This window comes from Lacerta agilis, chromosome 3, assembly GCF_009819535.1.
Source record: "Lacerta agilis isolate rLacAgi1 chromosome 3, rLacAgi1.pri, whole genome shotgun sequence".
Classification (NCBI taxonomy): Eukaryota; Metazoa; Chordata; class Lepidosauria; order Squamata; family Lacertidae; genus Lacerta; species Lacerta agilis.
The window spans coordinates 79,377,771-79,430,849 of record NC_046314.1 but is presented as its reverse complement, the minus strand read 5'-3'; the positions used below and the strand labels follow the sequence as shown (position 1 = coordinate 79,430,849).

General features: G+C 42.8%; 1 protein-coding gene across 4 annotated transcripts; it reads right to left on the bottom strand.

Annotated features, from left to right (window-relative positions):
- Positions 1-4,638: 4,638 nt before the first annotated feature.
- On the bottom strand, positions 4,639-42,764 carry VIT (vitrin). Of its 4 annotated transcripts, XM_033144451.1 has the most exons (18): positions 42,665-42,764; positions 29,863-29,927; positions 29,394-29,456; positions 28,832-28,988; positions 27,110-27,243; positions 24,738-24,812; positions 23,031-23,252; positions 21,884-21,934; positions 20,673-20,711; positions 20,491-20,547; positions 19,707-19,769; positions 18,580-18,627; positions 14,833-14,895; positions 10,277-10,424; positions 9,478-9,581; positions 8,005-8,231; positions 6,195-6,708; positions 4,639-5,610 (listed from the first exon to the last, which is right to left on the bottom strand). In XM_033144451.1, exons 2-18 carry the CDS (start codon positions 29,894-29,896, stop codon positions 5,432-5,434), a joined length of 2,178 nt encoding a protein of 725 aa, XP_033000342.1. In that variant the 5' UTR covers positions 29,897-29,927; positions 42,665-42,764; the 3' UTR covers positions 4,639-5,431. The 4 variants fall into 4 exon arrangements, with proteins under 4 accessions (XP_033000342.1, XP_033000345.1, XP_033000343.1 ...); XM_033144454.1 differs by lacking the exon at positions 20,491-20,547; XM_033144452.1 differs by lacking the exon at positions 21,884-21,934.
- Between the last annotated feature and the right edge of the window lie 10,315 nt (positions 42,765-53,079).

Genomic DNA, 53,079 nt, shown 5'->3' with positions numbered 1-53,079 from the left:
AACTCGGCGGCGCGGAGCTCCGGTGCCGGTCGGGAGGGGGGCGTGGGATCGTGCCCAATGTCGGGCATCATCCCACGGCCCTCTCCCTCCTTCCCGGAGCCCCGCCGCTGCGTTTTAAGACTGCAACGATCGTTGCAGTCTTAAAACTCGGCGGCGCGGAGCTCCGGTGCCGGTCGGGAGGGGGCCGTGGGATCGTGCCCAATGTCGGGCATCATCCCACGGCCCTCTCCCTCCTTCCCGGAGCCCCGCCGCTGCGTTTTAAGACTGCAACAATCGTTGCAGTCTTAAAACTCGGCGGCGCGGAGCTCCGGTGCCGGTCGTGAGGGGGCCGTGGGATCGTGCCCAATGTCGGGCATCATCCCACGGCCCTCTCCCTCCTTCCCGGAGCCCCGCCGCTGCGTTTTAAGACTGCAACGATCGCTGCAGTCTTAAAACACAGCACCGCGGAGCTCCGGTGCCGGTCGGGAGGGGGCCGTGGCATCATGCCCGATGTCGGGCATGATGCCACGGCCCCCTCCCTCCCTCCCGGAGCCGCGGAGCTGCGTTTTAAGACTGCAGCGATCGCTGCAGTCTTAAAACACAGCACCGCGGAGCTCCGGTGCCGGTCGGGAGGGGGCCGTGGGATCGTGCCCAATGTCGGGCATCATCCCACGGCCCTCTCCCTCCTTCCCGGAGCCCCGCCGCTGCGTTTTAAGACTGCAACAATCGTTGCAGTCTTAAAACTCGGCGGCGCGGAGCTCCGGTGCCGGTCGGGAGGGGGCCGTGGGATCGTGCCCGATGTCGGGCATGATGCCACGGCCCCCTCCCTCCCTCCCGGAGCCGCGGAGCTGCGTTTTAAGACTGCAGCGATCGCTACAGTCTTAAAACACAGCACCGCGGAGCTCCGGTGCCGGTCGGGAGGGGGCCGTGGCATCATGCCCGATGTCGGGCATGATGCCGCGGCCCCCTCCCTCCCTCCCGGAGCCGCGGAGCTGCGTTTTAAGACTGCAGCGATCGCTGCAGTCTTAAAACACAGCACCGCGGAGCTCCGGTGCCGGTCGGGAGGGGGCCGTGGGATCATGCCCGATGTCGGGCATGATGCCACGGCCCCCTCCCTCCCTCCCGGAGCCGCGGAGCTGCGTTTTAAGACTGCAGCGATCGCTACAGTCTTAAAACACAGCACCGCGGAGCTCCGGTGCCGGTCGGGAGGGGGCCGTGGCATCATGCCCGACGTCGGGCATGATGCCGCGGCCCCCTCCCTCCCTCCCGGAGCCGCGGAGCTGCGTTTTAAGACTGCAGCGATTGCTGCAGTCTTAAAACACAGCACCGCGGAGCTCCGGTGCCGGTCGGGAGGGGGCCGTGGCATCATGCCCGATGTCGGGCATCATCCCACGGCCCCCTCCCTCCCTCCCGGAGCTGCGGAGCTGCGTTTTAAGACTGAAGCGAGCGAACAGCAGCGCTGCTGTTCGCTCACTGCAGTCTTAAAACGCGGCTTGGCTTGGCTCCGGTGCCGGTCGGGAGGGGCCCCCGGACTTTTTTTCCCATAGGAACGCATTAATTAAATTTTAATGCGTTCCTATGGGAAAAGGTGCCTCGCAAGACGAAATTTCCGCAAGACGAAGAGTCTTGCGGAACGAATTAATTTCGTCTTGCGAGGCACCACTGTATTTGAATTCTCCAGAACTCTTAATTAAGTTGGGTATTAGGCGGAACAAGGGAGTATTCTTTTTTTAAAAATAGTTTTTATTTATGCAGCATGTGTTATGCAGGCTAAATTAATTAAGGATCTGCTAAGTACAACACAGATTGCAGTTTGCATTGAGGGCTGCTGGATGAAAGTCAAAATGGTGGTTCTCCCTTAAAAAAAAACAAACATGTTCTGCCTTGTCACAAGAGAAAACTCTGTGATGTAATACAATAAGTAGACAATTCCATTCTCTTGGAATTAATTGCTAAAGTGGAAAATACTGGTGTTTGTAACTTGCCTGAGCCATCAACTAATAATGACAGCACATAGGAATGTCTTGGGTCGCTCTATATTGCACTTTAATACTGAAGTGATAGAGGATATTTCACACAGATTATGAAGTGCATATAATTTCTGTGTTGTTTTTTCGAAACAAATCTATGTAGAGCACTTTACTGATTTGGAAGCCCTTTCCCTAACACTTCAGTGTGTTGTAGTGGTTAATAGCAGTAGACTTGTAATCTGGGGAACCGGGTTCGCATCTCCGCTCCTCCACATGCAGCTGCTGGGTGACCTTGGGCTAGTCACACTGCTTTGAAGTCTCTCAGCCCCACTCACCTCACAGTGTGTTTGTTGTGGGGGAGGAAGGGAAAGGAGAATGTTAGCCGCTTTGAGACTCCTTTGGGTAGTGATAAAGCGGGATATCAAATCCAAACTCCTCCTCCTCCTCTTCTTCTTCTTCTTCTTCTTCTTCTTCTTCTTCTTCTTCTTCTTCTTCTTCTTCATGCATGTGGACCATAAATACTGCAAGTAAATTAAGTACTGCTGAGAGTAAACACATTTGAAGGCACTTTCATACACAGCACCAGGTTAAGGCCCATGAAAACATCTTGGGGTTGAATCCTGGCACAGCTTGAGAATATGCTATTTGAATCAGTCTCTAAACTCAGTGCTGGCTTGTTCAGCCATTACTTTAATCCCACTGTATAACTTTCAGCACTAATGCAATGTAGAATAATTCGGTGGTCCATCTAGTCAGAATTATAACACAGGCTATTTAAGAATGGACCGGTCTGGATGTTTGAGGAGGGTCCAAGCTTGGAGTGGAACACATGCTTGACTTACTGAAAGTCTCCCTCCCATTTAGGATTTTCAGTAGTATTGCTACAAAAGACCCTGGCTGCAACCCTGGAGATCTTGGGAGAGCGAGACTGAGCAACATGAACCAATGGGTCTGATGCAGCACAAGGCAGCTGTTTATGTTCACAATCCTGGGAAGCAAAAAAGGTCTACTCATGCCTTCTTTACAAGGGGAAAAATCCATACGCAGGCTTTAGTTTCAGAAGTTAGGGGAGGAAGTTTTATTGGGTTTGTGTAAGCTTTCTTTTTCCTCCAAAGCAAATGAGATCTAGGACACCCTTTTTGTAACTTTTATTGCAAAAGGGTACAGCAAGTTATTTTTTAAAAAGCTCTTTAAAGTAGGTGCATGTGCAGAGAGGGGAAAGTTAAAATAATATTTACAAACTTATGTTTCATCCACAAATCCTTTGCAAATGTTTGCATTCAGCTAAATTCTTTGCACTTGTCTTCGTTGCAGAAGATGTGGAGAAATACCATGTGTGAAACTGACTTTTTCAGGGAGGCGAGGCAAATGATAATGATGATATAAAGTTCTAAGTCCTAACGAAAATTTAAAAATAAATATCCAACCCTGGATGGTGTAGACACCCAAGAGTTCTTAAAAGAACTCAGATGTGATATTGCTGCTCTTATGTAATAATATGCAAGAGGCCTCTGTACCTGAGAGCTAGGAAATAGGCAACACAGCACCACTTGTTGGGGGTGGGACACCCAGGAATTTACAAGCCAAAAAGCCTAACATTTGTTCTAGGAAAACTGATGAAAAACATGAAAGATAAAACTAGCAGATACACAATGGGTGGGGAACCTTGGACCCTTCAGCTGTCACTGAGCTTCATCTCCCATCAACCCCAACCAGCATGGTCTGTAGTCAAGGCTGATGGGAGCCGTAATCCACCTGGAAAGACAAATGTACCTCAATACTGGTTATTTTGACTCCCAACAAATTCTTTAAAGGCCGAGTCCTGTCGACAAGCATATAGGTGTGATCCACTAGACAGTAAACACTAGGGGTGCCATATTTCAAAAAGTAAAATTTCTGGCACCCGCAAAGGTGTTGAGCTTTTTTCAGGAAGACCTCAAAATTGTTGGGCTTTGGGGGGAGAAACCTCCCCCCAAAATAGTGATTTTTAAGCTTTCGGAGCTGTTTACGCTGTGGTGCCATACATCCGGGTTTTCTCTGACATTTTGCTGGCAAAATCCCCCCCCCCTGACGCCATTTTTACACCCAAAAACCTGGCCATGTCAGGAATTTTCCTGAAATATGGGAAGCCTAGTGAATACTCAAGACTTTTTAAAAGATCGTAAGATCACTCTCCAAAGGCTCCTGAGTAAACTTAGCAGTCATGGGGTAAAAGAACAAGCTCTCTTATGGATCAGCAGCTGGTTAAAAAACAGGAAGCAGAGAGTAGGAATAAACGTCTATTTGACATCTTATGCAACACACCAAAGGCCCGATTCAGGACCAAATTGCTGGTAAAACTATTATTGGGCCTGAGTGCTAATAGCTGTATATTAAAATCAAAGAGAATTGACAGGGTCTGTTGCTTGTGAAAGCAGTTGTAAAATCAGCAGAGGGCATTTGATGCTGATGTCCAATGATAAATACTCTGGCTCATGAGATATAGAATAAATAATAGATTGCCACTGATGCTTTTTGTAATGCATCACAGCACCAACCCTAGAAGCATCTGTAAAAACTGCAGATTCCCTCTTGGCTGAGGCTTGATTTTAGAATCTGAAGAGATGGAAGGAATGTGATGTCACTGAACTAGGCATGTGGGAAGCTGCTCTCTGGGCTCGTTTATGAAGACAGGAAGGAAACTGGTAGGAACCATATATATAATTTACTGCCTTGCTCTTTTGGTGCCAGGTTACAGACTCTGTCTGCCTGGTCTGCATTGCAACTAACTGCAGTTGAACATTCTGTGATGTGTAATTAAACAATCTGTAAGCTTCAATTTGCCCCAAACTATTCTTTCAACACTTCTGCTGTTATGCCCAACAAAGCAATTGTGGACAGCTGGTGTGAGTGCCACGCTCCATCTTTGTTGATACGGAATTATTTTCCCCTAGAACCAAATCCTGTTTCCAAATTCTCATCTGCCCTGCTTGTTGTAGTCTCTTGTCCTTTGCTTGCTTCCTGTCCTCATGTGTCTGCCAACAACTCTTAATTAAAGGCCAGGTTCCAAAGCACCATGCAGTATTCTAAAGCCAGCTGTTGGTTAGCCATTTACTGCCCTCTGCATCACCGGAGAGTTGAAATGGGGTGGTACCCAACAAATGCCATCTCTGGCATGCCCACTAAGTCCAGTGCATCTCGGTTACAGCCTTAGACCTATTATTCTCCTATTCTATGTGGAAGTTAACTCCAAACTATAGATTTGAGTCAAGTGAATTACCTAACCAAGGACTGTGGCCAGCTCCTCTATTGAATCAGTTTTGAAACCAGCAAGGGGGGGAGGGGGAGGAGATTGATCAGTCTACACCCATTATTGCCATGCATGGAGAATAGAGCTGGCATTGGCTCTTAGCCACAGATGCCTTTGAGCCTCCTGGCTGGCACTGCTTGCCGATCATTTTCTCATGTAGTGATGCAGTGTTTCCTGGAGCCTGCTGATGATTTCAGTTCCGTGGTTGCGAATTAAACTCGGTACAAATGTTCTGGATGATCCTAGGAACGAATCTGTAGAGGCTGTCAAACTCGTCCACAAAGAAGGAGTGTTCTTTGTCGGGGTCAGTAGCAATGGCTTCCAGCTCATCTTGGGCAGCCCATGCAATTCCTACTGAATAGGCTATGACTCCTGAAGTGAGAAACATGAGTGCATAATGAGGTTAATGCCTTATCTGAAACAATATTGCATTCAAAGTAATATTCTAATAAGGGCCCAAAAATATTATCAGAAGTGGTGAGGTGTTTAAACTTAAATAAATGAGGCATTCCAATCCCCAGACTTGTTGATCCCCATTCCCTATTGTCTTGTTGAATGACCCATACATGTCCTTCCTGTGTTTCAAAAATAGAAGGGCTTAATGTTCACCAAGAATATACAAATACACTCCATTTTTTTAAAATACCAAACTTAGACTTCTGGCTTGCAAAACTTAAGTGCCATATTCTAGATCCAGAGCCCCATTGTTTGGGTGCTTTATGCAAAGCTTTTTTTTTTTTTTAAATGAGGGGTTCTGGAGTAGATGGGCCTTGATCTGATGGAACAGGACTCTTCTGTTCTTCAGTGCTTTCCAGATGTTGCGGGACTCCAAATCCCATCACCCCCAGCCTGTATAAGCTATGGTCGGGAATGATGGGAGCTGTAGTTCAGTGACATCTGGAGGGCTACAGGTTGCCTACCCCTAAAATATGTGCCTATAGGGTCTTCTGGCTTACCATTCTGATGTGCTGCTGCAGCCGGCCCTCGGACATCATCGTACGATCTGCCATCTGTAATAAGAATCATTATCTTCCTCTTGTTTGGTTTGGATTTGCTGAAGAGCTGTTCAAAGGCATAGTTGATGGCTGCTCCGGTGCTGGTTCCTCCGCTCCAATAGTTGATTCTCTTGACAGCGTTTAGGACATCCTGCTTCGTTCTGTGCTTGTCGAAGCCAAACTCCAGCCTCTGTTCGTAGGTGTACTGCACAGCTCCAATGCGGGTGTCTGTATCGGAAATCTCAAATTCCTTGCTGATGTTAGTGACAAACTGGAGGAGGGTGCGGAAGTTGCCAGTGCCAACGCTGCTGGACCCGTCAATGACAAATCCAATATCCGCTGCATTGAGACAGGTCTTGCTGCATGCCAGGCGATCAGAGTCACAGACTCGCTTCACTAACTGCTGCACTACTTTGTGTAAGCTAAACCAACTGGGCACATTGATGGAGTAGTACCCGTTGGTCCTACACACAGCCTGAAAGAGAGAAAACAGAAGCAATGAATTTCAAGAGCAGTTACAGAAAAATTCATGGAGGCAATTTATTACTGTCAGTCATTGATTTCACCTTACAACAGCTCTGTCCCTATGTATGAAATGTTTTTATGAGACAAATTGGCATTGCATCAAACTGGCAGAAAGCACAGCTGAATAACACCCACCCTTATCGTTTCTTACATGCTACATCCAGCTTAAAGGCAGCTAAATGGTAGGCCGTTGCATTTATACTTCTTACTTGAGCACCTGCCACATTGCAAAACTAGCATCTGAATTGTCTCTACTTCTGTCAACAGGCTTAACATTCATTGCAGGCGTGTTTGCTCTCATGCCTTAAAGTTATTTCCATTTTCTAAGATACAGCTACCATTAAGTCACTATGTATGAACACGGGGCTTCTTGCCTCATTCTACTTTCCCAGTCTGGCAATTGCACAGAGGCTTACTGTGGCTCTTCCCCCATTCAAACCTAAAGGAAATTGAGACCATCAGCCAGTCCGATTCAGTCTGGAGGCTTCCCAGGTTGAAGGCATTAACGGGCTTTGAAGTTCATAGGAAATGTATTTCATGGCACAGACACAGTGGAAAGTGCACAAAATTATCTGAAAGGGTGTCCAGAGGGAGGGGGGAAAAAGATGTATTCTGAAGGACAGTTCTCAAAGTCCACTTTGCTTCCTGAACTTGGGCTCATTTGCCAACCTTCCAGGAAAGACTACATGTATGCCAGATGAACACCACTCAGTTGAAGAGGCATTTTGTAATGAGTACCTGAGTACCTATACTACATAGCTTGTGAGAATGAGTTCTAACTGAAGTTTATCCAGAACTTTTGTGTGTTTTGGAGGAAAACTGGAGGCAAGAGTACACAGTGTTCAGTAAACACGATCTAACACTACACAACTTGATTGAGGCTTTGAAGTGAGTTGATTGCTTGAGTCTTGCAGTCCCACTTGCTGACTCCACTGAAGAACTAAGTATACATAGATGCATCCTGTTTATACCGGGGATCTTGTAAAACTTTGCCGTATTGAGTCTCAATATGGTGACTATTGTAGCATGTGAATATTTCAAAGAGAGAACTATATATCTATAGTTGGACGTTGTTGGAACAGAGTGGTAGCCAGTTTGCTCACTCACACTTGTGGGTTTTGGGCCAGGCAAGGATGTTTCACTTTTATATTGACTCGCCTACATGTGATGAAGAGTTCCGATCCCACCTTTCCTCAGAAACAAGAAATATTGCCTCTTTCTTGATGCATCCCAATGTACCCCTTACCTTGTCCACAAAGTTCGTTTCAACAACATTCTGCTTTTCATTTTCATCTGGTCCTTCAATGGTGACAAAGAAAATATTGATGCCGGATTCCCTTGCCAGCCGAGAGGCCTCTTCCACTTTATCAGTAGGCCACCCATCCACCATCACTATAGCAACGTTGGGTGCACTACCTCTGTTCCCATTAGCATCCTCAAAGAAGTTTTTGTTAACAAAGGACAGCGCTCTCCCTGCATGAGGATGGGGGGGGGGAGTAAGAGTTGTAACTTGCTGAGTAAAACAATGAAAACAAATGTTAAAATCTCTTACAACCTGAGCTCCTTGCCATTTATATGATTGTTTTGCCTATTATTGTCCGTAACAAACAACAGAAACTATAAAATTGAGGACAGGAGCAACAACAATTTGAGGATTCTCTCAAATCATCAGTGGCCCATATCGAGTTACAGGCAACAATGCACGTTCAGTCTAAGTCGCTGGTTAAGGATACATTTTTCTATCCGCATGGAAATGGACATATATGCCCCATCAGAGCCATATGATGTCAAAGGGTTGCCTCACATCCAAATACAGTGGTACCTCGGGTTAAGAACTTAATTCGTTCCGGAGATCCGTTCTTAACCTGAAACTGTTCTTAACCTGAAGCACCACTTTAGCTAATGGGGCCTCCCACTGCCGCTGTGCCGCCAGAGCACAATTTCTGTTCTTATCCTGATGCAAAGTTCTTAACCTGAAGCGTTGAAGCGTTATTTCTGGGTTAGTGGAGTCTGTAACCTGAAGCGTCTGTAACCTGAAGCGCCTGTAACCTGAGGTACCACTGTATGCATAACAAAGCTGATGCAAATCTCATTTGTGAATTCACAACCCACATCTGCATGCGATCCCTCATCCAATAACGGAACCTGCTGTGGAATCTTCTTGTATGTATGTATGTGTGTGTGTGCCTTCCTGGTTTGCTTGCTTGTTTGGTCAAATGTGTCTCTAACTTTTGCCTGATATGTTTTAAAAGCTAAAAGAGGGAATAGATTTGCAATAAGGGCTACTGAACTAAGGTCAGTGCTTTTTTCTGGGAATATGCAGGGGTTCGCATACCCCTAAACATTTTGTGAATCTAAGTTTGGCCTCATTTGGGGGGGCAGTATTTCAATATGAGTAGGAAAATGAGAGTACCCCTAAACATTTTTAAAGAAAAAAAGCACTGACTAAGGTATTGGGTATTTTAATTTCTGTTTGGAACTCTATGGTGGTTGGTGTCTCACCAATCTGCTATATTTGCACCGTGAAAGGGACAAGGTATTCAGAGAAAACCATGATTTTCTGGAAGACGAAGTATTTTCCAAACTAGGGGAAGAGGAACCAGAAATGTGTGAGGACAGTTTGTGGTCTTGACCTCAATCTGCCTAGAATATCAAGCATGCCAACATCTTTTGATTCTTAAAACTGATTAGTTGTGGATGTATTGTGCAGAATACATACCAACATTGGATAATCCTCCTTTCTGTAGTATTTTCTCTATGGCATTTTGCAGATCCTTAGAGTTTGTATAGGTCTTCAAGTTAAATTCAGTTGAAGGGTCATCACTATTCATAAAATAAAAATGGAGCAGTTTTGTTTTGTGTTATCCCCAGGAAAGTAAGGTCATACACAATATGGCATTAACTCTCAACACATTAATGATACTAGTTGTAATTTATAGTAATTTCTTTCAATCAGGAACATGTGCATGACTATTTCCTGTGTTTTCATAGAAATGTGTAAACACGTAATACGTGAAACTTACATTTGTGGCTGCTTTTTAAAATCAATTGACAAAAAATGTTTGTAGGTGGGGCAGCTGCCTTTGATGGGTGAGGAGTGGGGAACCTGTGGTCTCCCCCACTGTTGTTAGACTCTCATAATCCCTGAAGTATGGGCTATTAGAGAGGTTCTCAAATTGTGGTCTACACACTCCATTCAGGTGATTGTGGAAAGGTTGTGGAACAATCGAGAACCTCTATACTTGGAAATCTTTTTCTGACAATGGAGGTTAAGACTGGATTTCGACCATGGTTGGATATATCAAATAAGCTAACAAGGCCCTAACTTAAGATATATGATTTTTATGATGCAGTGCTGGTGCAGTCTAGTAATGTAAGATACATATCTGCTTCAATTTGTAGAACAAAAAAAAAGTGTATTAAGTAGTTAGCCACAGGAAGTTCTGTGGTGTTGCTACAGACATGGAGATGGATGCTAGACAGCACAGATGTTATGAAAATATGTAATACTCTCTTACCCATACTGGATGATGCCCATAAGAGGACCAGCTGGGCCCACATCCAGGGCTTGAGCAACATCTTTGAGGAACTGTTTTTGGATCTGAAAGCGGCGCTTACCAATGCTCCAGCTGCCGTCTATCAAGAAGGATAAATCAACTTTGCAATCTGAAAAAAAAGAATAGATTACAGTAACTTTGGAGGTACTTTTGCATATATTTTGTGTTTTTCCTGCATGACATCAAAATACAAAAACACACCTCGGACCATGATAACAGAGCATGTACTCAATCTTTCAAAGAATTTACCAAAGATTACAAAGCTTCACTTGACATAGATAACAATAACCCTACCTGGCAAGTAGAGAAGAACTAGTGTTTCTGTTTCTTTTTAGAAAGAATTCTGTTTCTGTAAACCATTCCACCCACAGAGCTGGGCAAACTTCAGGAATGTTTAATCTACTCCCCCCCCCAAAAAACCCCAAAATTTCACCAACCAGAATTGAGTATAAAAAGACACACACGATTAATGAACATGGTGCCTTGGAGCAGAGTCTGAGCTTTGAAATGTGTTTTTATTACCCGGTAATACCGGAACTGAACCAAGTTTACAGTCCTTAAACCCAAAAGTTCTCTTCTCCTGGTCCACTTACTTCATTTCAGCAGGCTAATCTAGGTGGGGAAAGTTGTTTGGCTGTTGCTATGGTTTGACAATCAGAAGCCAGAAACCCTTAACGATCTACTGCAGACTGCATCCATATCTACCAATGGTTCCCAATCTGCCAAGGTTGCAGGTTCAATCATAGCTGTCAACTTTTCCCTTTTCTTGCAAGGAATCCTATTCGGAATAAGGGAATTTCCCGTTAAAAAAGGGGAAAAGTTGACAGCTATGGGTTCAATCCCTGTATGGGACAACTGCAATATCCCTGCAATGCAAGGGGTTGGGCTAGATGATCCTCAGGGTATCTTCCAACTCTACAATTCTATGATTCTTCCTTCTACTTCTGCTATATCAGCTGATACAGGCCACCTTGAAATCACACAAACCTTTGAAAGAAAAGCTTAGCTCAGAAGGCACTTTTAGGAATCCCCACATACACTAAGGATGCAGTCGTATTATGCACACTTACCTGGGACTAAATCCCATTTGAACCCAATGAGGCCAACTTCTCAGAAGATGTATAATAGGGTTGAGCTTCATGTGGGCTATTTGAATACATCAGGAGCAGTCATATTCAAATCATGTCATTAAATTTTTGTGTAAGATTTGACAACTTTGCGAGACTTGGACTTCAGAGGCACTTTAGACAAGCAGTTATTTATATGTGACTCATGCGGACTGAGCTACTTCAGGATGCTGGTGTGAGGTTGAATAATTAATTGCATCTCCACAGAACAAACCCAAACTAATAAACAAAATTTTCCTTGCGCCTATAAGATGAGCATATTGTGAGTTAGCAACAGTAGAATTTTCTCCTCTCTGCTAATTTTCTATATGCACTGTGTGTTTTATAGGAAGGAGCATTCAACTGTTCTACCCCCATCTCACCAAGACTGAAGTGGTGCAGTCCAGCAGCAGTCTTACCACATGAAAGTTTTACCACACTGAGTGCCTCTCTTTCCTTCCTGCATTTTAGTGTGCATTGTGGTTGTATTCTCCATTCTGATTTGTATAGCTATTTTTAAAAAAACAAAACCCTACACACACACACAGTGTTCTTTAATTAGTGCTGGAACAAAAATCTCCTTCTTTATTGAAGTGGGAATTGCTATTTTGCCAGACATGGAAGTAATTCAAAGAATGATAATCTCCTTTGTGGCTTTCAGATCTGCTTCTCCACTCTGGATATTTAAAAACTTGATTGTAGTCTTTTAAATGCACGTGTCCTCACTCCTCTTGCTATTTTGGCTCACAGAACAGTAGACAAACACCCAAAGCTAAAGCAACCTCTTCTCTCCATTATATATATTTTTAAATAACCAAATTTATTCATTCTGACCTGCACGGAGTGCCTTCAAGAAATAGCAGTCTACTCTTCTTTTGCTCTAAGCTGCTGAGAAAATACTCATTTCCTTGAAAGGGATCAACATTTGGATAAGCTTAAATGGCAATTAATGGTTTTTGTTCCTAGTCATGCTTCTTGCGTGGTTTGTATTTGAAACTGCTCGCACCAAGACAGGTGTGCCAATAAGGGTATATTTCACTGAAGAGGTGCCAGGCCTGTAAAGATTCCCCATGCCCTTTACAAAACCCTTTGTGACTGATCTTGTTCCGAGTGTGTTCCAACTTCCTTACTCCAAATCAGTATTTGTATTGTGTGCTGAGATTTTTCCTGGCTCCTGCATGGCATTCCTTTCATTACAAGATTGGCTCCAGAAGCGTAAACCCCTGACAAAATCTAGCAATTATTTGCGGAGAACTGTGATAAAATCTGGTGAGGCAGATACATCTGCCTTGCTATTTTAGGAGGAAAATAGCACTCTCCTGCAGCTATTTAAAGGTGATTCATAAATTTTGTCCCTGAGTAGCCATAATCTAAGATTGACATTGATGGCATTAAGAGCAAGAAATAGGAGGGCAAGTTTTGAGAATGAAATTAATGCCTCTGGGGCAGGGGGAGAGGCTCAACATACTTGTGGCCCATGATGGCTATGCTCTGCCTCCACAGCTGGAGTTTCGTGCTTCTGAATATCAGTTGGAGGTAGAGCGCTCCTGTGCTTGAGTCCTACTTGTGAGCTTCCCATGTTGGCCACTATGAGAACAGGATGCTAGACTACGGTAGCAGGGCCGTTGGTCTGATGGAGAACTCAGTTCTGGCACCTCTCAGGTGGATGCCATTGCCATTATAAGACAACGAGGGAGGCATTCATAGTGAGTTCTGACACCTCTCTTCAGGTTACAAACTCTGCTAACCTGGAAGAGTTACCTCGAGTTGAGAACTTTGCCGCAGGATGGGAATGGAAATCGTGTGCCAGCGGCACAGCGGTAGCAAGGGGCCCCATTGGCGAAAGCACGCCTCTAGTTAAGAACAGTTTCAGGTTAAGAAAGGACCTCCGGAACGAATTAAGTTTGTAACTACAGGTACCACTGTATTCCAAAAACAAACAAACAAACAAACAAACAACTACCCTTTCATATAAACTAACTCTCATTCTGATTTGCCTGGCAGAAAAACCTCCACGCTTCCCTACACCAGGTAGCATTTTCTCCAATTATGTTTGTACTTTAAGACAGGAATGGAGAATCTGCAGCCCTCCAGATGCTGAACTCCAAATCACATCAGCTCCAACCAGCATAATCAATGTCCATGGATATTGGAACTGCAGTCCAACAACATAGCAGTTCAACCCCTATGTTAGGATAAAGCGTCACTTTAAATAGAATTCTATATTGGGTCAGAAAAAAAGAAACCTTACTGTATAATCAGATATATATAATGACTGCTCAGGAGCCCCTGATGGTTTTACCATGGCAACAGACCAACAATAGGGGACCAGTGATCCTCTAGATCAGGGGTCAGCAAACTTTTTCAGCAGGGGGCCGGTCCACTGTCCCTCAGACCTTGTGGGGGCGGACTATATTTTTTTTGGGGGGGGGGACAAATTCCTATGCCCCACAAATAACCCAGAGATGCATTTTAAATAAAAGCACACATTCTACTCATGTAAAAACATGCTGATTCCCAGACTGTCCGCTGGCCGGATTTAGAAGGCAATTGGGCTGGATCCAGCCTCCGGGCCTTAGTTTGCCTACCTATGCTCTAGATTGGGGTGGCCAACTTCCAAGAGACTGTGATCTACTCACAGAGTTAAAAACTGGCAGTGATCTACCCCCTTTTGGGGGGGTTCATATAAAAGTTGTTGAGCTTCTTTTGGGAAGAGGAAAGCGACATTGAGCTTTTCTTTTTTAGGAAGGAAAGCCCTGTTTTTGGTGGTTCAGGTCATTTTAGGGGTGCAGGGCAAAGATGTTGAGCTTTTTTTAGGGGAGCCTAGCTTCTTTGGGGGCAGCCACTGATCTACCGGTGATCTACCACAGACATCCAGTGATCTACCGGTAGATCACGATCTACCTGTTGGACATGCCTGCGTGACTAAAACCCTCTCATCACCCTTGCCCATTGAGCATGCTGTCTGGGGCTGAGAGGAGTAACACCCTGGGCTGCTTCACTGAATTTTTAGGCAAACTTTTGCAGCTCTTGCAAATGTGCGCCTCGAACATCCCATTTATATTAAATAGCAGCTCCGTCTGCAGCAGTAAAAACCAATAACTAGTCCTGGGTGATTTCTCTTTAGCTAACTTAGGAATGGATTCAGCAAAAGTTAATTAAAAACAAAACAAGAACCCACTCAGTTCCCCCCAAGCTCATTAGCAAAATGTGGACTCCACTGCAACCCGGATGACATCTTTGGGAGTGTAATGAGGCCCTGCAAACTCCTGAGCCCTGGTACATCCATTCTTTCCCTCCCCACATAAATCACAACAGGGAAGCCCAGTAAGAAGGCTCTCCCTTCCTCCCAGTGGCTGAAGCTTTGAAAGGCCAGACTCTCAGGTGTCAATACTTGGTTGGCGCACATACTTGGGTTTCCCTGTGAAACTGGTTCCAGGGGTTTGGGGACCACATCTTCCTTGGAGCTGAAACCTGGAATGATCAATAATGACATGGTTATTAAATACAAAGGGCATGAGATGATGACATCATATTTTTGAGAGCCTTCTTGGTAGTGGCACCCTCCCTGTGGAAAACCTTCCCTTCAGATGTCAAGGAAATAAACAACTATTTGACTTTTAGAAGACATCTGAAGGTAGCCCTGTTTAAGGAAGCTTTTAATGTTTGATGTTTTAGTATGTTATGCCATGTGCTGTGAATCACCCAGAGTGACTGAGGAAACCCAGCCAGATGGGCAGGGTATACATAAGAAAATATGCACCATATACACCTGAGATGTAGTGGTAGCTACTAGCTTATTTGACTTCGGAATTCATGGGTGTTAGGCTGTTATATGTGTGGTTGATTCACCTACTGATTAAAATTCACAGCCCTACTTGCTGATACAGGTGGGTAGCCCTGTTGGTCTGCCATAGTCAAAACAAAATAAAAAAAATTCTTTCCAGTAGCACCTTAGAGACCAACTAAGTTTGTTCTTGGTATGAGCTTTCGTGTGCATGCGAAGAAGTGTGCATGCACACGAAAGCTCATACCAAGAACAAACTTAGTTGGTCTCTAAGGTGCTACTGGAAAGAATTTGTTTTTATTTTGTTTTGACTATTTGCTGATATAAGAGGTGTGATAATTACATGTGCCATGAGGAAACATAGAAAGGAGTTCTTGTCTCGCCACAATGAACTGTAAATTATCGCCAGGCATTCTTGCACTTTGGGGCACACCACAAAACGCTAACAAGGCTCTGTTCCGCACATTAGACTGTGTTTATGCTTCATGTGTGAACTGCACTGTGTCATCCTACATGGAATTTACCCCACAACAATTTCATTTTGAAACCTGAACAACATGGTCCATGTGGTGTTTATCTTTAATTGAACGTTACACCTCTAGAAAGCTGAGAATGAGATCAGCAGTAGGAAATTCATCATGCGAAAGGCTGGGCTGGATGAATCCCAAGACGGAATTAAGATTGCCGGAAGAAATATCAACAACCTCAGATATGCTGATGACACAACCTTGATGGCAGAAAGTGAGGAGGAATTAAAGAACCTTTTAATGAGGGTGAAAGAGGAGAGCACAAAATATGGTCTGAAGCTCAACATCAAGAAAACTAAGATCATGGCCACTGGTCCCATCACCTCCTGGCAAATAGAAGGGGAAGAAATGGAGGCAGTGAGAGATTTTACTTTCTTGGGTTGCATGATCACTGCAGATGGTGACAGCAGTCACAAAATTAAAAGACACCTGCTTCTTGAGAGAAAAGCAATGACAAACCTAGACGGCATCTTAAAAAGCAGAGACATCACCTTGCTGACAAAGGTCCGTATAGTTAAAGCTATGCTTTTCCCAGTAGTGATGTATGGAAGTGAGAGCTGGACCATAAAGAAGGCTGATCGCCAAAGAATTGATGCTTCTGAATTATGGTGCTGGAGAAGACTCTTGAGAGTCCCCTGGACTGCAAGAAGATCAAACCTATCCATTCTGAAGGAATTCAGCCCTGAGTGCTCGCTGGAAGGACTGATCCTGAAGCTGAGGCTCCAATACTTTGGCCACCTCATGAGAAGAGAAGACTCCCTGGAAAAGACCCTGATGTTGGGAAAGATGGAGGGCACAAGGAGAAGGGGATGACAGAGGATGAGATGGTTGGACAGTGTTCTCGAAGCTACTAACATGAGTCTGACCAAACTGCAGGAGGCAGTGGAAGACAGGGGTGCCCGGCGTGCTCTGGTCCATGGGGTCACGAAGAGTCGGAGACGACTGAACAACAGGAAATCTTCACCTCACAGTATGGCATGGCTCAATTTGTGCCCTTTACCCTCCCCATCCATCACCAGGTGTCATATGATACCAGGTGCTGGACAGGTAAATCCAAGAGGTAAAACTGAAAAGAAAGCATTGAGAGTGTGCTCTAGCTGCACCCCTAATTCTTCCTTTCCGTGGCTGGTTTGGTGCTTTTTGAATTTGGTGCCGATTCACAGCTGGCAAAGAGTCGGAAGTGCATTCTCATTCTGACTTTGCAGCTGGGGCCATTGTTTGAGTTTAAGCTGAGGTCTTTCCTTTGCAGCCTGGCTTTCAGGCCACGGCTTGAATGCAATTAGATCATTATATAGTTCTTTTTAATAAAAATGCCACCCATCATGTATCACTGAGAGCTAATTGAAAAAGGAAGCCCTTTCCAGTGAGCCCTTCTAGGTTCCCAGGCTGGCTTGAAGACTGTATTGTTAGTCCTTGGAATTGTCAGTCCTGGGAATATTCCCTCACTCTGCCTTGGTGCTTCACTGCTAGCCAATTAAGCTTTTTTCACCACTGAGTTGTCACAGCTGTCCGGGCTCATTAAATCTCCACTCAGGCAATAGTTGTCACATACAAACTAAAAATAATTCTCTTTGAAGTGATAATCAGCATGCATCAAACTTAATCACTGGGCTAATTTTTTATTGTATTCTAGTTCCTTGGAAAATTTCCCTTTTCTCACCTCAAGCTGTGTGATGAATAATCTCGCCTGCAAATAGATATCCAGACATCCACCTGAACATTTAGAGTGTTTTTACTTTCTGTTGATGGTAATCTCTTAACACCCTGATACATGTGCTGAGATTCAACTTGGAAATGTAAACCTTTTGGCTGTTCTGACCTGTGTATATGGATGCATTGCCTATGCAAGCCCATCCTCGCACAACAACTCTCCCACTTAAGCTAACAAGAAAGGGCAAAGCATAGCTAAAACATTATGGAATAGGACTAAGGGTGTGTTCACAAGCACATGTACTGCAACATAATGACTTACACAACCTGCAAGATTCGTGTGATGAATCTGCTTTTGGATGGATTAAGTTAAAATCCCTTTCAGTTTCATGTACATTTGGCAGGATCCTCCATAACTTTGACCCCTCACCTGCAGATTCATCATTCCAACCGTCTGATCATGTTTCAGCTGTGACTCTCTGCTTTCTGATTTTTAGAAAGGCTTCTTTTTTTATAGCACACAGATGCAGACCTAAATATGAAAACAAATTGCCTCTCTTGCCATAGCTTAATATAGACCATATTTTAAAATGCAATTTTCTTTTCCTACATTCCATTTGCTCCTGTCAGGGCTTGTCCACCCTTACCTTTCCTCCACACTTTCCAGGCATGGTCCACACTTTAAAGCTCCGTGTCTGAGTGGCTCTGTTTTTTTGCTTTGGATTGGCACAAATGGCAATCCGTTAGAAACCCAAACTGTGAATTGCAAAAAAAGAAAAAGAAAAAGAGTGCTTTGACACAAAGTTTTGAAGTGCGGGCTTGTGCCTCGAAAGCCCAGGGCAAAAAGTAAGTGTGGATTCGCCCAATTCATACTCAGGACAGCCACCATTCAGAACATTTCTGTGGGAGTTTATAATGTGTGTTGATCATACAGGTAGATTTATTGCACATAGCATGCAAATGCTTCTCATGTAAAAAAGGGCCTTGTAATTTCTTCCTAAAGCAGCAAGTGGGGGAGCTTCTAGCCTGTGTACTTAATTAGGTCTTGCAATTAGGGGTCCTAATTTGGCCTGTGAGGCTGTTTCTTCCAACCCATGCCCACCTATGTCCTGTGTGAGGCAGGGAAAGATGCAGCTCCAATCGAAAGCCTTAAAATGACAGAGTTGGTGATTTGAAAACATTGCGTAATACTACCTGTGTCAAAAAGGCTTGATCCCAGTTTCCACAAGTCTGTTTCTATAGCTTCCACACACAAGAGGGGGAAAAACAGTAATTACTTAAAAGCAAACCACTAACCCAAACCAATCTGAAGTTAACAGAACAAATGCTGTACCTTTAAGCGAGATCTTTTGTAAAATAGAGTACATGTGAGAATAAGCAGAAGTATATGTAAGAAACAGAATCAATAGAGAATGACATGGATATGACAGATCCTTCCTTAAGTGAAATATTAAGTTAAGAAACATTCTGTGCCAGAAGCAAATGATTATTTTTTTTTAAAGTTTTGACATGAACTTTTGAGGAGGGTATTTATGTGGTTTTCTTCATACTGTTTGTTCCAACAATAAAAAACAAACCATTTCTTTTACTGATTGTTTCTCAAAGAATGGGCTGGTGCACAATGGAAATTGCCTTTTGTGTTGTTGCTTTTTGTCAACCTCAATTTCCAGTGTTTGGGCAGATACTGTGATGTGAGATGGGTGATTTGTGCTCATGATGCTATTGGGGCAATCATATGGGACCTCCCTTTTCAATACTGTTTGCACCTGCAAAAGTTTTGTTTTGTTTTTGCTTCATTTCCAATCACCGCATATCCTGCCACTTCCTGAAGAAAGAAATCCCATAACTTCTTATACCAGAAATGTTCTGATTTATTTTTGTCCTGCTTTTATTGAAATACAGCCCCTCCAGATAGCAATAATGTGATAGGTAGCTTTGGGAAACACTGCAGAACAGACCAAAGCAGGCTAAACCCACTACTAATGCACTATGATCATGTCAAGAACATGTTGCAGTACAGATCTGCAATGAAACACCAGGCCCTTAGGAACAATACTTTAATCGAGACTAAAGTTTATTCTGCATATATAGGAAACTGCCTGAAATGAAGCAAATTGTTGGTTGTTATCATGAGTACCAGACATAGGGAACTGGATGTAAAAGAATACTCAGATGACTCAAGCACTGTTCTGTTGAAAACAATAGATTTTTTTTGCATATAAGGTGAGAGGAAGTAGTGCTTCTGGTTCAGACTAACAAGCCCAGAGAAATCTAGGTGACAAATACTGTGAAAATCTGCCTTGTTTTATGGGGCAGCTTACCCAGATTGGCAGGAGAGGTGGAAGGCTTCCGGAATGAGACAATTGGCTCTTGCCGTTGAAGACCTGTGCGGTTTGTCGAAAGGGTCAACTTTAATACACAGGGGCATAATTCTAGTGAGTCTATTTCATTACCTAAGAACCACCAGTTTGAAAATGGGGGAAGTATTATTAAGGACTTCCCTGTACGTCAAAACAGTTTAGCTTCAGCAAATTTTAATAGGATGGGCACTCTGATTCCTGAGCATTTACAGCCTGAAATGCTATCACAATATCACACGGAAGTCAATTGACATCTCCTGGGCTTGGGTTGCAATCTATACATGATTTAATCAGGTCAGTCCTGTTCACTTTATTAGAACTGCCCTGGTGATGTAAATGGGTTATGGATTTCGACGCCTACAAAATAACTTGACTCAAGTAGTTTGAACTTTAGAGGATAACTAGCAGACCACTACAGGTCTGTGGGTATAGGGTGGTATATAAATGCAACAAATAATAACAATACAGAAATGCTGCAGAATCAGAATGGCTGCAATCCAGCCAAATCTTTTTATTTTAAATCCCAGCGATTTCACAGGGAGAGTTGAGCATGTGTTTCAATATCTTCTACTGAAATAACAGGGAATTAAAATTCTTAACTTGGGCTAAATTGTATCCAGTATTTCTTAGGTGTATTTCCTAAGTAATAATTGTAGGTAACTTGGGGAAAACGTCTTTAAGAGTGGGCTCTGGTTGCTGCTTTTTATAAGCGGAAAACATTTTTAAAATCACATGAAGGTTTTACCTGTGTTAGGTCGAGCGATATTTCTGTTACTTGCATGGCTGGAACTGCCTCTGAATGCTTTAAAAATATTTTACTGGTCAACACATAAACTTGAACATAAATTGTAATTAGTAAATATGATTAGTTTAAAATAAACTTAGCTGAAATGAAGAAAATATATATCCATTTAAGTTAGGACATACCTTGATTCTGGGTTCTTCCTTGTACAGCTTGAACCTGCCCTAAAATATGCATTAAAACAGAAAATGTTACTTGCAGTTCGCAAAACTATTTTTAAAAAACATTTATTTTTAAAAGTGATAATTTTATAGCTGTAGGAGGTAAGAGACTCTTGTCCTAATCCTTTAGTTTTTAACATAGAAGCACATGGGTCATCTAGTCCAACCCCTTGCAATGCAAAAATCTTTTGCCCAACGTGAGACTCAAACCCATAATAATAATTTATTTCTACCTCGTCCATCTGGCTGGTTTTCCCCAGCCACTCTGAGCAGCTTCCAACGAAAGATTAAAAATACATTAAAACATCAATCATTAAAAATTCCCCTAAACAGGGCTGCCTTCAGATGTCTTCTAAATGTCATATAGTTGTTTATTTCTTTGACATCTGGTGGGAGGACATTCCACAGGGCGGGTGCCACTACCGAGAAGGCCCTCTGCCTGGTTCCCTGTAACTTGGCTTCTCGTAGTGAGGGAACCGGCAGAAGGCCCTCGGTGCTGGACCTCAGTGTATGGGCAGAATGATGGGGGTGGAGACACTCCTTCAGGTATACTTGGCTGAGGCCGTTTAGGGCAGGCATAGGCAAACTCACCCCCCCAGATGTTTTGGGACTCCAGTTCCCATCATCCCTGACAACTGGTCCTGTTAGCTAGGAATCATAGGAGTTGTAGTCCCAAAACATCTGGAGGGCCGAGTTTGCCTATGCCTGGTTTAGGGCTTTAAAGGTCAGCACCAACACATTGAATTGTGCTCGGAACCCATAACCCTGAGATTAAGATTCTCAGGCTCTACCAAATGAGATTAAATATAGGTTTTATGAAACAATAATTACACAGAGAGAGATATATTACTTAGCAGGAATGGGGAACTTGTGCCCCTCCAGATGTTTGACTCCAACTCCCATCAGTCCCAGCAAGTGTGGCTTAATAGGAGTTGGAGTCCAACAGCACATGGAAGTCCCAAAATGTTCCCCACCCGTTATGTAGAGATGGGTCTAGTCACAAGAAAGATGCAAACTAGTTGAACAGTTAAGCTATTTTTTCCTTAGTGAAAGAGATAAAACAATGGCCATTTAAAGACATTCCCATGGTGTGTAATCAGACATAAGCCCACTGATTTCCATGGGAGGCCTAGGATTGCAGTCCTTGTATGACAATGCACTGCCTCTGTACTTACTTGATGCTACAGCTGCTACTGAGGAGTAAGCTGGATGGATGTTGCTAGAACCTAATAATAATAATAATAATAATAATAATAATAATAATAATAATAATATATTATTTATACCCCGCCCATCTGGCTGGGTTTCCCCAGCCACTCTGGGCAGCTTCCAACAAAATATTAAAATACAATTGTCTGTTAAACTTTAAAAGCTTCCCTAAACAGTTCCCTAAGAACGAACCACAGAAGCCCTCACTATAGCAAATGGAAAAGGAGAAATATCAGTATGCAAAACAGAGGATGAGGCGATGGAAAACAAATGGTCAAAGTGCACTGTTCTTTGAAGATGATGACCCTTCTTTAAATTGTAAGAGCAGAGGATGGGAAGGGGGATGAACGTCAATGCACAGGAACCAGAGCAGCAAGACCCATCACCAGAGCCAAAGGGGACCCTATCCCCATGAACACGGCGGGCTCGGAGGTGTAGGGAGAAGCCTGAGACAGGCAAGTGCCCACAGCCCAGTTCCCTACTCGGCCAGGTGGGGCTCACTAGCTCTGGGAGGAGGGGTGTGTGATTCCTCAGCTGGAGTAGGCTTGGAGCAGGTGAGGGTCACCTGCCTCATCAAGCCCAGATGCTGCAATCAGCATGGAAATTACAAAAGGGAAGCAGAGCTGAGGGACTGTGTTTGCTCAACTGCCCATGTTGATGGGCCTTGGTTTGGGTGTTTCTGGACCGCCACAGGACTGTGCTTCGGGTTTGACTCTGTATTGTATCCTGACTACTGGACTTTGGACTTGGCTTGACCATGAACCTTGTTTCCTGACCTTTGGATTTTGGACTTTGGTAGTGTGAACTGACCCTCAGGCATTGAACTTGGCATACTGACTTGCTGCCTGGTATGGGCACCCAACTGTTGAGTAAGCTGACATCCTATGGCATCAGGTAAATTATAAATTCACTTCAGAGCTTTATGAATTCACAACATGGCTTGAACACACTCAAGAGTCTTCCTTTTGAATTTAGCTGTGCTGAGATTTTACTTGTCTTACTACAGGTGACAGCTTGGCGAGACCTAACTAGACCCACAGGTTGAAGTTTCTTCACTCCTGTTATAGCACAAACACATTGTTAAGCCACTATGACCTCTGCCATTCTGCTCACCTATGTCCCTGACCTTGTGAATCGCAACTGGAGGCTTTGTAGCTACACCAGTAGTTGCCTGGATAGTGATGGTTGTAGTGACTGTAGTTGGGATTGTTGCTGGCTTTGGAGTTGTGCTGACAAATTCCGTTGTCCTGATAGCAGCTTTTGCTGTTGTAAATGCACCTTGTGTAGTTTGTAATGGCACTGCAGTTGTCCGATACTCTTTCCGTTGTGAACCTCCTGTATTAGTAGAGAAATATAGTGAATTAATATCAAAGAAAATGCTATCTGCTATTTGCAGAGATGTAAAACTATAGGTGTTGTGAATTTAGTGTCAGCCGCACATTCTTTTGGAGTGCTTGTGTGTGGTGGTTGCTACCAGCTTTATTTGACACTTGGCATGGCATTGCTGAGTCTCATATGCAGGGGTGTCTTGCCCATAGAGGCAAGTTACGCTGGGCACCAGGGCAACAAGTTCTGGAGGGTGCCAGGGAAGAGGTAGAAGCTGGGTGCGGCGCTTCCCGGCATCGGTTTGTCGCCCTCACCCGCCTCACTGAAGCAGCACTGCGCCCAGAGCCTCCGCCTCTTCCCTGTTGGAGGAACCGGCTTCCAGCCGCTGCCCTCCTCCTCCTCCATCCCCGCAAAGCTGCCGGCAGCACTGTAAAAAGGTCGGCAACTCTGGGAAATGGGGGGGGGGGACGCTGGAGGGATCTTTGCACCATGGCGCCAGATATACTTAAGATGGCCCTGCTCATATGAAGTAAATTAGAGTTCTTGTTAGTGTATATACACAATTAGAAAACAAACAAAGAGGCCAACAATTACCATTCAATAATGAGAATAATCCCTATTCAACAGTAAACATAAAAAACTCAACAGTAAACATAAAAAACGAGAAACATACAACCATACAATTTATATAACGATGCAATTTTCAAGAGTATATGTCCGATCAAGAGGACAAACTTTATCTTTAAATAGTTTTCACAAACTGAAAATGTTCAAATGTAATGTCTCAGTTCAATAATTAATATTTAATCAAATAGTTCAAGTTCAAGTTCCATTAGAGAGTCTTTTGCTGCAAAGTGTCATGGACTCTAGTTAGTGACAGGCCAAATCTTGTTTACGTGACATGGCTTAATATTCCCCTGTGGAGGAAAGTGGCAAGAAGATTATTTGAAACATTTATGGGTGAAAGATGTGCTGCTTTTTAAAAATACAGATAAGTAACAATGTGACTGGAGACACTGGGATTTGAACTCCTCACTGTATTGTAGAGTGTTTGTGGTTGTGTTTAGGTACTAAACACTTTTCAGCAAAGTAACATTGAAAACACACACAAAACAAAAACGTTGTGTTATGATGCTGCATCCATGTTTCATAACACAACCCACCTCTTGTCATGGCAACAAGTCATGTGTAACTTGGAACTGTAGAGCTGTTAGGATACCTCTCTTCCTTTCACAGAGCTACAATTCCTAGAGTTCCTTGGGAAGAGGGACTGACCATGAAACCATTCTGTGGATTGTAGTTCTGCGAGGGAAATGGGGCCTCTTAATAACTCTCAACGCACTTAACAAACTTGAGTACTCTGGATTCTTTGGGGGAAACCACGACTACTTAAAGCAGTAAGATGCTGCTTTAAATGTATAGTGCAGGTGGAGCTGTAGATGGAAGAACACAACACAACACACACACACACCCAGCAGAAAATCTTACACTTGCCTTTAACAGGTGTGTTTGAGGAAGATGAATATTCAAGTGTTGATGGGTACTGCACACCTTTTTTTGGTTTGCCCTCTGGAAAACAAACAAACAAACAAAGCCAAATTGGAGAGAGTACATGACCTTGCAATAAAGCAAACACATTTTAATCAAGTAGATCTACAGCACATATCTAATGCAGTACTGTATAAGATATACATATTTAGCATAATATAAGTTCTTAAATCAGCCTTCAGTTAATTTAGACCTTTGCAATTTTCCCATGGGCTTTCAATTATTCACTGCAAGATCTGCCACGCCAACTGCTCTGTGGTACAAAAGAACATGTGGGTGGCCTAGTACCTTTTATGCGTAAAACTGCTTTAATATTAAAGAACAAGCAACTTCACATTGCTTTGCCATTTATGTCTTTATGTGGTGGTTGTTTTTGCAAGGGTAACATAACAAAACTCATTCCACTGAACTAACCAAGATGTATGTCATGGATGCAAATAAAACACTACCTCACAAAGAACAACCCCACGCCTCTAGATGGTTCCCCTTATTTACCACATACATAATTTTTAATGGTTCAGATTATTACAGATTGTTTTTAAATCCCATGATTTACCATGATAATAGTGAAAGAATTCAATGTGTGTGTAAGCTACATTTGAGTTCACATTTAAACCACATATGGGAGATCGTGACAGTTATAGTCTGGTACAAACCATAAACCTTTCATTGTGCCACATCATATGTTACCTCTTTTGACATTTCCCACATCAAACTACATTGTAAAGCAACATTTTTAGAAACTGTAAATGTTTTTAACATTTACAGCAGTAAGTAAATGTCTTAAGAACTTTTATAGCAACAAGCAATCATATACTAGACCTAGCCAGACACGTAGAGGTGTTTACATCACTGTTATTGTTAACTATTTTTAAATATTTGTTTTAACTGAATTTTATCTTACAATTTTAATCTCTCATGTATACTGCTTAGATGTTTTACTGCAATCAAGTGGTATGTAAATTTTGTTAAATAAATGAATTAATTAAATATACCCAATAGGAGTAAATCCCACTGAATTCAATGTGGTTTACATCTGAGTAGGCATGTATAGGAATGCACTATCAAGCACCTTAATTTCAATGGGCTTAAGTATACACAACTCTGAAATTCAGGCTGATGTGTGATAAAACTACAACATGCCCAAGACTAAGCATGTAATTAATCAAACAAAGAGGGAGTGAATTAGATTGGCTTGCCATGCAGTATCTAGTCCTTGGTTTTTCATTTTCACCCTAAATGTGTGAATAGATTTTTAAAAAAGAAACGGTTGGCAATATAGTCACCGCAGTTTTGATCATTTTTAATGCATACTTTAATTGCTGCATGGAAAACTAAGATGAATATAATGTCCATAACTTCCCCAAAGACATCCAGAATAGATTGTGTTACTTTAGCAGGGAGCTCTCATTGATCTGAATGGAGTCATTCGTTTGCACAAAAGCCAGCACATTTCAATACTCTGAAAGTGAGTACCAGCCAATTTGCATACCTCCTAGTGTGCTTCACAATATCCTGCTTCCTAGCTTGGCTTCCTAGCCCTAATTCCATGTTTTCTATGGGCCTTTGTACAGATCTTGATTGGCCAAGCTGGCAAATCCCACACTCCTAATTGTTTGCTAAGTGGAAACACGCTGCCAGTATGGTTTTGTTTTAAACTTTGAAATGCCACTATTTTGGCTTGTAGACAATGAGCTCAGTTGCAATGGATGCAGCTCAAATGCTCAAGCCTAGCTTGGCTTGCTATTTAGATGTCACTCACAGATGACTTATTGCAATTTTTGTATTTGCAGTGGGAATTATTGAGTGGAGGGGAAGAATTCCAAGTGATTTGGACTGGTTTCAATCTCTGGCATGTCTGAATTATTTGAAAGAATACGCCAAAGCAAAATTATTCCAGATTACCCCTGCAGACTTAAAACACATCTGCATTATACATTTAAAATGCTAGTATGTCACTGATAACAATCCTGGGGACTATAGTTAAGGATGCTGAGAGTTTCTCCATCATAGAGCTATGTTTCTAGAATGGTTTAACAGTCAATCCCTCTTCCCAGCAGTCTCTGGGAATTGTAACAGTGTGAGGAGGATAGGGGTCTCCTATGAACTCTCAGCACTCTTAACAGACTATATTTCCCATGATTCTTTGGGGAAAGCCATGGCTGTGTAAAGTGGTATGGCAATGCTTTAAATGTATTGTGCAGATGGGGCCAATATTATATGGGTATCAATGCTTCAGTATCAATAATCAGATCATCTGATTATTAGTTTTCAAAGTATGGGGGTGCCAAAAACAAAGAGATTAGGTATAAAAATACCTGATACAATGAAGGACTCTCGCCACCGTGGTAAAGACAACGATCGGATGCCATTGGAGAAACTACCCTTGTAGCCAGATTGTCCAGCAACCTTTTGAACCAGGATTTTCCCTCCAGACTTGTCAATTGTACCACTGCAAAAAGAAGGCATTCAGTTCAGAAACACCCTAGAATGCTGAATGGCTTTTGAATGGCAACCCTAACCTACACAGGTGCAAAATTCCAGGTGCCTTACACATTTTCTCCAGACTCCTCTCAGAACTGGACTTGTTCCAACCCAACAGATAGTTGTTCTTCTTCTTCTTCCAACCCAACAGATAGTTCTTCTTCTTCTTCTTCGAGTTTTTTTAAACTAGGTTTACCTCTGTCTCTGACACACTGAGATATGCTTTCTGGTGCTCATTAACTCCACAGTGCAGCACTAAAGCCATTTGGCAAGCTACTTTATAATTACAGGACTGATAATTCTTAGGTGGAATGTACCTAGTCTAAACCTCTGATGTGAATCACTTCCACGTGCTTAATCTATCCTGATGCGCAAGAAAAAGATTTCAGAGTTTCCAAATTAAGATCAACGAGTTCTACCCGCAGCACATACTGTGACCAACCAAGGCCCAAACATGGAATCCATCACTGTGGTTCCATTGTTTGACTGGCTCCTGTGATGTTTGCCAATGCACCTCCTTCCACCAACAGTAGTTTACATGGGGCTGCCTCTGAAGACAGTTCAGAAACTTCAGCTGGTGCAGAATTCAGCAAATTGCTCACCACAGCAAGACAATTTGAGCATATTACAACAATCCTGGCCTGCCTGCACTAGTAGTCAGTTAGCTTCCAAGCTCAATTCAAAGTGCTGGTTTTGACCTATAAAATCTTAAATGGCTCAGGACCACATTACCTCAAGGACCCCCCTCCCCAATATGAACAGAGCCAGAACCTGCAATCTTCATCTGAGGCTGTTCTATGTAAGGCCCCTCCATGAGGTCCAGAGGGTGACAACACAAGAACCACCTGTTTTTTGGAGTAGCTTCCCTCTTCTGGAATGCTCCCCCCAAGGATGTTCACCTGGTGCCTTCATTATATATCTCCATCAAGCATTTTTTTTCTATAACCAGACCTTTGCCTGATTAAACAATCTATGGCCTTTTAAATGTGTTTATTGGAACAGGGTTTGATTTTGTTTTTTTCATTTGGTTTGTGTTGATATTATGTAATTTTATGTTGTGAAGTGCCCTGGATAAAGGGCGGTATACAAATGATGATGATGATAATAATTACGGTAATAGTTTTGCATTTAAACTTTTCCAGTTTTACAGAAATTCCTCTTAAAATAACAAATGAGATAAATTTATGAAAGGTAAAGGTAAAACTAAAGTTTGAAGGAGAAGCAAGACTGATGTTCATGCCAGTACTCAACCTAAAGGTATGCACACCTTTTGTGAGAAAACCAAGCTCATCCTGCCGCTGTGAGCACTCTGTGCTTGCTGTTACCCCTAAAAGGTTGTTAGCCCAAAATAAATGTGCTACAATATGTACCTGGTTAGCTATCAAGTGAAGCAAAGTTAAAGGGAGAAGAAGGGATTATTAGTTTTAAGTGACTGTGGAACTGCTGAGCTTGTAGAATTATTTGCTCACACCTTGTGAGTTTCTACCACTGAAGCGACAATCCTATTTCCCTGTGGTTCTGTGTGCTGTCTGAGATTGAAGGGCAACCCTGCTGACCTGTGAATAGCAGCGCCACATATACTGGAAAAAGAAGCATAGATATCAGTGCCGTAGACACGATATTTGACATCCTGACATCCAGAGGGACACTTAGCGATAAATTCAGGGTTGATTATCTTTGCAGCTTTGGTGTCACAGTCGATCTGAGGAACATCTGTGAAGGCATAAACGGAATGTTATTTTTAATATTGGTTCTCTTGGTAGCATTGAAACCATGCAATTAACACAGAAGTGCTATGTCAGCAGCTGCTTGTTCATATACACTTAATGCAATTTTTGTTTTTAGTACTCAAGTGGTGTACATTTTTAGGCAAAGAAGAGTGAACCAGGATTCTGGACTAGACAGCCCTTTGTCCTGATCAAGCAGCACTTTTCTTACTTCCTTATGTATTTAAAGCTGTGTGATACAACCCGTTTTGGTAACTTGCTTTAAGCGGAAGTGATCTGGTATGCCCCCAAGATGTGCAGTGAATACCACACATGAAGCCTCTCCCTATTCTCACACAGGGTTGAAAGCTCCCATCTTCCATCAGTCAGGTGCATTGCTTTTTTCACTTACATAGTTTGGACTTTTTCTTCTTCGTGGCTTCTTTGGTGGCATAGATGCAAGTCAGCAACAGAGCTGAAACAGAGCAAGTTGGACAATGTGAGGGAAGCAGACATTTGCAGCATCTGTTTGCATGACACTGAATGTTTTCTAGAATGTACAGTGCAATCCTATGCGTGTGTACACAGAGATAAGCATCCCTTAGTTCCATGCTGCTTACTCCCAGGTTGTGTCCAGCAGTTTTAAAATTCCCCAAATGAAACATCAGTACTGTTATAATCTCCCTTTTTACTCCAAACCTTGTATTTCAATGATCTTAGATTTTAAACCCTTTTGGAGGCAGTGGCTCATCTGTCTTTTCTGATGGAAGTGGTGTAACTCAACCTGAATCTGTGGGGTAGGGTGGGCTATATATAAGAAAGCAAGCAAACAAAGCAGAGGTGGTAAAATATGAAAGTATGCCCCTTGCTTGGTTACTTACCAAATATTGTTGCAATTGTTGTTCTTGACTTCATGATGAGAGTCTTGGAATTTTAATCAGGGTGACTGTAAAGTAAAAAATAATAATCCAATACTTCTTCACTTAGTTTAAAAATCTTATTTTCCTTACCATTCATCTGTGGTTTGGTTTATCATTGTTTGAGTAGATTAAGGTTATCTTGAAGTCCTTTCGGAGTACCCTAGTTCCTTCCAATGTTTGCTTATTTATTTTTAAAACTGACACATGAGGGACGTGGTTTTTTAAATTATTTTTCATTGAATGGATATGATACATGCTGTTTTTTAAACAAAATGTTTTCTTTTTGTTGGAATTGAAGACTTAATAATAGCAGCAGCACCAACATTCTAAGGTTGAAGTCAGTGATGAATGCTTTTTGGAAGGACATAGCTGTGGGAGAAGCACAACCAGTCTGTAATTCTATCTTGAGAACCATACAACCGTTCCAAAACCTTGTGTAGATAAATCCTGGGACCCAACAAAAGGCTGTTTTTACCTCCTTACCTGCTTCATGTTGCTTCTATCACACCAGAGTATCAGTACTGGCACCCAAACAGCAAGCATACCTCGTAGAAGAGAGGCTTCTGTGGAGATTTTGACTTATTGTAGCTGATTTGGAGCACTCTGGAAATGTGTGACAGGACAGGACAGTTCTTATTCATAGCACTGATGACCCACAAGCCCACTTAGCTGAAACTGCCCTAAAACCTGGAAAGGTGGTCACTTTGAACACACTGATCACACAATCAGATAGCTCTTTGAAAAGAGATTTTATTTTTAAAGCAACTGTCTTTTCCTTCTTTTGAAGAATAATATTGGGAAAGTTTTAACATTTTGAAGAAAATAGATGTTTTGAAACCACACCTAAGCCACAGAATTCCTCCTTTTAAATTATGTTATTGATAGTCTGGCTTTTAGAATGCCCTTTGAAGGAGCTGGAAGATTAAAGAGCTTCTACCAGTGGATTGTTTAATCTCACAAGCAGTTTGGCCATGGCTAATCTTATGTTTTTAAATGGAAGTGCTGGTTTTCAGTATTTGATTTCCACCTGTGGATTACATGTGCAAACAGAAATTCTTTATGGGCACGATGTGATTATCCTGGGCAATGTAAGCGGTTAACTGTCACTAATCTTCTTCAGGAGTAAGTTTGCCCAGTCTTTTCTACAGATGCAGATGTTTTCCTTCTCTCTAGTCTCTAGACTGGTGATAAAGCTGCTTCAGTAATAGCATAATAAACAGTAGGGGACTATGGTCATTTTAAAAATAGTTGGTGCAAGTGGCTTATTGGAAACACTCTCAGCTTTGCATGCAGGGCTGGAAGTTAAATATAGTTTTATATGGGATTCAGAGAATGCCTAGTATGGGAATAGGTGAATGAGAGGTAGATTGACATATGTTTTGATTACAGCAGACCTGCACAGCTAGTGATACAGCCACAACTTCCACACTGTAGTCTGCCAGGCGCTTGATAATTCCTGTTTTTGCAGTCCGAAGAGGTTTGCCAAGCATGAATGATTGGCTGCAGTCGGTTTAGAGGGTCACAAGATGTGATATTGGAGCCTTTACACCTGTGTGGGTCTTATATGGCTTAGGCAGAAAAAAATGTGCAAACATTTAAGACGAGCAGTTTCCTTTAGATGGAACTATACTAAATGGTGCTGAAAAAGTACAATAAAGGAAAAGCTCACCAAGACAGAGGAGATTTGTTTAACACTTGAACAAGACAACAGCCCCTCTGATTCCAAAGAGGAAAATTAGGCAATTATGGCTTGCAAACTATACAGCCTGCCAGTCCGAGCATCTTTCTAGGAAAGACAAATGATTAAATGATTAGGGCGGCCATTGAATCTATGGCATGGGGGCATTTACCACTGCTGAGTGCTGTTGTGACAATGGAACCCTTTGCTGGTACAAGCAAATAAGTCACCCTTTTGGATCCCATTTCTCAATGCTGTGGCTTACATGACTAGACCGTTGGGCATAATCTCCTATGGCACCTTAGAGATTCAATGGTTGATTTGGCATGCATTTTTGTAGGCTCAGAGAGCCAAGAAATTATCAGGATTGTTGATTCAGTTACAGCTTGGCCAGAGAAGGTGGCTTAGTGTGTCAAATTTCATAGCCTATAAAATTGGAATGGCAAAAGAAAATACACCATTCAAGCAAGGTGTGAGTTTTCAGCTGAACTTTCAGTTGCCAGGTTTGAAAGTGCAGCTGCTGAATAATTAGTTGGTCCATTAAAAAGGTATACATTTGCCTACTGTATAGATCCCATTTTTGGGGACATGCCTAGCTAGAAACAACTTGATCACCTTCCTCTTAGACGTTAGTCCTACACATCTGCTTCCAAGGTAGAGAAAAGCAGTTGCCAGACGTAGTTTTGTATCTGTGAATATAAGCAGAGCTCGGCCTGGTTGCTCTATAAAAGAAGAAAAGACGGGAACAAAGTAGAACGCACACGTATCACTAGTAAATATTAAAAATTAGTATAGCAAGCTTGCATTGTGCAAGCAATGATTGCATGCTGCTGGCTACTGCTTGGAGGTGTTCCCTCAATTCAAGTTGTAGGGTTGCAATGCTTCCTGCTTTAGCCAGTACTGCCCTCTAACATAAGGGCTGTCAGAAGACAGTCTTCTATTTGAAGGCATCCTCTGTTTCAGGCGTAGTCAGTGTGGTCCCTCCAGATGTTGTGGACTACAAATCCCATAAGCTGCACCAAGCATGGCTGATAGCTAGGGATGATGGAGCTGTAGTGGAAAATATCTGGAGGGTATGAAGTTGGCTACCCTTAGATGAAACCTTTGCATGACTATTGCTTGTGTGGTTGGTCTGTCCTGTGCCTTATCACACTTTTGAGGACTGCTAAATGGCACCAGTATTCCATCCTTAATCATGGTGCACTGACTGAAGCTAAATTGGCTCCAGCCTGGGCTGCACATGAAAAGAGCACTTGTTAAAGCACTGCCATGAAAGTGTCACAAACACTCATTCAGAGTGTCAGCTGTTTTCAAGTGTTGCCCTGAGCATGGGCTCTGCTATAGGATTTCATAGGAACACCTGACACTGAACTTATGGCTCCACATAGCAAACTTCTAAATGGCGGAAATGTGAAATCTCCTTAGGATGATTAACTCCTCCTCCAGCCCCTGCATGCATTCAGCTTCCATCCCAACTGGCCGACACCTGTGGAATGTTTATACTTTTATTCAAGCATCAATCAGACACCTCCATTCATTATACACATCATAGGAACTTGCATGCTTCCAATAATTCTCACCTAGGTAGTCAGGAGGAGAAGCGTACATTAATTTGAAGCAGTTAAATGACTAGTCTGTCATGCGTTCAGAATACAAAATCCCTGAGGTTTTATTATTTGATTTTTTGGGTGTAATTTTGCTTTGATCCTGCAAACTACCTCACTACTCCTTTTCATTTGCATATAAAATATTTGAAGGTTGCTCTTGCAACTACCCTGTGTAATAATAATAATAAATAAATAAATGATTTATACCCCGCCCATCTGGCTGTGGTATGATACCCATTTTACAAATGGGGAACTGAGGCAGAGGGAGAATAATTAGCCTTGGGTCACACAATGTATCCACTCACTCTGCTTCCCCCAAGTATTCTAGGAATGGGAGACCGTGAGAACAGTGATGAATCAGGTTATAGTTAGGGGCTGTTTAGAGACCCAGGGAGTTTTAAGGGTTAATGGAATCCCCAGATAGAGTGACAGACACCCTTGGGAGGCGGGACATTCCACTATTTAAAAGGAGGGAGCAGCCGTTAGGGTGGTTGATTGGGGGGGTTGGAGAGTGGTGACTGAAGAAGGAGGGTGTGGGGAGAAGTTAGGTTTAGGTTAGGTTAGGAACATTAAAGATGTGTTTATGTTTATGTTGATGAAACAAAGAATATACACTGTTAACCAACTAAACTTATGAACCTATACTGAAACTGCTATGCTTTGTACTAAATAAAGATCTCTTGTTTTTGAGCCAAGTCGTCGTTCTTTTGGTCCAGCAGGTTATCTAAGCTCTTGAGGAGGGGAGTTCAGGTAAAGGGCAAAACTAATCTGAAAGAAGATAGTTTGTTTCTTAGAATTCCCTCAGGAGGGGCTAGTGGGCGAGAAACCTGGGTTTGCCACAAAGTTGCTAAGAGGACTTAGTCAACTGGTATAGTGAGGGGATCTAATAAAGAGAGGCCCCGATCTATAGGCAAAAGAGAGGTTTAACCCCAAAGCCCAGAGCAGTGGAAATAACCAGCCACATCCGCTGGACAGTAAAACCCCTGTTACTAAGAGATTCCCAGTTTATTAAATAAAGGGAAAGACAGTAACAGACGGACCTCAAAGGGACAGGTGGGGTGAGAGTTAATTTAACCCAGAACACCTGAGTAAAAATGTAACTTAGTAACAAGGCGAGAGTTTGAGGTGGAGGTTCGTCACACATAATAATTAATAAATAAATAAATAATTTATACCCCGCCCATCTGGCTGTGGTATGATACCCATTTTACAAATGGGGAACTGAGGCAGAGGGAGAATAATTAGCCTTGGGTCACACAATGTATCCACTCACTCTGCTTCCCCCAAGTATTCTAGGAATGGGAGACCGTGAGAACAGTGCTTAGAATACATGACTAGAGAGGTACACAACTACAGGTCCCAGAGTTTCATGGGAGAAGGAAGAATGATTAAACCAGTTAAAGGGCTGTTCAGGCCACAGTTCTGGATTCTACATTTTAAGGACATTGACCAGCTGAAGAAGGAGGGGTGATTGGGATGGTAAAAGGATCTGGAAGTCACATCCTATGAGGAATGATTGAAGGAGTTGGGTATGTTTATCCTGGGGAAAGAGAAGATAGCTGATGGCTATCTTCAAATAACTGAAAGGCTGGAGCAGGCTTGCTCTCCGTTATTCCAAAGAGCAGGACTAATGGGTGGAAACTGCAGAGATGCATCTTTCAACTGATTCTATCCATTCTATGATTCTAAGTGTATGATACAGACATGTCCAATGGATCCATGGCAAATGTATTTCTTTAACTCGAGGGAAACTCTAGCCCTACTCAGGGGTTTCTCTGCTCACAGGATGAGGGGGACTTCCCAGTAGTTCTCCCACTTCTCCCACATCCTAGTCCACAGTCCTGGAAAATGCCTGTATTTGGGACTCTGTTGTATTATCCATTGTGATTTAGAACCACACACTATTTGGGCTCTACATTGCACAGGAAAACTCTCCAAATGCATCGGATTCCCCACTGCAGACCTGCTTGCCCTCCAATTCACGGAGGGTGGTAAGGCAAGGTGGCGGAAGTGCAACAGAAGGGGTGGATCTCACATACCCAGCCCCACTGTTCTGTCATGTGATTCTCGCCATGCAAGGGGGAACACCTGTCTCGGGCTTCCATTTTCATTGGCTGAAATCTAAAATGTCACATTTCTAACCATTTTTGCTCAAAAGGCAGTATAGAAAGGCACCAAATACAGAAATGAATGTATAGTTATTAGATTTATCTCTGGCCATGAAAGAAAGCAAAGCCTTGTACTTGCATTGTACTTCTTTTGCAACCTAGGAACGATTCCACAGTGCCAGCTTCCCCCTGAAGGTACATATTTAGTCTAGGGGAGCAAAGAATTCACGTCTAAGACTTTTTGCTCCTTGGAAAAAAAAGAAAACACCCCAGGGTTGATTTTATGAATTTTTCTTACATGTCCGCACAGAGCTTGACATCCTTCTGAAGAGAAGGGCTTAAGAGCAGAATTTCATACAGCTCTGTGCTGTTTATATAGTCTCCCCTCGGTAGAGCTAATCATACACTATAATTGTCTCTTTAACTGGCTGAACAAAAATGATCTCTGTCTGGGTTCACCTGTTTTGTGCTAAATTCAGATTTATTAATAGAGCATCTTCCATGAACCAGGATGATGTGATATTTGCTCATACATGTTGTATATGCACCCAGTTAGATGGATGAACATGAAGCTAGGGAGGCTCCCATCTAGGATGTGCCTCAGGCTTTATGGGGCCCTAAGCAGCAGCTGGTAGTGAGGGGAGAAGCTGAGCGGGGGCTGGGAACAACAAGCTGCTCTTCAAAAATGGCTGTGGATCAGCAGCTATATTCAGATAACACAGAATGCTTGGATGGTACAAGGGCCTATGTATTGGTGTGAGAAAATAGCAAAGGAAACCCCCTTCAGTGCTATTTTTCTAGAAAAAGAGTGCTGGATCTCACCATGAAAACCTCCCTGGTTCAGTTCCAGCTGGAAAAAAAATTGTTCTGGAAATGTCTGGCAGCCATTTTAGAAAGATCCTCGCTGCTGATTCATGGAATGGCGCTGTCGTTCAGTCAGCTGTGGCCACATGAAACTCTGGGACTTGTAGTTGTGTACCTCTTTAGTCATGTATTCTAAGCACTGTTCTCACAGTCTCCCATTCCTAGAAAACTTGGGGGAAGCAGAGTGAGTGGATACATTGTGTGACCCAAGGCCAATTATTCTCTCTTTGCCTCAGTTGCCCTAAACTTTTTTTTTTTAAAGCACTGGGCTTAATAAACCACTCAGAATTGCTGCTTTGTGAAGGGAATAAGGGTCTCCTAACAATTCTTGGCACTCCACCAAACTACAGATCCCAGGGTTCTTTGGGGGAAACCGTGACTGTTTACATCCAGGTAAGTATGCACAGAGTTGTACTATAGGGATATTTGAACAGCATTGTCAGGAATCAAGTCAAACAGGTTCCTTCTCTGGTCCCTTAAAACTCCCAGATAATTTATCGCTGCAAACATGGGTGCAAACTAATAATTAGGATGGCAAGGTAGAAATGGGAATTGCCATGGAAATGCAGCCAGGACTGGATCTTTCTAAAAAAATTACGAGCAACTACATTAACTATTTATATGGATGTATATAAAGCCAGGATGTATAACTAGTCCGATTAATGATTTGAAACAGGCTATCATTAAAAATGTATGAATAAATGTAGCTTTATGCCATAATCAAGTTCTTGATCTCCCTGCCCTCTACATTCACGCCTTTGGTTAGTTAATTTTTACTGTAATGTTTTTTGATGGCCTTTAAGAATCTGCCTCAAACGAAAAAGGCTTTTGAACATTTATCTATACTTACATTTTTTCAGAACTTTTTTAGAAATCACAGCTTGTGGTATGACATTGATTTGGAACTGGCTCTTTAGCTGGCGTGGGGGGGTGGAGTCATGGTTGCTGCTGATTCCCAGAGATTTTGGTCACCTGTCACATTCCTTTACCTCAGAGTGCAAAGGGCGAAGCCATCTCAGTTAAATAACAGTTTGCTGACTATAGATGCATGATGTCACAGGGTGTGACCCACGAAGCCTGAGCCAATCAGGAGGTGCTGAAAAAAAGAATCCACAGGATAGAAGCAGGGCTGTCCCTGCCAAGTGAGGTAGGTGCCTCAGACAGCAGGTGCTGGGGGGCAGGCAAGAGAGTGGTGGTGATGAGTTAGCTGACAGAGCTGTGGGTGCCATGTGGCTTCCTTGCTACCACCCCAAGCTAACCTGCTGCAGCCCTCAGTGGGTGCATTTTCACTGTGTCAGACTGGTGGTTGTCTGTACTTTATCTTAGGCAGCAAAATGGTATGGGCTGGCCTTCGGGAGATGTCAACTATTTTGTAAAAAGCTAAGTGAATACTGAATATAGATTGATAAACTGGGGCATTGGCAGATAGATTAGGGTATCAGTTTCTGATGTTTCTGTTTAAAGAGTCAGTCATACTTTTATATATTAGGCCCTTCTCCCCACCCCCCACCCCACCCCCACCCCCCGCTCGCCACCAATCAGATTTTATGACAGCTTTCTAGCCTCCAGAAATAACATCACCTTCCCCTCTGCTTGGCATTTGTTCTAGCTGGCATGTGTGGGTGGGTGTGTCCATGTTAAGCAAGGATTATATTCTTAATTATTGTATATCATAAATGAGCACACAGGTGCTTGGGAAATGGAAGTGCTCATGCTATCAGTTGTATAACATGCGTTATTTACCCAAGGTAACTAACTGAGCCACGCAGTGAAACTTTCATTCATAATAGTGCTCTGGCTTACTAGATGATGCTAAAACTCTCTCTCCTCTCTCCTCTCTCTCTCTCTCTCTCTCTCTCTCTCTATATATATATATATATATATACATACACTGTGTGTGTGTGTGTGTGTGTGTGTGTGTGTGTGTGTGTGTGTGTGTAAGCTTTCTCAACCTTCAGGTTTGGTGGAAGGTCCTATGGGAGTGTGAGAACTTGGTGTGTACTAAATCCTCATCCAACAAAGCAGCAGACCTTCCTCTCCTGTCCCCTGCCCTGGTACCGACACACAGCTCTCTCCATGTTGGTGGGATAATAACTGGCCACCTACACAGATGCCTGCTACACACTAGCTGGAATGTGGTAAGCTCAGCTGGTAACTGGCCAAACTGAAAAACTCAGCTCAGCAGCAGTTTTCACAACCATCCACCCGTGAAAAGGTTATGCCTCTCACATTGAGAACTGTATCCCAGAAAACAAACAGCACATGCCAGCTATAGGAAGCATCAAGAAAGGGGTGGCAGGTGCTAGATATATGTACATTGATTCCTGCAAAAACATCCCATGATGAATGGGAAAGTTTCTTTACCCATATAGCTTTGACCAAAAATATAAAGCATCTACAGTAGATGTCTGATATTAATAGCTCATTAGACTAAAATCAGACGAGTGGAATGCCTGCGCTTGGCGTTGCCAGTAACAATAAGTGAGCCTTATCTCCCAGCTATTGCTCCCACAAGTACCACATTTTTTCCAGTGGAATTTGTGTGGGAACAGCATATGTTGGATTGTGCCCAATATATTCAGCATTGTGCAAAAAAAAAGGGCTCCTCAGTGGAAGTGTTAACAATCAGTGAAAATCTTGGAATGTATTTATACCAAAGTGTGAACATGTCCTTTGAGGTTTCCAAAAAAGTGCAGCATAGCTTACTTTTTGCAGGTTTGAAAATAACATTTAAGAAGCATTAAACATACAAAAAATAACCTTGAGGTTATATGGTGATCGCAGCCTAGGGAGCAAGAAGGGCAGTTCTAAACTCTTCGTTTCAATAGCTTGTCTTGTGAATCTGCCACACTGTGAGGAAGGTTAAGCTAAGAGACACACTGACTGGCCGAGAGTCACCCAACAAGCTTCATGGCTGGGAGGGGGTTTGATCCCTACTCTCCCAGTCCTAGTGCAACACTAACTACTACACAACCATAGCTCTCAATAGTTATTGGTATCAGAAGTAAGGTATAGAAACATTTGGATAAATTGGATTAGTAAGGAATGGGTTCTGAACGCAACTACAAACCATATGTGGCATATTTCTTATTCTAAAAAATTCCATACCTGCCAATGTTTTGTTTGTAAGCATAATTGAACTGCTTTTCAAGAGCAGGCATACCATGTGTCCTGGTGTCAACGTTTATATAGAAGACATATTATGCACAGTTGAGAATGCAACGTGTAGCATAAAAACAGTCTGAAAAAATATTAGGAACACATGATTTGAAATGAGTAACACTTTCATCATCTGGACATGATATAGGCTTAATTTAAGATGGAGCTCATTGCTGCTGTGCTTATCCTTATAGCTTGTCTTTGTGAAGAAATGATGAACAAAAGTGGCGCTTTGAGCAACCACAAGCCCTTACACACCTGAGATTAGAGTTGAATATGGGCATTCATTGGCAGGTGATAATTTATGCCATTGTGCATGTAATAAATGTTGAACATGGAAAGCTGTTTGCCTGAATTTCCCTCCCAAATAGTAAGGAACATTCTATCACACATCTCTTTCTAATCAGGTAAAATTCTCCTGATTGCTTGCCAAGGAGATGCAAGTACTGGCACAAGTGCAGTGTGGCAGATTACGGTACCCACATGCTAACTGTTTGCATTAATCCCAGGGTTCTCTGGATGAAGTGATTTAGTGCTATATTGACCACATCCCCAAGGCAGATTCCACATGCATCTACCACTGGCACCCCCAACCCAGTCTCCCTAGCAGCCTTTAGCAAGAGACAATTCAAGACACTAGTCTATCCCCTCCAGTACCAAAGTTATTATTACATGTATATGATAAGGTTTAGTTATTAAAAGTGTATACTGTGTAATTTGCTAAAAATCTCAAGGCAGATTACATAAGAACAATAAACTACAGTTAGCAACAGTCAATAAAGTCCTAAAAACCAGCTTTTTAAAAAAAAAGCAAATAAAACTGAGCAGTGTGCTGAACAAAAAAAGAGAGGTTAATTAATTCAATTAAAGAAGTTTAATTAATAAACTTAATGGAGTATTTTTAAAATGTACATTTATAGCCCAACTTGGCTTTTAAAGCACTGGCAGGTATGTCCAGAACCTGGCGAAACTGAAATTCGAAGCTGTTTTTGCCTGGCCCCACTTTCTCTTTGCAAACATTTCCAAGAGTTTGTAGCAAAATGTTGTACTTTTGCCTGGCAAAAAATCTAAACCAGCCTTTTCCCCAACCTGGACCCCTCCGTGATGGACCACGACTCCCATCAGGAGAACCAGAACAATCTTCCTATATTCTTTGGTGAGGCTGCCACCAATATAATGAAGGAAGAGCAGCCCAACAAGGGGGGGGGGGTTCCCAGTCCCCACCTTATAGCATGAAGGCACCTTCAAAAGGAAGGTTATTTTAATCCCAGCGAAAATGCTTTACATCTACTCTCAGTACAAAAGAAATTGATCCACTCCAAGTCATTGATGAATGCAACTGGTGGCAAACTTTCCAAATACCAACAGCAACGTTAAACTGTGGCAGCAATTGTCCAGGTGAAAGAGGAATGTAAGGAGGTAATCCCCCCCACTTTCCCAACAACTCTAAATAGGCTCAACGACTGAGTAGCTACTGACTGAAATGTTCGGTTTGGGCAGAGTTTTGATAAGCAGCAATGTGGCCCTCCCTCTGGCTGCTGCAAAGTGGCCAAACTCCTCATAGAGAGTGGGTGCTTTATTCTGCCACATCAGCCACGACCAGATCTCAGCAGCACTTGCAAATGGCAAAATCCCTACGTGACTCTTCCCCTGCCCCATTTTTGACACCATGTCCTCCCAACCCTCATTTCAGCCCATCATCAGGGTCACATTAAATCATCTTGATGGTGATGTTTCCTCCATTTGTTTCCTTTTATGCATGCTTTTTAAATAAATAAATAAATAAATAAATAAAATAAAATAAAATAAGACGTCTAAATGCATTTCCCTTTTTCTCCCAGAACCCTCACCTCTGCCAAGCAATTTGTCAGATCACATTAAAAAGAAATGAGGAACAAGTCTGTTCAGAGTCTGGTAGCAATCAGCATTCAGAAAACAGCCCTGTGTTATGATGTTGTCTTATGGCCAATTTCAGTAATAAAACTATCAGTATTTCCTTTCACCTAATTATACCCTCCCCCGCCCACCACCACACACACCAATAAAGATTGCAGGAACTCACTCTTGGTTTGATATACAAACACACTTTCTTTTTTTAAAAAAAAGTTTGTATCCATGGTATGGCGAAATGGAAGCTGTCTGATTCTGTTTGCTTTAAAAAAATCGCTTTTGAAAATCTTGTGACATTGACTGAATTCTTTTTGGGGCAGTTTGACATGCTAATGAATGATGGGATTTTAGCTGCTTTCTGATTTGCCAGTCTCTGAACGAACTGTTTTGTTATCTAATTAATGAAAGGCAGGAAAAAAAAGAAAGGATAACTCTCCAAGAACCCATCCCCAATGTGTGATTTCTTTATCAATCCAAAAGTACTAGAATTACCAAAAAAGAAGAAAAAACCCCACCAACTTTTTTTTAATAAAAAAAATAAAACCTTTCTTTCTCTGAATTTTCGCTTGGGGTGATCGGTACATGTTTCTACTGGCCTGACGCAAATCACATTGCAGAGACTTATCAAGAATCCAATCTCTCTGGGAGAAGGTGAGCTGCTGTGACAGGCTTGATAATGCTATTCCTCTTTAAAGTCTTACTAGCATAGCAGCCACTCGACACAAAAGGATGCTGGGGGCGGGGCGGGGAGCACAGGGGTGAAAGGAGAGGCAGAGAGATGATTCCAGCGCCTTACACACACATTGCATTATCAACCCTCTTTTTCCACATAAACTTATATAACAACCAGCGAGACAATTGGAACCCCCGGCAAGGAGAAAAATACATCAGTGCCCAAAGTTAGCTCACATTTAATAACTAGCGGTGCTACTTATTAAATGTGGAAAGAAAGAAAAAGGAGAGGAAACCTACTTGAAAAAAATGAATATGGTTCTGAAAGCACTAAACAAATTACACCTTACTTGCCTGCAAAAGTACTTAAATGATGGACTTATCAAAGTTTTGTAGGCGTGTGTGTGCATGTGTGCGTGCATATGCGTGCATGCACTTTGTGGGCATATAAATAATGCATAGAAATGATGGTATTTGTATCACAATTTCATTTTAAAGACACTTCTTACCCTCGGGGCATCCCCCTAACATGCAAAGCATTGCATTATCCAAAATATAAAATTATGTGCATGCTCTCTCCCTTCCAAAATTAGATCTATAAATGAATCATACATAGGGAAACAATCAGTATTACCTTGCCGGAGGTGTGTGAATTTTTAACGAGAAAACTCCTTGTCTCCAACCAGTATGCCTGGGTTATTTTTTCCAAGATATTCTGCAGCACAAACTTCAGACAATATTATTCTAAAGAATCAGAAATGAGCAAGAAAAAGAATCCAGGGCACCTTTTTCCTTTCTCATCAAATATTCCCGTCAAGCTCCCAGTAGTTTGAAAGACACAGTAAACTCTCTCTCTCTCTCTCCACACAAACACAGCGCTCCTTAGACTGATGTAGTTGCTGAATTAGGCGGTGCTCTTTTAAATTTCTTCTCCCTCCCACTTCCCCCCTCCTTTTCCTCTTGTTGGGATTTTTATATTGTGGAAACTAAATTGGCATGTGCTGTTTTATCCAGAGTCTCAAACCTTGAGGAAAAGTAAAACCCACTTGTCTCTATTTTGGTTGTACTCAGGCTGCATGCGTCTGTGTGTACATTTATTTTACCACTCCTGAAATCAATACTTTGCAACCTCTTTGGTAGGAGAGGGATTAACAAACAGAATACTGATTAGAATCTAATCATCTTTAGCTCACTTGGTAGCACATGAGACTCTTAATCTCAGGGTTGTGGGTTCGAGCCCCATGCTGGGCAAAAAAATTCCTGCATTGCAGAGATTTGGACTACAGTAGATGATCCTCATAGTTCCTCCCAACTCTACAATTCTGAGTCTATGAAATCATAAACAAACAGAGCATACACACAAGAAACAACAGTTTTCTCAGACAAGTTAGCCCTTCTTTGAACAGTTACTATAGACCCAATTGTAGAGTTAGGACCATTTCTTGGGTTGACGTCAAGAGCAGCAATATATTATGAGGTATAAATTCACCTGTCTTATCTGCCCCATTAGATTCCATGGAGATCACCCTGAAGCTGTTCCACTTCCATTCACAAGGGCTCACAAGGGTAACTAGAAAAAGGGACTGTCATTTTTGCAGAACTATATGACCTCATGCCTGACTATTGGCCATGCTGTCTGTGGCTGATGGGAGTTTAACAACATCATCTGGAGAGTGACAGGGTTCTCCATCCCTGTGCAGTGTCGTCTTCATGGTCTCTTGCAATGAGCAATAATAACTCTTTGTGTTCAAGCTTAGAATCTAAAAGACATGGCACAAAAGGAAAGGTTATTGGTAAGGAGGAGGAAGAAAGCAAACTCGGACCCCAATTCTTTCTTACAAAGTCATTAAAATTGCTCTGATCCATAGGGCTGGGGCAAGGCAAAGCTCAGCACCTTGGAGAGGTACCTAGGTGGGGGTTTCAGGACCACACTTGGTGATCCTGCAGCTCAAGCAGAGCATGCAAGTTGTCTCAATATTGTCAAGGAGCAACTGACAGAGCCTTGTAGCTTGGTATTTGAGGACCCAAACCCTGGCCCATTAAAGGGCCAGTGCCCTTCTCTGCAGCCATTGGCTTATCTTAGTCCTTTGGATTGTAAAATGTAGAATTATATCCTTAGGGCTCTTCTGATCTCTGCAAGCAGTTTGTGGACCAACCAGCATAGCCTGGTGGAGGAAGGGCCTCCTCAGGATTCAGGGAAGGAAATTCAAGCTCTGGTGACTGCAGACCAGGGATCATCTCCATCTGCTCCTCAGGGCTACTGTCATTGGAGGACCGCCTCCAAGGACTCCTGACCCGGGACCATAACAGTAATGAGAAGCTGGAATAGAAACAGTTCAAGAAGGAGACATTGCTGGTCTCTCTCAGGTGCACCAATGGAACCAATCCCTTCTCTCCTTGTGCTGCAGGGAGGGAGAAATCTGAGGGCTGCTTCCCTTCTCTCTATGTTTCAGAAACACCTATATTTCTGGTTATTGTGAGATTTCAATGTCATGTCAACAAATAGTATTAGGATACATTATTTTACTTTTTTTAAAATCTCCTATATATATCCCAGAGCACACCTTTGAGTTACAGGTGCTATTTCAGGTGTTGGGGAGGAAAGGTGACTTCGGTGTGAATTTTTCCTCCCTGACACTCTCCTCCAGTCCATGAAATTGGATCCTTATTTTGCCTAGGCTGGCATGATACTTTGTAACTCTTCTTGCCACAAGGAGTGGCCATCATTCATTCATTTCCCTCATTCCCTTAAAACAATGGTGCGCAGCCACTGACTTTTCAAAGAGTGTTTTCTTGCCACACCAGAGGCATAAAACTGCATACATTTTGTCCATACCACTCTGTGGCGAAGGGCCATAGTTCAGTGGTTAGAGCATCTGCTGTGCATGCAGAAAGCCCCAGGTTCAACACTTGCTTTCTCCAGGCAGGGCTAGGAAAGGTTCTCTGCCACCAACTCTGGAGATCTCCTGCCAGTCAGTGTTGACAATGCTGAGCTGGGTGGCCCATTGGTATAACTCGGTAGAAGGGAGCTTCTGCTGCTCCTGTGTTCGTCTCATGTTCTTTGAAACTTACTTCAGTTCAAATGACTGAAACCAGCACCTTGTATGTAAAAGTTGCAAAACAATAACAGCCTTGCATAGTCCACCTACAATAATTAAAAGATGTTTGGGAAGGCCAGTGGCTGGCAGAGATTATTATCACAATGTGAGGAAGTGTCTGAGTGGATTGTGCTGCTTTCATGACAACATGTCTATACCAAAAGGGACAGGCCTGGCCAGTTGCGGCAGTGCTGCCTAACAGTAGCATAAGGACATAATAAGAGCCTGCTGGACCAGGCCAATGGCCCAGGTAGTTCAGCATCCTGGTCTCACAGTGGTCAACCAGATACCTGAGGGAGACCAGCAAGCAGAACAGGGGACCAAGAGCCATCTCCCCTCCTGGGGTTTCCAGCAACTGGTATTTGGGAAAGCATTGCAGTCTCCAATCCCCTTATGAAAAATGATGGTGCCAATATAACTGGCTTTGAGGAAGTGAAAATGTATCTAGAGCATCAGTTCAACATAGACCAGTCTAGTGTCACTTCTGTTGAGCTGCTTCTCTATCATTTCTGTTCCCTCTAGGAGCTGTTTGTGATGCGCCTAGGAAGTAGCAGCTGGCACATTCTTGCCTCTTCCCAGTCTACCACACTCCATTGCTGCAGGAGTCAAATGTGACTCATTGGAACAAGAGTGACTTTGGTGTCCACCGCTAAAGACTTATTTGTTCTGGCTGACTCTTGGTGAAGGGGGCTGGGTCAGAAAACTGCAAGCCATTCCCAACCCTACAATTTTACCAATCTCTCTCTCTTTCTCTCTCTCTCTCTCTCTCTCTCTCTGTGTGTGTGTGTGTGTGTGTGTTTTTAGGTTGTTTTGCAGCCTCGAGCAATAATTGAGGATGGAGATTTATATGCTTAGACTCTGAGGCTTAGAGTATACTTAGCAAGTCACCTCAACCATGACTGCTACCATGGATGGTGTTTCTTGTTTAAAAATATAAGAGCTCTGCCAGAGTTCAGCACTGGAGCATTCTGTTGATTTTGCAGGTTGTTTTGCACATGCTTAACAGTGCAATTACATGCGGATTTAGTCAAAAGTAAGTCCATATAAGTTCAATGGGACATCCTCTCAGGAAAGTTTGTAGGGCCGGTAGCCAAATCCCTCAAAATTTGGTTTAACTTAGACTGAAATGCTGTTTTGGTCAACAGATTTAGGTAAAATGTGTTCTAATCTTGAAAGGAACTTGTATGTCTAGGGGGTGGTATATTTTAGTCTGTATTTTTTTTTAAACCATTCTTATTACAAAATTGAAATAAACACACACACATATATCCTAGAAAGAGTTTAAAGCATGGGAGTCTAACTCCCACTTTGGGGGTCTGATCTGCCCCCCACAAAGCATTTCTTTCCCTAGCCGCCTATAAAACCCTGTTATGGTGACTGCAAAAAGAAAGAAGAATAATAATAATAATAAGTAAGCCCAGCTCTGTGATTAGCTGAGCCCGAGCACCCTGATAGGAGGAGAACAAGCTGTCATTCAACCATCTTAGGGACTCCAGTCTGGATTTGTTTAGGATTTATTCCACAAGGCAGCGGGTTTGTAGGGTTGCAGCCTCATAATTTGGACAGTGTCCATATGTTTTTAAAACTCCCAGTAAGGCAGGAAAGAAAGCAAACTGCACCTCCTTCAGCTCATTCCCTCTGCTGTCCAGTCAACCTCCTCCCTGCCATATTTGAAACTAGCATGCTATAGCAGGTAAGGTCTGGGACATGTGTCATGGCTGTAGTTGAAGTGGGTGGAAGGAGGTGTGCCTGTCTGTCTTTCTGCTTTAGCAGGAGATTAAAAAGTGCATGAAAGCTGTCTGGGATGTGAGGTTAGAAAACAACAACAGAGATTGCTGTGGCAAAGACTAGGTTGTAACTCCATGTGATGCATCTGCCTGGTGTTATAAATTAGATACAATTATGCAAGGTCAGGATCCTCTCTCTCTCTCTCTCTCTCTCTCTCTCTCTCTCTCTCTCTCTCTTACACACACGTGAACAAAAATCTGCAGAAAGTTTCAAATAGATATGACGAGGAAGGAGGGAGGGTAAAAGATGACAGGGATATTGTGCGATATAAAATTTAGTGTTTTATAAATGATGATGCCATTATATAGTCTAGTTATCGCAAGATGACACTGGACTTATCTGGACAGAGTTAGGTGTTTCCTGCTGCTGCTGCTGCTGCTGCTGCTGCTTTTCCGTTCTGGTTTTTAGAGAGACAAAGTTCTTTTCTAGCTTCTTGACTGGCGTGTCCATGACAGACGAGTAAACTCACAACACGTAAGCAATATTGTACATTGTCTATAACCTGTATAATGAGCTACTTTGCTATGAAGAAATTTGTTAAGTGTAGTACTAACCAGGCCAGGATGAATGATAAAGTGTAGCCGGCCCAAGCCATTCACAGTTTATGCAAAATGAGCCAGACTGGTCAGCCAATTTTGGAGCATTGACCAAAGCAGGATAGCTATGGTCACATATTTTAGCTATTTCCCTGACAATGCTGATCAGTTAGAGAGATCATCTACTTTCGGTGTAGAAAACTGGGGCACTGAAAATTGCAGAGCAAGCACTGACCTACTGAATGAAGTGTGTTCTGGAGAAACTGCTTTTCCCTGGATGATGCTGGACTTTGTACTGTATTTAGAACTTGAAATGCCCACAAATTCCATGTTGTAACTTAATTACCATCGACAGCAAGAGTCCAAGTTTGAATGGTGCCCATTAAATTTGGAATCAGGAAATACCATAGGGTAGAGTTGGGGTGGTGTTGGTGTTTTGGGGTCTTTTTTTTACTTTTTTGCTTCTGAGGAAGTCTGTGTTCATTATAGACCACAAGCTTCTTGTTAAACCGTTTGCAGCTTAGAATGAGGGTGCCAACTTCAGAGGCCACTGTGACAGAGATGTCAGGCTGGGTGTTGCCTGCTTTTTATATAGGCTTCAAGCAAAACTTTACTAACTATCTGGATTGATGGGTGAAACATTTTCTTCGGTTAATCCTTTTTTTTTTTTAACAGAATTTATTGACATTTTCATAATATAACAAAAACCCAACCCCACACCTACAGATACCAAAACAAATACAAATACACATAATGTCAGGATTCTTCTTCTTATCTATATACCTTACAAAAAAAAAATTCCTAGTTCTGAATCTTGACGTTTGACTTCCCCCGCCTATACACCTTCGGTTTTAAATCAATATACTATTTCCTTAACAACTTTTCTCTATAAAAAATTTAACTTTACTTAAAAAGAAAAAACACAATTGTCTTAGTCTTTGCATTATAACCTAAATCTTGACCAAATATTCTTATAGCTAAACTTAATTCTTCTATCCTTTATCATGCTGCTTTTAACTTAAAATTCAATATCTCCTTACTTATTTAAAATAAACTTGTAATTAACAGACTTCACACTCCGATTTCGGATACCGTGGCAGACCATTCAGATTATACATTTAATACTTCAACCCACTCCCCCTCTGTCCATTGTCTTTTTCTGTCTTTCACCAGGACCGGATCTCCAATTATCTTCTTCTGGATGTCCACAGAACCAGGCTGAATTCCCAACAAACCTTGCATCGAGCTTCAGGATATTCATCCCCTCTATTCTGGGTTTCTCCGTTTCTTTGTGCCATACTTCTTCTTCTTGTAGAAATCTTAATTCTATGTCCCTTGCCCCCGAGCTGCCACCTCGGAGTCTGGATATTGTAAATCTTCCCGTTCTAGGGCTGCCACCCCCAGAAACCGGCCCCCCTTCCATTCGGAGTTGCCCAGCCATCTCAGACCATCTTTCAAACACCTTTCCCAGCTCTTTGCAAAAGTTTGTTTCCATTGTGTAGAACTTTTGAAAAGCCTCTTCTGTGGAAAATAAGTTCTTTCCATTTATAATTCCACTCAAGGCTTGTAGTTTTCGATTAAGCAGTTCCAGTTGAAAGACAGTGAGCATTTCCTCATCCTCCAAATGAGAATTCAATGCCAGCGCGAGCGCAAAGTCCAGCATCTTGGGGGGGAGGATGGGTATCAAGTTTCAGTTCCTGTCTCTTCCTTCCTTTGTTTCAACTTTTTCCCACGAAAGTCCAAGTCGCCGCCATTTCTCCGATGCCGGAGTATAAAGACCAAAACTTCAAATGGAGATATTTTTTCCCCAGTTAACCCCCGAAGGGAAATCTCAACAGTCTCAGTTTTCAATTTCCAGGTACTTTCTATCAATTATTGTGGCAGCAGTCACTTAAAGGGTTAATTCCTTTCATCCGCCGAAGGGAGGGAGGCGGGCTGCCTTTCTTCTTTCCCCCAGATCGTTCCAGAGATACAAAGAGTCAATCAATTACTCACCGCCTCTGGGTTCTTTACACTCACTAAAGACAGGTAGAACTTAGACGCTCATCACAGGCTTTGTCGCCGCATTTACATCCCGGTTGGGGCATGTCCCCTATAGCCCGGCTCCGTCGTCCCTTCACCCCCACTCCCCCTTTACAGGGGGAGCGGGGGAAGGGTTCGGAGCCACAACGGGCACAGCCGGGGAGCCCAGGGTGCGGGACGCTCTTCCCGCACCCCAACCGGAGCCCCGCTTTGCGGTAGCGGGGCTCCTAACCCCCGGGATGGACTGGGTGCTTCGCAGCCGAAGCAGCCCACGACCACCCGCAATGGCGTCAGCCGCCGGAAGGTCTTCTTCGGTTAATCCTTTAGAAACCTTGTTTTCACAAACAAGGTGTAAAATGATACCAGATTGCATTTGAGCCTAAGTTTGCCTAGGCCAGGGTGTGGAATCCTCTTAAGGGTGCCAAATCAAATGTAAATAAGCTTCTTTTATGCAAAGCAAACAAGGGGTAACAGAATGTAAGAAAACAGAAGCAGAGGTTCCCAGTTTTTGTTTGCTTGTTTGCTTTTGGGCCAATGGTCACATTTGGAAAGTAACATAGGTGTCAGTCATAAAATAGCTGCTCTATGGGATGTGGTATAATACAAAATACCGGTAGCTGCCATATCTAAAATAGCACGAAAAGGGAAAGGAACATTAAATGAGGGGGAGAGCATGTTCAGTGTAAGAGTCGAAGCCACTGCAAATAGGAACTGAGCAGGAAGAACAGTTTCTCCTGCATTGTGGAAATTTGTGGGGATGTTTACTGAGGTCTTTTGTAGGCACCAGAAGATGTCCTGGACCTGGTGGATGCTGAGGTGCTGGCTAGCAACCTATTGACCTCTTACCAGTATGTACTTTAGGCACATCCAACAGCTTGTGTGTTTTGTTACATTTTTCATTGGTTAGTAATCCTCGTGACATATCAAAAGCTCTCTGTGGAGAAACACCGGCTCCCTCGGCCTGAAAGCTAGATGAGTGCCGCAACCCCTTTGTCCAGTCACCTTTGACTGGACTTAACCACCCAGGGGTCCTTTACCTTGCCTTATGATGAACTGCTTGTGGACCTCCCCTCAGTTTTGAAAGTAGTGTCTGACAAATTAATCTCACCCAATGGACTAGAATGTGGTGTAAACCTCCCTTTAAGTCCATAGCAGCCAAATAAGGAAACTCACTCAAACTCACCTGCAGGTGGTACTTAACACCATGGAAACTGGTGCTGATACACCCAGGAACCTCACCAAGATGATGGAGAGGTTGCACCTCCACAGCCACATACCTCCACATGTCATGGGAATGCCCTAAAATCCAACCCTTCTGGACAGCAGTCCTACAAGAGATATGCAAAATAACTAAACAGGTACTGTATTAGAACTTACCCCGGAACTGGCCCTACTGAACATCTTCCAAGATCATAATGACCACTCACATTATACAGAGCTTATAACCCACCTACTCTCAGCAGCCAGAAGCCTCATAACCAGACACTGGAGAGACATGTCATGAGTAAACATGGAGCAATGGTATCAAATTGCATGGGAAACGCCCTTACTAGAAAAGCTAACCAATAAAGTGAAACTCACACAGGGACAAATAGAAGAGGACACCTTCACCCCAGTATGGCTCCCTTTATCACATACACAGCCCAACAACTCAACTATAAGGATCCACCAACAGCGTGCAAATCAATCTGGCTTACCTGACCCAACAAGCTCTTCCACACTCACAAATGCAAACAAACCCCACTGTTGCAAACCACAGATAACCACACCCTGCTCCCAATACCTCTCACTACTGACACAAAACCCCACACGCACACTCTACAAAAGAATATGCCTCGCCTCGCCTCACCACACCACCCTTCCCCCCCTCTTCTTCCCCAACCTTATACTGTACTCAACACTAATGTCTCACAACAAATGTAACTGATTTGTAAGAAATACTGTACAACCTTTTTAAAAAAGAAACTTCTAAAGAGTTGACCAATCTTTCATCTAACCAACTGAGGGAACATCTTCAAGTGGTCTTCAAGCAGGACTTCAAAATTAAGATTTGATGTTACTATATTATTTCCCACTGGACACTTGCTATTCATTCTCCCTCTCCCTCTCCCTCGTCTACACAGTGAGGTGGCTGACTTACACAGCTGATTTTGGCTTGATTTATTATTGCTACATTTTTACTGTTAAGGAGGGACTGGTGGGATGGTCTGTCTCAGGTGCCAAAATAACTTGGCTGCACACAGGTACTCTGCTCCTTGTCTTGGAGGGGAGGGTGCCATTCGCTGCTTTGCTTCAGGCAGCAAGATCTCTTGGGCCGGCCCTGCCAGTGGTGTAAAAATACTTGCTAACCAAGCACAATCATACAACCACGAGCGATCTTATGTAGTGCTCAGGCAGTTAATCAGTTGCGGGCGCTTCCTGTAGTGTTGAACCAAAGTGGAAGAGCACAAAGCTAAGAAGAGGTTTTGTGGTTCACAGCTGAATCTGAGTGACTTTTACAGTTTGCTTTGCCCTTCGCTGTAAACCAGGCTTATGAAATATATTTCCAATAATGGCCTCCGTTGTGCTGCTCCTCAGAACTTTTCCTACAGGGCTTCTGCTGAGATTCCGTGTGGCACCAGCCTGTCAAAGCAGGTAGGCAGTGCCAGCAACAACTACTTAGTGCCTGCTTCCATGAAACTGAACAGATCCTCTCTGTGGTGTGCTTGTCCCTGGCTACTTCATTCAGTTCTCTAGGGATTAAACAAAATGCAGATTTTTTTTCTCTTTTTTCTGGAGGGAACACGTTGGAACTGTAGTACAGCACTGGCACTTTTACATTTCCAAATAGTTTCTGCAGCCAGAACTGCCAATGTCATCAACTGGGAGATTAATTTATTTCTCTCTCCTGATTTTGAGATAGTTGGAACCCTTCAAAAGAAGCCACATCTCCCCCACTCCCCCTAAAACCCACACACTTCAGCTGAGAACGCAACCGACCGTAGTTTTCCTAACCGATATGGAAAAGGGATTTATTTTTCTGAGAGCTATACTATATGCCATGGGCAACCCACCTAGGTTGTCTGTAATGGTTTTATGATCACAGTTTTATAACATGGCTCTCATGGGAGAAATAGTGTCCGAGTTGATCACATAAACTGCGCTAGAAATACTGGCTGTTTCTAGTCGAGAGTACATACAGGCCAAGTGTTGTTTGAGGAACCAGCTTGAGATCTTAATGAATGGTTGGCACAATCAAAAGCAAAACTCGACACTGGAGGCTCCTTCTTTCAAGATCTCGTCAATATTGCCAAGTGTGTGCCTTTCTTTCATTTTGGGTGGCCCTCCTGAGCTCAGAATAGCTAGAACCTTTGTGAAGTGGGAAAGCCTGAATAATTCCTAACAGATAAAAGTGGGGAAGATGTTGAGGGCTTTTTTTGTGTTTTCTCTTTGTTTAACAGTCGCACTGCATAGTGGATGGAATGGTGCGTGAAACTTACTGACAAGTTGCACATAATCAAAAGTAAGTCATATACCGGTAATGTGCTGAAAATGGGACATGCCCTCCACTATTGTAACACAATCTTGGTGATGATAGGCTGTTTCAGGGAATAAAGCTGGGATGGTGCAGTCAGATAAACCGGGACAAATATTTCTAACAGCCTTCCTGGAAGGTTGGGTGGAAAACGTTCCTTTCATTAACTTCCTTAGGTTTGAATCCTCTCCCACATCAGTCCCTGGCTTGTGTCCCATTCTTCATGGCCGTTGTCTGTTCAG

What these genes read in the sequence shown, in the direction of transcription:
- VIT (XM_033144451.1), bottom strand. Translation starts at nt 29,896, where the DNA reads ATGAAGTCAAGAACAACAATTGCAACAATATTTG. An exon ending in AACAATTGCAACAATATTTG is followed by an intron (nt 29,457 to 29,862) that starts GTAAGTAACCAA and finishes GCTCTGTTTCAG; the next exon opens with CTCTGTTGCTGACTTGCATC. An exon ending in CTCAAACACACCTGTTAAAG is followed by an intron (nt 23,253 to 24,737) that starts GCAAGTGTAAGA and finishes CTACTAATACAG; the next exon opens with GAGGTTCACAACGGAAAGAG.